The 70,628-nt window shown below is 47.7% G+C and overlaps 3 protein-coding genes and 1 pseudogene across 4 annotated transcripts; 1 reads left to right on the plus strand and 3 right to left on the minus strand.

Moving 5' to 3' along the window:
• Nucleotides 1-6,513: 6,513 nt before the first annotated feature.
• LOC103633636 (uncharacterized) lies at nt 6,514-7,204 on the minus strand (annotated as a pseudogene).
• Nucleotides 7,205-10,626: 3,422 nt separating this feature from the next.
• On the minus strand, nt 10,627-16,349 carry LOC100283022 (uncharacterized). The gene is made up of 10 exons (NM_001155924.2): nt 16,101-16,349; nt 15,731-15,821; nt 15,563-15,615; nt 15,365-15,457; nt 15,156-15,227; nt 14,869-14,987; nt 14,714-14,777; nt 11,709-11,762; nt 11,364-11,441; nt 10,627-11,271 (listed from the first exon to the last, which is right to left on the minus strand). Exons 1-10 carry the CDS (start codon nt 16,278-16,280, stop codon nt 11,179-11,181), a joined length of 897 nt encoding a protein of 298 aa, NP_001149396.2. The 5' UTR covers nt 16,281-16,349; the 3' UTR covers nt 10,627-11,178.
• Nucleotides 16,350-16,664: 315 nt separating this feature from the next.
• Nucleotides 16,665-19,341, minus strand: LOC113939972 (uncharacterized). The gene is made up of 9 exons (NM_001368050.1): nt 18,803-19,341; nt 18,622-18,703; nt 18,395-18,489; nt 18,227-18,298; nt 18,052-18,131; nt 17,870-17,951; nt 17,671-17,718; nt 17,533-17,601; nt 16,665-17,456 (listed from the first exon to the last, which is right to left on the minus strand). Exons 1-9 carry the CDS (start codon nt 19,259-19,261, stop codon nt 16,926-16,928), a joined length of 1,518 nt encoding a protein of 505 aa, NP_001354979.1. The 5' UTR covers nt 19,262-19,341; the 3' UTR covers nt 16,665-16,925.
• A 27,895-nt stretch (nt 19,342-47,236) lies between these two features.
• On the plus strand, nt 47,237-51,725 carry LOC103631863 (glutamate receptor 3.4). 2 transcript variants are annotated; one of them, XM_008653688.4, is made up of 4 exons: nt 47,237-47,949; nt 48,692-50,374; nt 50,460-50,863; nt 50,948-51,725. In XM_008653688.4, exons 1-4 carry the CDS (start codon nt 47,652-47,654, stop codon nt 51,440-51,442), a joined length of 2,880 nt encoding a protein of 959 aa, XP_008651910.1. In that variant the 5' UTR covers nt 47,237-47,651; the 3' UTR covers nt 51,443-51,725. The 2 variants fall into 2 exon arrangements, with proteins under 2 accessions (XP_008651910.1, XP_035816677.1); XM_035960784.1 differs by having other exon boundaries at nt 47,239-47,949; nt 48,198-50,374.
• Nucleotides 51,726-70,628: the final 18,903 nt, after the last annotated feature.

The raw sequence follows: 70,628 nt of genomic DNA on the forward strand, positions 1-70,628 counted from the left end.
TACGCTCCCGAGGTTGCGCACTTGGTTCACCAAGGTCTTGAGCCGGTTGTACATGTGTTGTGGCTCCTCCCCTTTGCGAAGCCGGAACCGACCGAGCTCCCCCTCGATCGTTTCCCGCTTGGTGATCTTGGTGAGCTCGTCTCCCTCGTGCGCGGTTTTGAGCACATCCCAAACCTCCTTTGCGCTCTTCAACCCTTGAACTTTGTTATACTCCTCTCTACTCAAAGAGGCGAGGAGTATTGTTGTTGCTTGAGAGTTAAAGTGCTCGATTTGGGCCACCTCATCCTCTTCATAGTCTTTATCCCCTACCGACGGTACCTGTGCACCAAACTCAACAACATCCCATATACTTTTGTGGAGTGAGGTTAGATGAAATCGCATTAAATCACTCCACCTAGCATAATCTTCACCATCAAAAGTTGGTGGTTTGCCTAATGGGACGGAAAGTAAAGGTGCATGTTTAGAAATGCGAGGGTAGTGTAGGGGGATCTTACTAAACTTCTTACGCTCTTGGCGTTTAGAAGTTACGGAGGGTGCATCGGAGTCGGAGGTCGATGTTGATGAAGTGTCGGTCTCGTAGTAGACCACTTTCCTCATCCTCTTTTGCTTGTTCCCGCTTCGATGCGGCTTGTGGGAAGAAGATTTTTCCTTCTTCTCTTTGTGGTGAGAAGAAGATTTCTTCTCCTTCCCTTTGTTGGAGGAGATCTTCTTCTTCTCCTTCCTCTTGGTGCGGGACTCTTCCGATGAAGTGCTCCCGTGGCTTGTAGTAGGCTTTTCGCCGGTCTCTATCTCCTTCTTGGCGTGATCTCCCGACATCACTTCGAGCGGTTAGGCTCTAATGAAGCACCGTGCTCTGATACCAATTGAAAGTCGCCTAGAGGGGGGGTGAATAGGGCGAAACTGAAATTTACAAATATAAACACAACTACAAGCCGGGTTAGCGTTAGAAATGAAGAAACGAGTCCGAGAGAGAGGGCGCAAAACAAATCGCAAGCAAATGAAGAGTGTGACACGCGGATTTGTTTTACCGAGGTTCGGTTCTTGCAAACCTACTCCCCGTTGAGGAGGCCACAAAGGCCGGGTCTCTTTCAACCCTTCCCTCTCTCAAACGATCCCTCGGATCGAGTGAGCTTTCTCTTCTCAATCACTTGGAACACAAAGTTCCCACAAGGACCACCACAAGTTTGGTGTCTCTTGCCTCAATTACAAGTGAGTTTGATCGCAATGAAAGAATCAAGAAGGAAGAAAGCAATCCAAGCGCAAGAGCTCGAAAGAACACAAGCAAATCTCTCTCACTAGTCACTATGGCGTTGTGTGGAATTTGGAGAGGATTTGATCTCTTTGGTGTGTCTAGAATTGAATGCTAGAGCTCTTGTAGTAGTTGGGAAGAGGAAAACTTGGATGCAATGAATGGTGGGGTGGTTGGGGTATTTATAGCCCCAACCACCAAATGTGGCCGTTGGGAGGCTGTCTGTTCGATGGCGCACCGGACAGGTACTGTTTGCTGTCCGGTGTGCCAGTATGGGCGCGCCTGACTTCTGCGCGCGCTGCGCGCGCATTTAATGCGCCGCAGGTAGCCGTTGGCGCCGACTAGCCGTTGCTCCGGAGTTGCACCGGACATGTCCGGTGAATTTTAGCGGACTAGCCGTTGGAGTTTCCCGAAGCTGGCGAGTTCCTGAGGCCGCTCTTCCTTGGCGCACCGGACACTGTCCGGTGTACACCGGACAGTCCGGTGAATTATAGCGCGAGTGCCTCTGGAAATTCCCGAAGGTGGCGAGTTTGAGTTGGAGTCCTCTGGTGCACCGGACACCGTCCGGTGGTGCACCAGACACTGTCCGGTGCTCCCAGACCAGAGGGCCTTCGGTTGCCACTTTGCTCCTTTGTTGAATCCAAAACTTGGTCTTTTTATTGGCTGAGTGTGAACCTTTTACACCTGTATAATCTATACACTTGGGTAAACTAGTTAGTCCAATTATTTGTGTTGGGCAATTCAACCACCAAAATGAATTAGGGACTAGGTGTAAGCCTAATTCCCTTTCACATTGTGTTTGATGAGACTAATGGCTCTCAAGTAGAGCAAGTTGATCTTGATGAGCTAGATGATGAAGAGGCCCCGTGCGTCGCGCTAAGGAACATGTCCATTGGGGATGTGTATCCTAAGGAATCCAAAGAGTCTCCACATGCACAAGATCAACCATCATCTTCAATTCAAGCATCTCCACCAACCCAAGATGAGGATCAAGCTTAAGAAGATGAAACTGAAGATCAAGAAGATGAGCTACCTCAAGAGGAGGACAATGATCAAGGGGGAGATACCCATGATCAAGACAAGGAAGATGATGAGGGTCCAAGACCGCCACACCTAAGGGATTTGGATTGGGTGTTGGCAATGCAAGAGGAACTCAACAACTTCACAAGGAATGAGGTATGGCATCTTGTTCCATGTCCTAACCAAAATGTTGTGGGAACCAAGTGGGTCTTCCGCAACAAGCAAGATGAGCATGGTGTGGTGACAAGGAACAAAGCCCGACTTGTGGCCAAAGGATATTCACAAGTCGAAGGTTTGGATTTCAGTGAAACCTATGCACCCGTAGCTAGGCTTGAGTCAATTCGCATATTACTTGCCTATGCTACTTATCATGGCTTCAAGCTTTATCAAATGGATGTGAAGAGTGCCTTCCTCAATGGACTAATCAAGGAGGAGGTTTATGTTGAGCAACCTCCCGACTTTGAAGATAGTGAGTACCCTAACCATGTCTATAAACTCTCAAAGGCGCTTTATGGGCTCAAGCAAGCCCCAAGAGCATGGTATGAATGCCTAAGAGATTTTCTTATCGCTAATGGCTTCAAAGTCGGAAAAGCCGATCCTACTCTCTTTACTAACACAATTGCAAATGATTTGTTTGTATGCCAAATTTATGTTGATGATATCATATTTGGGTTTACTAACAAATCTACATGTGAAGAGTTTAGTAGGATCATGATTCAAAAATTCGAGATGTCTATGATGGGGGAGTTGAAGTATTTTCTAGGATTTCAAGTCAAGCAACTCCAAGAGGGCACCTTCATCAGCCAAACGAAGTACATTCAAGACATACTCACCAAGTTTGGAATGAAGGATGCCAAGTCTATCAAGACACCCATGGGAACTAATGGGCATCTCGACCTCGACACGGGAGGTAAATCCGTAGATCAAAAGGTATACCGATCGATGATACGTTCTTTACTCTATTTATGTGCATCTCGACCGGACATTATGCTTTCCGTATGCATGTGTGCAAGATTTCAAGCCGATCCTAAGGAAGTTCACCTTAGGGCCGTGAAACGAATCTTGAGATATTTAGTCTATACACCTAAGTTTGGTCTTTAGTACCCCGAGGGATCCACTTTTGATTTAATAGGATATTCAGATGCTGATTGGGCAGGGTGTAAGATTGATAGAAAGAGCACATCAGGGACTTGTCAGTTATTGGGAAGATCCCTGGTGTCTTGGGCTTCAAAGAAACAAAATTCAGTAGCTCTTTCTACCGCCGAAGCCGAGTACATTGTCGCAGGCCATTGTTGCGCGCAATTACTTTGGATGAGGCAAACCCTTAGGGACTATGGTTACAAATTAACCAAAGTCCCTCTCCTATGTGATAATGAGAGTGCAATCCGCATGGCGGATAATCCCGTTGAGCACAGCCGCACTAAGCACATAGCCATTTGGTATCACTTTTTGAGAGATCACCAACAAAGGGGCGATATCGAGATTGCATATGTCAGCACCAAAGAACAATTAGCCGATATCTTTACCAAGCCATTAGATGAGAAAACTTTTACCAAACTTAGGCATGAGCTAAACATTCTTGATTCTAGGAATTTTGATTAATACCTTGCACACATAGCTAATTTATATACCTTTGATCATCTCTCTTTCATGTGCTATGACTAATGTGGTTTTCAAGTGTATTTCATGCTAAGTCATAGATTGAAAGGGAAATGGAGTTCTTCGGCGAAGACAAGGCTTCCACTCCACTCCATTGAATTATTCATCCTTCACCGTCACTCCGCACCGCTCTCCAATTTGGTATAATCTTCACTCATATATTGTTTGCCAAAGGGGAGAGAAAGTAAAAGGGCTCATATTTCACTCACAAGTATCCGTTTTGGCGATTCATGCCAAAGGGGGAGAAAGTATTAGCCCAAAGCAAAAGGACCGCACCACCACCAATTTCAAAAATGTAGTCTTTCAATTTGTATTAAAGAAGTTTTTCAATTGGTATCTTATTTTTGATATAATTTCAAATTGGTATGACCTCTTTCAAAATTAATATCTAAAACCCTCTTGAACACTAAGAGAAGAATTTCATGGAGGGGGGGAGTTTTGTTTAGTCAAAGGAAAAACATTAGAAACAGGGGGAGAAAATTTCAAATCTTGAAAATGCTTCTCGAAATCTTATTCATTTACCTTTGACTATTTGCAAAAAGACTTTGAAAAGAATTTCCAAAATAGTTTGCAAAAACAAAACAAGTGGTGCAAGCGTGGTCCAAAATGTTAAAAGAAATAAAGCATCCATGCATATCTTATGAAATGTAAATTGGTTTAATTCCAAGTAACCTTTGCACTTACCTTATGCAAACTAGTTTAATTCTGCACTTATATATTTGCTTTGGTTTGTGTTGGCATCAATCACCAAAAAGAGGGAGATTGAAAGGGAAATAGGCTCGCACCTTTTCCTAAATGATTTTGGTGGTTGAATTGCCTAACACAAATAATTGGACTAACTAGTTTGCTCTAGATTATAAGTTCTACAGGTGCCAAAGGTTCAACACAAACCAATAAAAAGTCAAAGAAAGGGTTCATATAAAAAGGAGCAAAAGACAACCGAAGGCTGCCCTGGTCTGACGCATCGGACTGTCCGGTGCGCCACCGGACAGTGTCCAGTGCACCAGGGAGAATCACTCCAAACTCCTCAGCTTCGGGTTTCTGGAAAATGTTCTCCGCTATAATTCACCGGACTGTCCGGTGTGGCACCGGACTGTCCGGTGTGCCATGCGGAGCAATGGCTAACTGCGCCAACGGTCATCTGCAAAAGCTACAGAAACAGTGAACAGTGTGCGACTGCGCGAGCAGAGTCAGAGCAGGCGCCAGAAGGCGCACCGAACAGTAAAACAGGACCTGGCCGGTGCACCACCGGACTGTCCGGTGGCCCCACCTGTCAGAGCTCCAATGGTCGAACCCTAACGGTTGGGTGATGTGGCTGACGCACCGGACAGTGTCCGGTGGCACACCGGACTGTCCGGTGCGCCCTTCGACAGCAGCCTTCCCCAACGGGCACTTTGGTGGTTGGGACTATAAATACCCCCAACCACCACACTTCAAGGCATCCAAGTTTTCAGCCAACACATTCAATACAAGAGCTAGTGCATTCAATACAAGACACAATCAGAGTGAATCAAAATCTCTCCAAGTCCCAATTCCACTCAAAGCAATAGTGACTAGAAGAGAGAGTTTTGCCGTGTTATTTTGAGCTCTTGCGCTTGGATCGCTTTTCTTCTTCCCATTTCTTGTTCCAAAGTTCTTTGTAATCAAAGCAAGAGACACCAATTGTGTGGTGGTCCTTGTGGGGACTAAGTGTCCCAATTGATTGAGAAGAGAAGCTCACTCGGTCTAAGTGACCGTTGGATAGAGGGAAAGGGTTGAAAGAGACCCGGTCTTTGTGACCACCTCAACGGGGAGTAGGTTTGCAAGAACCGAATCTCGGTAAAACAAATCACTGTGTCACACTCTTCATTTGCTTGTGATTTGTTTTTGCCCTCTCTTTCGGACTCGACTTTATTTCTAACGCTAACCCCGGCTTGTAGTTGTGCTTAAACTTTATAAATTTCAGATTTGCCTATTCACCCCCTCCCCTCTAGGCGACTTTCAGTACTCCTTGGTGTCGAGGTCGAAGTGGCCAACCTCGTCCTCCATGCTCGTCGGCGTGTACGCCCGCAAGTAGGACTTCATGTCGACGCTGGCGCAGTCGAAGTCATGTGTGCTCATGTGAAGGCTGAGCACCTAGTTCGACGATGCCAGGGAGAAGATGAGGCGGACGTCACGGGCCAGCCTCGTCCTGTTGACGAGCTGGCAACGGATCTTCTTGCACGGGTTGGGAAGCGTGGCGGTCGCAGGAACACTGCCTGCCTCGCTGTGGGACAGCTCATAGCCGCCGCCGCCGTGGACGGCGCTGACGGGGTCGACGGTCAGGTGCTGGAGCGGACGACGTTGTAGCCGCGTGCGATGCAGGACGCGGTTGGTGCTGTATTCGTTGGATTTGGGCGCGCCCACGATGCAGACCACGAGGAGGTTGGGGACGGAGTATGCGCCACGGTTGAGGCCCATTCTCGAACACCTGGTGGACGTGGTCGTGAGAACCTCCTCCTCCTCTGCATCGGTGTTGGGGACGAGTGGAGGTAACGGGTCCAGGTGCTTGATCCTCGCCTTGATGATGAGGTCGAAGTGCCTGTCGACGACGATGAATGTCTGGATCAGCCCTGAGGTCGTGTGTTCGACCTCGTCTGCGATGCTCCAGATATGCTGGCTGATGCCGCCGATGAGCCCGTCGTGGATCTTCTCATCCGGGTTCCGACGGAACAGCGTCGCGCCCTCGGGGAGGCACGGGTAGCGCGGTGACCCACTGGTGTCGACGTTCGAGTCGAGCGTCGCGCCGGGGTTGAGCGGCGCATGGACGTGGACAACGCCTGAATCGTCGTCAGCCGCGTTGGCGCTCGCGGCGTCCTCGTCCAACCCGTCGAGCTCCTGGAGGAGGTCGTCGTCGGGGTTGGCGATAGTATCGACAGACGATTGTGGCGTGGTGTAGCGGTCGTCGTCGTAGAGTGGCGGGATGAAGCGGTCGAATACCGAGCCGGCGAGGAGCGTGGTCGATGAATGCATCTCATCGGACCCCAGGAACGCAAGCACTGTGGCGGTCTGCTGCAGGCCAAAGTTGTTTCCCGAATCCAAGGACGCCACCTTTGCAGCGTCGTCGTGGACCAGAGGTGGAAGGCATGCCTCGCCGCGGTACTGTGTGTTGACGACGGAAGAAGGAGACGTGGATCCGTGGAAGGAGGAAGTGCGCTCGCGTGAGGACTGTTCGTCGTAGCGACCAGCCAGCACATCGGTCAAGCGTGCCTCCGTGCGCGCCAGTGCGTCCAGAATATCCTGTATCGCGGCCTCCATCGAGTCCTAGTCTGATACCAAATGTTAGCAACACATGGGAAGGGGGATCGGAGAGGAAGAGTTCAGAGGAGAATGAGACTTGGAGAAGGGAATAGCTAGGAGGAAGGCGAGTTTGTGTGATGTTTGATAGCTAAATTGTTCATGTCCTATTACACAAGTTTTTGTCTTTTATATAGTACTACTAGAACATCAAGCGATCTATAGATAGTTGACCCACTACTTGGGTCATATTGGCTCAGTAACCTTAGCGTTTGGACGACGGACTCTCGCGTTCCATGGCTTGTTCTCGCTGTCTGCTCATTGCTCCTGTCTGAGATGCTGACACAACAGCAGCAGACGGCGGACGCTGTCTTTCAAGCTTGCTTGGACCGACTCCGCCTCGGTGACGGCGGCAGCAGCTGCTGCTTGTTCCTCTTGTTGTTGGCTGCCGAGAGGGTCCTGTCTGAGTAGCGAGCAGATGGAGTCGTAGTCCCAGGTGGTGGGCTGGTAGTTGGCCGACCGCCGCCTGCGCATGTGCAACTGCAACGCAGGCGGCGACTCCATGTCTACCGGCCCGTACGTTGGTGGTGGTCGGAGTCGGAGACGACGGTGATCCCAACAGCCAACGCCGTGATCGATCGATGATGCCTGCAGCTAGTCTGTCGATCGAAGCAAGAGGTGGTGGTGCCAGAGGCCTAGCTTTGCGATCAGACGAACGATCGAGTAGTGTCCTATATATATACCGATCGATAGATCCCTCCGTTTTTTTTCTAGTTATCACGTTTTAGTTCAAAAATCTCTATCTCTACACTTAAATAAAGACTTAAATCCACAGTTTAAGGCAATGCTAAGTACACCAAAGACTACATCCCACGCAGTCATCCACCTGCTACAACCACCCACCATATTATCTCTAGAGAAATCAGTTTAAAAATCTGAGGTCCGAGATCAAATAATAAACAACGTTTTACATGTTACTGAAACGCATCCAACGACCCATCTTTCATGGATCATGCTCATCGCATTTGCTCTCACACATGTATCACTCACAAACGCGTTTTTCTCTGCCGGTCCGAAGAAACCGCCCCGTGATAACTCCCAGCCAAACGACGACCTCGCGCAGCCTGAACAAGCCTACGCCCACAAGGCCGCCACCTACGAGGCCACCACCGACAAGGCCGCAACCGACGAGACCGCTGTCAACGCGACCAGCACCGACGAAACGACTGTCGACGAGACTGGCATAGTCGTGTCCTTCAACACAGCGAACGCCCTCGCCTCTGACGTCATCGGCCGCCGGAAACGCCGGGTGTCGAGTGCGACCATGCCTGCACCAGTTTCCTACACGAATAGTCTTCCACCGTCGCCCACCCGTGCCTAGCAAACCCGTGATCTTCCCATGTCGCCCACCCGCCCCCGCACACGCCGCTGCTCCCCCTGCCGCCCCTCATCGACCTTTGCATCCTTCTCGACCCGCTGCTCTCCCAGCCGCCTCCTACGTCGCGCCCCCACCAACAACCTCCGCGCCGTCGCCTCCCGCGCCCATCTGCACCACCCACCCGTGATGCCCGCGAAACCACCTCCGCCTCCGTGATGGCCACCCCCGCCAACAACCTCCGCGCCTCTTGCCAACAACCTCTGTGATAGCATGTATATGTAGCGATTAGGGCATAGGCGCACGAGGATCCGGTTGTGTTGTCGTCCCAGGCTTCATGCTCCCCCTCCCTCTTTCCCCCCCCCCCCACCCATCCTTGCCTTGTTCCTTCCTTGCGACGGCTGCCCACAAGATGCTTGTGCATAGGCGTTGCTAGCATGGTGTCTCTGTTAGGAGTAGAGATTTCTTTCGTTATCTGTCATGCTTGTTCTTTTGGGACTGGGATCCTAGTATACTATTGGCTGTTTTTATTGTATACTTGTGTACATATGATACGAAACTCAAGTGTGTGTGCACTTGCTTTTGCGGTACGATGTAAAGATCTTCAGCTGAGATTCTTCCTGTTGTTGAGAAATTCAGAAGAGGTAATGTTTATTTTTCTAGGACTGGGCCTCATGTAGCATGCTAGCCTAACAGTTGTGGAGAACAGAGGTTAATCAATATAAAAAGATCCTTGCATCTCTCCACTTTGCTAGGAACCTAGGAGGGGTGTTTGGTTATGATTAAGTAGGAAATAAAAACACCCCAGGTCAAGAACAGGTACTGCAGGATGAGGCGCATTAAGGATGCTGTGATGAGTTCGTGAGAGGTCTAGGCCATCGTCTCCGAGTCAACTTTGGGTTGTTGGATTGTTGTCTCCATATGATGTAATTATTTAATTATTTTGTACAGAACTCCTATTATATAATAAAGATGTGGCATTCGTTTCTATACCATGAATCATCATATGTGTAAGATTTGGTCCTAGCACACCTGATGATTGCGTTCGCGCCTGGATCCCTAAAACCCGGGTATGACAAAAGCCCTTTTAACTAGAGATAACATGATTAAAAGGAAGTCGAAAGGTGACCAGACTTACATTTTTTGTTCACAGGATGAAACTATTGATCACATTTTTCTTTAGATGCTTGGTTGATAAGGTTAGTTGGGGTGTAGTTGCGAAATGCCTTAACACGAATTATATTCCTGGAAATATTGATCAAAGTTTTGTGTGGCTTCATTGTTATTTTAAGATCGATAAAATCACACATGTTGTGCTAATATCTGCTATCTGGAAAGCAAGAAATAAAACGTGTTTTGATGAGATTTTGGTTTAAGTCCCCTAATGAGATTATTTGTCACATTGGTGTTTTGATCTCGTCTTAGGCAGGACTTAGCAAAAAAGAACTGCAGGATCTTCTTCAGGAGGGAGGGAGACTTTTGATGCGGGCTGCAAGTTCTGGAGTGGGGAGATAGATCATGGGTCCTGGTGATGCGATGGAAGACTGACACGCTTCGTGTATGCTTCGTTGTTCAAGACAGAGTGCTTGCGGTTGTGAAGTGTCTGTTTTTTTTATCTAAATACCGTCTTTAGATATCTTTTGTGGTCATCGAACCTTGTTGCATGTTGCTCTCTTGTACTGCCTATGTACCATATATCCTGTAGAAAACTATCCCTTGCCCCATCCTTTCATTTTGCGCGGTTTAGTCATGTAATCTGAATTAGATTCTCTCATCAGACCAGGTATTGTCACTGGTTGTCATGTGTGCATCAGAAAAACTTTTGTATTTTTGTTATGATATAATAGAAATGGGGTGATCCTCTTGTCAAAAAAAAGTGGCCCATCATCTTGTCAGGCCATCAACACCCTGGCGGTAGCTCCAGATCCGCGGCGGTTGTTTTCTCTAGCATCTCCACAACCCTGCTCATCGTCGGCCGGCACGGCATCTATATCGTCAGTTGCTTCAATTCATCTGGCAGACACTGATGAACTACAGCAAAGGAGTAACAAGGACCAAAACTACAAATAAAGCATGGAAGATCGATCGATTTACCAGAACAATCCAGCACCAAAACTACAATAATAATCCTACCAACACTGCTCCTCGAATTACAGATCCTGACAACATTAGGCTAAAGGCTCTACTCTGGAACGCTGAAACAGATAAAAGCCTAACAAAAATTGATATTAGGACGACCGATAGCTGATATAACGCATTTTCAGTTTCAGATCTAGTCCTCAGGAATACCAACAATTACCACACAAGTACTCCATAAAAGTCACTGGGACCAACAAGGCGATAAATCATTGGCCTTGTCCGCGTCAAGAATGCACATGCAATTCAAATAATGGTATGGTACTCTGCTGGAGATGTCATGTGATGCTCTGGCTAGCAGTAGCACAAACTCATTAGCACCACTCAAAACTCTTTTCTCATAGAGCATGATGGTGATGATGCATCTTGCCAACCCTGGGATGCTTCCATAAAATATTACAGCAATACAACCGGATGTAGGTTTTCAGCAGTTCCAGCTTATCCGGAGTTCTTAGCATGTAACATCATAAAAACAAAGAACTCCCTAGTTAATAGGGTGGTATTGCGCCGATACCCGCTTGGGAGGAAGCTTCCGAAGGACGAAGAGAACCAGCGCAGAAGGGAGTATCTCCGCAAACTGTACAATCGAGAGCGTTCGTAAGAAACATTAACCTTGGGGATGAAAAGATGCTATATAAGTGGAGCACAAGGCGGTGTTAGTGCCTTTACCATATAATAGAAGAAATCCAGGACTGGATGGTCCAAAACCTCGAGAGATACATCAGCATCAAATGCAGATAGCGCGACCTGCCATCAGTGCACATGAGGATCAACTATCAGAAATAAAAACACTGCACGATTATATACATATACATGTGGGATGTTTTCTCATAGTCTTCTCAAAATACCACACAGCATCCCGTCCCGTGCGGTACAAATGAGTCTACTGTGTCCGCTATGTTTGTTTGTATGAGACAGGTCAACATCACACGTCTACTTTCGGCCAACCAAAGGAATAATAAACATTCCTTCCTTGAATACCAATCAATCAGTAAGTGGGAACAAAATACTCACCACAACACATCTTATCAGAAAGCAGGTAACACAAATTGCTGTCACGGTCCCAACCTGAGACGTTATGAAAAACGCAACATCAGAATAGAAATTATGAAGATGGCTACAGTTCGGAACAGTCATATTGTTAGATGAAGAACAAAATAGACCTACATTCATTATTAAGATACCAATTCGTTTTTTAAGGAAAGACACCAGACAATAAATAAAATACAACCTTTTTCAAACAAAGCAAATGGTAATTCTATGCAGAGTCTCTTGTAATAAAATATGTGGCAATGCTCTTGCCACCCTTTCGGGGAAAAATGTATATGTAGAGATATTATATACTATAGTTAGTTAGTCACTAGACAAATGACCAATTCATACAAGACTTAGCTACAGTTATGGGGCTCCAAAAAAACAAAAATGGCAAAACAATTTCATGTTCAACACATGTCAATTTCCACTATTTAATAGTAAGTATGGTATTCATAATTGATGTAGTGCTAGTTTATGAAAGCTAGACACAAATAAACAGAAAACTATAGTTGTGGAAGAAGACTCTAGAATCCAAGGGTTTTAAACTCAATAGAACTATTATGGTGTGGCTGGGTGCCTAGGGCTGGTAGCGGTGGCGGCGCGCCCAAGCCGCGCAGGGCGTAGCCGCTGGTAGAGGCGGAGCGAGGTTTTCCCCTCAGCTACCTATGTTCCTGGTAGAGAAGAGGAATAAGAGATAGATGAATTACTGCTTAATTCCATTACTTGCGCCATGTGGCTTATATAGTCCTTGATCTAACAAACTTTCCTAAAAACTCTGCTTATCTTATTTGCTAACAATTTTATCTTTACCTATTTGCTAAAAACTCTCAACAAACTCTACTTGGTCGATCACATCTTGATCTGGCCGATCACATCTTGATCGACTCAGCCTGTGGGTGACCGCGCCCCCTATTTTTGGCGTTGGTCATGAAAGCTAGACACGAGTAAATAGAGAACTATAGTTGTGGAAGAAGACTCTAGAATCCAAGGGTTTTAGACTCAATAGAACTAAAACCGAATATGAGATGTGTCTTCGACACTACTACACACGAGGAAGGAGATGTTATTTTGGAAGATCAAGTAGTGCTCGGGATGGATACATTTTGATATTTAGGATTAATGCTACAACAACACGGGAATATTGATGAAGATGTTAGCCATAGAATCAAAGCATGGTGGACGAAATGGACGATGGTTAAGTCTCAGGTACAACACATTAAATGCACGAGGAGAAATATTATGGGACTGACTCAATGTGCAGACATGCAACATAGACCGCAGGGCACTCAAGGCCGCTACATGGTGCACACGCCAGTCCTAAAACCACACAAGCGCATGCATGGTGTACCAAGAAATACAATAAACTATCAGGGACTATACCGACAAATCACTCGAGGCCAACAAGCCCAGGTCATAGAAGCCGATGTCATAGGTTATCATACTTACCCTGGTATTCGGTATGGTGGTCGCTTTGCGAAGAGATAACTACTGCATGGCTCGCATTAAATGTGAGCACGACATTCGACATTATGTGCACGCCTTTTCACCCTAGCACGCGTGTAGGGGGCAGGTGTACCTGAAGCCGTTGTGCAAGCATACTTTAGTATTTATCACCTTATTTGAGTAGACAATCCTGCATGCCGAAGGATTAAAAGAATCCTTATTGCCAATGTCGGATAGTATGAGGGTTCTAGCTTGTGATAAGAAGAACAAGGAATCGTACTAGGAACCATTAATAATCTGAGAAAAGGATGCGTCTACATGTCTCATAGGAATGATTACGCCAGTGCACCGTGCACGCCTGTTGCAGGACACATGATCACAATCCAGAGGCAGAATATGGGCAGCTGGCTCAATGACAAGCAGGGATCACAAAAGACACATGTAAAACAACCGCTCCTTTAGACTATAAAAGTGGTGGTAGAGCAGCATTCAATTCGCGTTTGAACCAACTAACTCCCTACAAGAGAACATGGCAAGAGCCACCAAACCCAAATCAAGAGAGTTGACGACAATCCAGCCAAGGCGATAATAGTGACAGTTAGTCTAATTTGTCTCATTCCACTACTCCCCAAGGAGGTGTCCTGCCTCCCTCGGTTGAAGCTTGTAATCTCGTGTGACATCTACATACAGTAATCCATTATCAGCAAGAGGACGTAGAGTATTACGCACACTACGACCCAAACCTCTATAAAATGTCCTTGTGTATTAGGTTCTCGATGTCATAACCTCGTAGACATACCCTACAGTATTATTACTAACTCCCCGCTCCCTTATCAATCCTTTCTCAGGTACCTTTGATACCCTTTGATACGATAACAACGATTAGACTTGCTATGTTGTATGGTGCAAAATATTAGCTTAAAAAGACATGTTCAGCAGATAAATGTTGCGTAAATGTGTATGATGCATTGAATTTATGGGCATACAAGGAGATTGGGTCCGAAAAGATGATATACGTGATAAGCGCGGGGTAGCACCAATCAAAGAAAAGTTTGTTCAGCACGGGTTGAGATGATTTGGACATGTCCAACGAAGATCTCCAGAGGTACAAGTGTGTAGTGAGATCCCAAGATGTGATAGCAATGGAAAGAGAGACATAGGAAGACCGGAGACTTAAAATGATGGAATATACTAAAAGATTTAGCCATAAATAGGAGTACATGAAAAACAACTATCCATGTGACTAAATCTTGACTTGTGGATTTTGTTCAGTTTCAACCGTGGCCTACCCTAATTTGCTTGGGACTAAATTGACTTGTGGTTTGCGTCGAGTTTCAACCGTGGCCTACCCTAATTTGCTTGGGACTAGAAATTTTAGTATTGTTGTTGCTGATGATGATATTTGTAATTCGTAGTCAGTAATAGAGTCAACCAAATGTTGTGTCCTAACACCATATGATGCGAACGATTCTCAAATTTCTACACTGGCCTTCTCATGGGCAGTTGAACAGTAAAGGTAGTTGTTGCAGGGTTGCAGTCACCTCATACAGCTTCTTTTGCCGCCCCTTAGATTCAATAGGGAAACGTCTCAGCAAGACAAACAACCTGAAGTAAAACGACAGCACCATTTTTTAGGCAATACATAGCTAGGGCTGCAAGTCAGTACGATAGCAAAAGACATTGAACATTGGGTTACCTTCCACCATATACTGAAAACCCAAGAAGCGCAACAAAGGAGACAGCTACAATGAATATTTTGCTGGCCAGCTCAACCGCGGCATTATCATTTATTCCGAGGTATATCCATATGCAAAGCTGTCCAGACGTGCAACCAGAGGTACCGAGTCAAAGTTGGAAAAGGGTAAACTAGAAATCCTAAATAGAAAAGAAATCCGAAAAGATATATACACATAGAAATTGCATGAACAGGAAGAAAGCGATGAATTTATTGAATGAGGAGGATAAAATAAGAGATGAAAAGACCTGAACAACGTATATGATGGCGTTAACGGCAATGTATGCAGGCCTTAGCTTGTCCGTTGGGAGACTCCTAGCCTGCAACTCAACCAAGATTTGTGCTTGTATCATTTTGTTTGCGATTTCTGATGGTACAAAGTAACGGAACTCAATGCTTTCCCTTCCTGGTATAAGAATGAAAGAGAGGATTTTAAAATGAAAGGCGGGTGTGGCACCTGATGGTATATTTCTGCCCAGAAGAGCACGAGCAAGGTGTAGGTGGAGAAAAACAACAAGCCGGGGAGATCTAGCAACACCAACTTGTATACCTGTGGAGGAAGCAAAAGGTGAAGAGCTTCAGGTGGAAGAGGGAAATTAAGTGAAGCTTGGAAACGTGCATCGATAGCAGGTGAAGAGGAAAATTGCGATCTTACTTTTGTGCGAAGGAGGAAGACATGGACATGGAAGCCGAACACCAGAGCACGGACTGCAGCAGGAAGACCGGATTCATGAAATAGGGTGAAACTCAACGTGGAACGATGGAATCGACGGTGAAGGAGCAGACTGATCAGGAGTAAGTGAAGAAAAAGGTGGTAAATTACCCCCATTGACAAGGAAGTTCATGAGGTGGAAGACTTTCTGCGTGGTCCATCCGAACTCGGGCACCCGGCGCTGGATCCTGACGAGCTGAATCTGCAGGTGGGGGCCAGGAGACAGAGGAGGGGGCAGAGCTGAGGATCCAATCGAGTTCCCAAGTCCAAATTGGAACGGTGGTCGGCGCCTCTTGCTCCCCCTCTGGGGGGGAGCACAGGGGCGCAGAAAAGATTTGGCTTTTGCGGCAGGCGCGGCACCAATCGGCGAATAGCAGGTTGAGATCGAGCAGTATCTCCCCGCCCTGGCGCTGCCGTGGCGTGGCCGGCCCGGTCCTGTCGTCCCCCAAAGAGGCAAGGAGGGGAGGGAAGGAGGGCGTACCAGTGCGACGGCGGAGACGAGGGCGTAGGCGGCGGCGAGGGAGAAGAAGGCCCCGTCCTGCCACTGGGGCGACTCGTTGACATCGTCCCACCAGCCCCGGAGCGAGGCGGCAGCCGAGGAGGAGGCACCGGCCGTGGCAGCGGCGGCAGTAGCTAAGGGGGAGGCAAGCTCCCTCCTCATCTCTCGATCGCTCTCTCTCCTCTCTCCCTCGGTCCTCTCCCTCTCACCTCTCTGCTTTGGGTTTGTGTGTCCGCGAGGGAGGAGAGGAGGAACAACAAGACACGCAGCAAAGGGGAAAAAAAGGCGGTGGCCCCACGCGTCAGTGTGTGTTTTGGGCGTGCGCGGCGGCTGGGCCCCGGCAACAGGGACCCTTCTTTTGTTTAGCGCTCTGCGTCAGCGGATTGCGTTTGGCCGGCGCCGGCGCGGGCACACGTCGACTCCACGTGTTCAGACTGTCTCAACTCAACTCCCGTTCTGCTTGCCTACCTGCCTGCCTCTCACCGTCACCGGGTAGGGCGGGGTCCACTTGGCAGGGAGATACAAATACAATGCTTTTCTGCCTTGTTCATGTGCGAGCACTGTATCTTGTTGAAAGTGAAACACTGGAACGGTGGTTCTTTATTATATTGTTATTAAAAATAGTAAGTATATTTTTGTAAGTCCTCAATACCATTATATTCTATTCTATACATAATCCGTATTGCCAGCAGCAGTCAGGGCAGGCAGGCAACTTTATTTGAACCTTAATAAACCCAGAAAAGAAAGGGTTGATGCGCATGAAGAGCAAACAGAGACAGGCAGGATTAGCCAGCCCGGAAGGTGAAACTAAACGAGGACCGCTGCCGCTGCTGGTGGCGACGTTGGCTTGCCCCGGCCCATGGTGAAGCCGCGCGTGCCGTCGGGCATCCTGGGGCCCTGGGGAGGATGATGCTGAGCCTGCCTGGGGCTGAAGGGGCACTTGTGGGAGGAGGCAGAGGCAGAAGCAGGGAGCTGCCTGCTGCCGGGGCTGGAGGGGCACTGCTTCTGGGACGACGACGACGGGCGGGGGCTGGTCGGGTCGAAGTGGCCGCCGGCCATGCCCGCGGGAGCCGACTGGGGGCTCTGCGGCGCCGTGATGTGCAGCTTGGTCGCCGTGCCAGCTCGTCCTCGAGCCCAGCTGCCTTTGTGCTTGCAATTGCCCCCATTCTGCTGCTCCTCTTGCTGCTGCTGGTGATAGACGTGAGCGTGAGCCGCCGCTGCCTCGGCAGGTGAAGAGCAGTCCGCCGTCGGGGAGTCTGATGAGGAGTGCGGCGAGTCGTCGTCGGAGGCCACAAAGTGGTCCAAGTCTGCACGCTTCAGCCTCGTCACTGACTTGGGCTGCCATGCATGCAATGCTCTGTGTTACTGGATGCAGAGACACGGCAATTAAGGAAGGACAGGAAAAGGATCAAACCGAGCGCCTGAGCACTGTGCGGACACGGAGCCCTTTCCTCCAGTTCCGTTCATCATTCAGCTTCTCCACCTGGTAATCGGATAATTCATCATATATATTCCTGTTCCTCCTGTAAACTAATTACTAGCAGGTACTCACTGCTTTCTCGGCTTGCTGCGACGTCTCGTACTCCACAAGTGCGTGCATCTGTTTTCAGGATGAGATCATGCAAAACAAAACAAAAAAACATGGTAAAATCCTTTGTTTAGAGAGACAGTCAAAGAGAGAGAGAGCAGCAGCACATGCATGCACGCATGGTGAATGAATGGATGAAAGAATGAAACTACTACTCTACTACCTTGTTGCTGACAAGCGTGTCGGACTTGGAAGCCCTTGCGGTGTTAGGCTCTTGTGGATGGCATATCTTGATGTTCTTCACACTGAATGCATGCATGCATGGTATATATTAGTGATGCATGCATGTCTCCTGTGCAGATCCAGTAGTAATGGATTGTCTGTTTGTGTGCCTAGCTTGCTGACCTTCCCACGACGCCAAAGATCTTCTCGAGGCTGTTCCGAGACGAGTCCTCTGGCAAATTCTCCGCTATGATCATGCGGGACTGCAAACAGGATCGGAGGAGTTTCGTCATTAGATCAGTTGTGTGTGTTGTTTGTTTACTACTACATACTGCATGTCTGCATCTGCATGCCTCACCTGAAGCTCTTCCTTGTGCTTCTCCGTGAATGCCTGCCTCCGCCGGACTTTCTTGCCGTCGTCACTCACATTCTGCACAAAATTAACAACGTACGAAGAAACAGCTTCATTATATATATGATTACGAGTCCTTCCGCATTGTCAAACACATCCATCGGCTTTGCTTACGAGCTTTGTGGAGGTGCGAAGAGCCTTCACCAGCATCTGGTTGGTTGCCCCAAGAGACTTGATCTTCTTCCAGGATGCAATGACTGACAACGGAACTGGACAAGAAAAATATATATGTGACAATGTCGTCCGTTCTTCCATCATTTAATTTGAGGATGCAGGATGTCTCTATCTCACACTCTCTAGCTAGTCTGGGAGGAGGTATAGATGCCGCTGCTACTACTTACCATAGCCTTCTGTGTCCTTGTTCATAATCTTGAGCAAGAACTCGTTTGCCACCAGGTTGATGTCGCTGAACTGATACTCAACCTGTGTGTGTGTGTGTATGTGTCCAAGTGTAAAAGGATAAACAACAGCAGCAGAAAGAAGAATGTATCTATATATAATGCAGCACAGCACAGCACTCACCTGCTTAACAATCTTCTGTGCAACATCGGTGGTGGTGGCGGCCCCCTTGGCCTGGGCGCTGTTGCTCCCAGCAGCGCCAGCGGCGGTGGCGGTGGCCGCGCCGAACTTAGCGTGCGCTAAGTCGGGCATGAAGAAGACGGGCTCGTGCTCGTGGAAAAAGCTCCAATCGGCGGGCGCCAAGCCCGGTTGCATCTGCATGAAGGGCGAGTAGTAGCCACCTGCCGGTGCCGACATGGGGCTGGCCATGGGGCTGGCGGCGGCAGGCGACATAGGCACGAACTCCGGCGCGTGGACGTTGAACTTGAAGGGCGTGGCGGCACCGCTGCCTACCGACCCCTGAGACGCCGCCGCGCTGGCGCTGGCGATGGCGGCCCTGTCTTTGTCATTCGTCATGGCCTTGGTGGCACACTTGACGACGACTTCACTGGTCGCCTGCGCCTGTGGCTGTGCCTGTGCCATGGTCGTGTGTGCTTCGATTGGTACGTACGGCGATGCTGATCTGATAGTTATTATTGACGACGACGAAGCAATAAGACCAACCAAACGATCGGCGTGTAGGGGCGGCAGAGGAAGCCGTCTATTTATATAGATATCGATTGGCGAAGGAGACGGCGACGACGACATGGTGGGGAGCGGAGGGTACACCAGTGGTTGCATTGGCTTGGCGTCGGGAGACTTTTGTTTGTGAAGCGAGAGCGTTTCTCTCCATATGCATGCATGCACGACCACGACGTCGTCCTTCCCTTCTAGCTATCATCAAGCGGCTATGGTGTCCGTCCACACGGAAAGGAATGAAGACGACAAAGACTGTTGATGACCGCTCGCATGCGCACTACTATAGATGTCCAAATGGGCGGGCCGTTCGGGCCCGGCCCAAGCACGGCTAGGCCCGACACAGATTAGGACCGTGCCGGTCCGGCCCGGATCAGCTAACGGGCCGTGCCGTGCCGGCCCACGGGCTCCAAGCGAGGTCCAAGCACGACCCGTTAGGTTAATAATCGTGCCGGGCCGGCCCACTGTCCAACGGGCCTAACGGGTCCATAACAATATATGACGTTTAAATGATAAAAATATCCTAAAAGTATACATTTTTTAGGGTTTAAACCATGTTTATTAGCTCTAAACATTTATTTACACCCACATAACCAACAAAAACACATGTTTCTTGTGTTTTATACTCTATATTCAAGTATAATATATGTATTTATATGAAAAAATAGAAAAAATAAAATCGGGTCGTGCCGGGCCTAGCCCGTTGTGCCACGCCTTTGGCCCAAGCACGGCCCGGTAACCGGGCCGGCACGGGCCCGGTTCACTACGTGTCGTGCCGGACCAAACCCGTGTCGAGTTTCGGGTCGCCCGATAAGCCCGATCCATTTGGACATCTATACACACTACCTCAGGGCTCAGGGTTGAGCTGACCATGCAGATGCAATGCAGGGTGTAAGACGCCAAGAAGGTGTAAATAGACAAAACTTGAAATTTTAACTTTAATAACAAAATTTGATCCGAGATTTATAACTTTAAATGTTAGAACAAGAAAGGTTTGTCCGAGATGGAGTCCAAGTTCAATACTTGCTATTTGTTGCTAACAAATGTAAGTGTGGAATTAAACTTATAAACAATATGGAATGTATATGAAGTTGTCGGCGTTTTGGACCCGCGAGGACCCTCAACCGACTAGTGAATTTATCGCTGCGTGTCCCTGTCCAGATGGGTTGATGCAAGATGGAATACAAGAGGGAGGATGAGGCTTATATTATCTTGCACCGGGGTGCTCGTAGTAGGGGTTACAAGCGTCGCGCGAGAGAGAGGGAGAGGGTTCGGCCCTGAGGTGAGCTGTATGAGTTAGCCTCCTCTGCGTTTCTCCCACTCTGCCTGCCTCTCCTAAGAAGGCCCTGGACATCCCCTTTTATAGATACAAGGATATGGTCCAGCTGTACAATGGGGGTGTAGCTATGTGCTAACATGGCCGGCGGAGAAGTACTTGAGCCCTGTAGAAGCGCAGCTGGCGTTGCGGTCCGGGCTCCTGCTGACGTTTCTCTGCTTTCGTAGAGCGTTGAGAACAACCGACGTCATGGACGCACGCAGGGAACCATCATTACCTGTTACCGAAGTAATCTAGATGAGACACCTGTCTTGTTCCTTCGTAGCCTGAGGCAGCTAGCTAGGGGTAGGGTAATGATGTATCCCCTGTGGCGTAGTCGGTCCGAGGCCGAGGTCGGGCGAGGATGTGACTCCTCCCGAGGCCGAGGCTGAGGTCGGGCGAGGCGGAGACCTTCTCCCGCGGCCGAGGCTGAGGCCGAGGCCTGAGGTCGGGCGAGGCGGAGCTCCCTGTTGCGCCCGAGGCTGAACCAGGGGGAGGTCGTGACTTACTATCGTTAGTTTTACCCTGGTGGTTAGCACAGTAGTCAGAACAGGGTGAATAGTGCTATTTTCCTGTCAGGACGATCAGTAAAGGGGCGAAGTGACTGCGGTCACTTCGACCCTGCCGACTGTCGGTGTTTTGGGTCCGACCGCACACCCGGGGATGCCCCTCAAGGTGTTTTTAGGAGTAGGACGGTGTCGACGACTGTATCAAAATGGTTCGTGCCAGATGCACGAGGGACAGTGGATAATGTTTGCAGGTTCGGGCCGCTTAGAGACGCGTAACACCCTACGTCCTGGTGAGTATGCTTGGTGAACAAGGTTACAAGAGAGCTCTCTGAATTGAGAATGCAGAGAGTTGATGTGGGTGGCTAAGTAATAGGGTCGATCGTTCTGAAGGGGTGCCCCCTAGGCCTTATATACTTGACCGTGGGGCAATACATGTGGATATGATAACAACGTGTAGCTAAAATGTAGTGAACTACTTGAGTTTATCTCTGTTGGAGACTTGTTCTCAAATTCTAAGAGTTAAGAACAAGGCAACATAAAAAGTGTTAAGTGTTAGGGTCCTTCGTCCTTCGAAGCATTATATCCCTTTGGGAAGTAATGAGTCTCGGACGAAGGTCATGAGAGACATACCTTCGTAAACATAACAAGTAATGACGAAGGACTCACATAAAGCATGAAATATGATATAAGCATCATCAGAGAATCATTTCTATTTTATTAACATGGAAAAACAGAAATGATCCCAAATTACAAATGTACCTCCGATCCTGAGAGAAGATGGAAAGTACGAGCGTGACGCCAAAAGCAAAATGACAAATCAGCGTGAACAGTACGGGAGTACTGTTCATCTATTTATAGACGCGGGACGCAGCCCACGTAAAATTACATCCATGTCCATTACATTTGTTAACGGTTTATGGAGATCTATTGAGGACCCCGAAGTCTTTTCATCTTAAGGTCGGTTTCCCCTTGTGCCATCGCGCCGAAGCTTCCCTGCGTACAGCTTCGGCTGCCCCCGACCTTCGTCTGGTTCAGCCTTCGTCCTGGTCGTGCTCCATAATTCTGAATCCGAAAATACCTGTTCATATAATTCACTTGGAAAGCATTGTCAAATCATGTTTTTGAGGACCTTCGGAGGACGAAGGCCCCCAACAATCTCCTTGTAGTTCTGCCGACTTATCCTCGCATGGCTCCGTTGCATGGGGGCTCCAACGCGGGAAAGTCGGATCTCTGTTGTGGTCACTCGCTCGACGTTGTGGGTCGTCCGGGTTTGCACCAATCCGGCCTCATGTCGATCTGCTTTGCTGGTTGTCTTTCCCTAGGCCCACGAAAGAATGACCTTACGATTTATTGGGCCCTTGGGCCTTTCGTGAGGTCTTTTACTCTTTTAGTGGACTCGGGGGATATCTATCCCCCACAAGCCCCCGATCTTTGGGTTAATTTAGAGGTAATCAGCCCAAAGATCCCAGGTCCAGCTTGCAGGTGATTTGAAGAAAACGACTTCTTATTGTCTCCTCCTGCTTTGATCACTCGTAAACCGAAGCTTTGTTTCGTGCTTGTGCCTTAGAGGTCGGCATTTCAATTTGTAGGACTCTGAACTTCATTGGGTGCACCGGAGGTACACCCAATGGGTGTAGCCCCCGAGCTTCGAGTAGATTTTAGAAAATAATCTACTCGAAGGTCTTCCCCAGAAATTATTTCCATTTGTGCTCCTGCGTTTTGGTTGAGGGCCGGCCTTGTTTTTAATCTTGTCCCACGCCTTAGAAGTCGGCACTATCTTGGCTTGAAATGATAATCCATGGGGTGCACCGGAGGTGCACCCAATGGGTGTAGCCCCCGACCTTCAAATGGATTTTTGAGGATAATCCATTCGAAGGTCTTCCTTTTTGTGTCTCTTTGCTGAAAATTATCCTTTCTGTTTGTAAAAATTGGCATGAAGCTATCCGCATTATGCTTTGGAGGTCAGCATTATGTCATCAATATTATGCTTCAGAGGTCAGCATGTATTTTGTCTTTAGCAGTCGAGTTCGCAATCCATCCATATCTTGCTAGGTAGTGCAATTTATTTGCTCTGCGACTGATTGGACGTTTGATGGACGTTCTCTGTCTAGTCTTCACGTCGCTTCTGTCGGCCATATTTTGTACTTCACTGGCTATATTTGGCTTTCCTCTGATCCTTACTGATATCTCATTTTTGTCTTGGGGTATTCACTGCATGCCCTGCACAGATGTGACCATTTTGAAAAATATACAGATAATTCCTGGGCGCCCCCCCCAATGGGTGTGGGCAAGGGACGGCTTGGTACGCTGAGTGTTTTAGCCGGCTGCTTCTGAGTAGTAATGTGATGTGACAGCGGGTGTAATCATATCCTCCGCGCTGTTGACTGGAGTCCCAATGGGTGTTGTGTTGCGTGAAACGGCGTCAGCCGCCTGACGTGTCTTCAGACGGGTTGAAGTGCTTATTGAATGCTTTGCGACTGTTCAATGACCGCGGTTGGAGGTGAGCGGTTGCCTTCTCCTTCTATAAATAATGTCGTTGTCTCTCCGGCTTTTTCACATCTCCTGCTATTCTCTGTTGCTTGCCTTTCTTCTCTCCCTTCTGCTTCCACCATGGGCAAGAACAACAAGCGCAAGCGTGAGCCAACTCCTCCATCGGAGGAGTTTGGTGACTCGGAGTACTCAGAGGAGGAGTTCTCCTCTGAGTCTGAGGGGTCTCCGGCTCCCATCCCCCTGCGTGAGTCGTCTGACGACTCAGACGACCCAGGGGCTTGCGGCGGAGGTCTGGACGTACATCCGGGTCGTCGAGCGCTCCGGGCTCGAGGGCTCGGATGAGTCGGAGTACTCCTCGGATGAGGAGGACTCGGACGGCGGCGGCGAGGACGAGGACGACGACGACGGCGACGACGAAGGCGGTGGCGGCGGTGACGGTGACGGCAGCGGCAGGGGCGGCAGTGGCAACAGGGCCAGTGGCTAGATGCCACTGGTCTTTTAGATATTAGTATAGTATAGTTAGAATAATGTAGTAGTAATTACTAGTGTAGAGTAGTATAGTGTAGTGTAGTAGTAGTAGCAGTAATGTGATGTAATGTAGTAGTAGTAATAGGGAAGTATCAACTCATAAAGAGTTGATTTGTAAGCATGATATATTCCCCTTAATGAAGTAATGGTGTTGGTTTCTCTGTGGTGATTATCATGCTTATTTGTGAAGCTGATTTCCTTGGAGTTTGCACGTAAATAACTCTGGCATCGTTTCGACGCTTTTAGAAGTAGCTGTCGAGCGACTGAACACGATGTCGGAGTTTTAGAGTCAACTGCCGAGCGACTTGAGGGCGACGTCAGCATTTTAGAGGTAATGCCGAACGACTTGACACGATGTCGGAGTTTTAGAGTCAACTGCCGAGCGACTTGAGGGCGACGTCAGCATTTTAGAGGTAATGCCGAGCGACTGAACACGATATCAGCGTTTTAGAGGCAACGCCGAGTGACTGGAGGGCGACGTCAGCGTTTTAGAGGTAACGCCGAGCGACTGAACACGATATCAGCGTTTTAAGGTAATGCCGAGTGACTGGAGGGCGACGTCAGCGTTTTAGAGGTAACGCCGAGCGACTGAACACGATGTCAGCGTTTTAGAGGTAACACTGAGTGATAGCAGGCTGCGTGGGCCACTTTGAGGATGATAGCCGAGTGATGAGGTGGCGCACCGGTGCTCTGGAAATAACTGCCGGGTGATCACGTGACACGCCGGTGTTTTGGAAATAACCGTCGGGTGCTGACTGGGCACTTTTTGAAACGGTATCTGGCTCGAGAATATCCCATAAGTGCTGCGCTTTTAGCCGCCTCTGCTTTCCGTGCCCTAGTTCTTGCTTTCTCGCTTCCGAATCCTCTCTGCCATTCGCCTCCCACTCTGCTCACTGGTAGAATCGAGATGGCGCCCAAGAGGAAGACCTAAAGTTCGTCTGCTGTGGTGATTCCTCCAATCGACCCCAACAGCCAGTTGCCTTTCGCAGGTAACCACATGTCCGTCATTTCTGAGCCTGAACTTCTCCACCTCGTATCCATCGGGGTTCTTCCTCCGCGGGAACTCTGTTCTTGGCGGATTTGCCATGGGTTTACTGTTCCAACTGAGGATACCCATGAGTCCGTTGTTTATGCCCCTTTCCTTCTCCGCGGCCTTGGCCTTCCCATTTCTCCCTTTTTCCGTGGCCTCCTTGATTTCTACCATCTTAATTTGACCCATTTGAACCCCAATTCTATCCTGCAAATCTCCATTTTCGTTCATTTATGCGAAGCCTTTCTCGGCGTGCTGCCACATTTCGGGTTGTGGAAATACTTGTATCATTGTCGCCCTGGGATGGCCGGGGGACAACATCAGTTGGTTGGGGGTGCCAGCTTGGAGATGCGCTGCGGGAGGAAGACTGAATATCTCGAGATCCCTCTCAAGGACAGTATCAAGGGATGGCGCTTAGAGTGGTTCATAGTTGAGAATTATGGGAACTCTCTCCCCCCTCGGTCGGGAAGACAGTCGGACGTTCGCACCCCAAGCTGGACCGAGTCTCCCACAGATCAGGAGGTAGCTGAGGCAGGTGCGTTGCTAGCTGAAGTTGGACTGCTGAAAGAGAGGGGTCTGACTGCTGAAGTCGTGGTTACTGATTTTGTTTTCAAGAATATTCAGCCGTTGAAGGACAGGGCATACCCAGCTTATATGTATCGAGGCCTAGCCGACTCAACTCGGGTTACCAACAGAAAAATTCCCTCTGCAGACTTGGTGAGCCGACTTGAGATGATCCTTAGAGGCAAAGTATCAAATGTTGGTGCTCCAGTGGCATACTCGGCCTGGAACCTGCCTCCTCCCAAAGCCTTCACCCTTTTTGTGTCAAATCCACCTGTCACTGATGGCAGTTTGGGCCTTAGAGTGCGACCCTCTGCTGAAGAAGTTAGTGCCTTGGTTGCCTCGCTTGGGGAGATTCCTGATGATGAACGGCAGGTCCATTTTGAGGTGCCCCTGAACCCTAGTGATGCAGAGATAAGCGCTATGCTTGATTTGTTGGCTGAGGATTCTTCTGATTGTTGGAGACTTGTTCTCAAATGCTATGAGTTAAGAATAAGGCAACACAGAAAATGTTAATCGGTAAAGTCCTTCGTCCTTCGGAGCATTATCTCCCTTAGGATATAATGACTTTCGGACGAAGGTTATGAAGGGTGTACCTTCATAAACACAGCATACAATGACGAAGAATGAATCATAAGGAATATGAAGGATAACATAGACAATTATATATTATTATCAACTTACTTTTGCATTATTATTATGAAGAAACAGAAATGACATCGAATTACAAATGTACCTTCAACTTGGAAGGAGACGAAAGTACAGGTGTGACGCAAAAGCAAATGTCAAATCAGCGTGAACAGTACGGGGGTACTGTTCACCTATTTATAGGCACGGGACACAGCCCATACAAAATTACAGTCATGCCCTTTACATTTGATAATAATTCTATAGCAATCCACCGAGGTCTGAATAGCCTTTTCATCTTTAAGTCGGTTTCATTTTCTGCTACCACGCCGAAGCTTTCCCGCTCACATCTTCGGCGCTGTATCAACCTTCGTATTATTTTGGGCTTCTCCTACTGTGATACCGACTCGAGTCCGAAGATACCTGTTCACACATTATACTCCAGAAATACTGTTAAATCCTGTTTTTGAGGACCTTCGTAAGCCGAAGGCCCCCAACAGTAGCCCCTCGCAATATTAATTTGTTTAAAATAATAAATTTAGATTGCGACATGGACGAAGGCTTTAAGCCGAAGGTCCGAAAAAACACCTTCCCTTTGCTAGAATAGCAACATTCACTGACAGGCGGGGTCTTTCAATTTTCAACGCACTGGGCGTATAAATAAGATCATACTGCAAGCTCATTTGGCACGCTTTCTTGCCATCTGCTCCCGCTCACTCAATTTTTAGCTCTTGCGCACCAATATTTGCTTAGCTTTTTAAGTTTTGAGGCTTCGGCATTGGAAACAGTTTTTTAGTGTTTCCGAAGATGTCTGAAGATAAGAAGGCTGCTGCGGAGATGAAGCTGAGTCTCGATGAAGAGAAGAATCTGGGGTTTCTTATAGCAATGTCGAAGACCAATACAGAAAAAATCACCAAAGAGATTTTAGAAGGTTTGTCTGAAGATACTGATGACAACGACAGTTATGATGTGGATAGTGGTGGTGAAGACTCCGAAGATCGCCCTTGGCGACCAAGCCATGCGGTTTTCGGCAAATCAAGTATCAAAGAAAATCATCTTGTCAACATGAGAGGAAGGTATTTCCGGGACTTGTCCGTTGTTAGAGCCGACGAAGGAGAAAAGACTTGTCCGAACCTTGAAGAAAATGAAGTCGTAGTGTACCGAAGCTTTTTGAAAGTTGGACTTAGATTTCCCCTGAGCAACTTTGTCGTAGAGGTGCTGAAAATATTCGAAGTATATCTTCACCAACTTACCCCCGAAGCAATCATAAGGCTGAATATCTTCGTGTGGGCCGTGAGAAGCCAAGGTCTGGAGCCTGATGCGAAAAGTTTCTGCAATATACACGAATTATCATACGAGACAAAACCTTGGGGTAAGGAACAGTATCACAATAATTTTGGCTGCTACAGTTTCGTTTCTCGGTCTGGGTCAAGCTGTCCCGTGCCAACCTTTCGGAAGAGATGGCCCGGCGACTGGATGACAGAATGGTTTTATGTGAAGAATGACCTGACAGTACGGAAAGATATCAAAGGTATAATTATGCGCCCTATTTGGCAAAGCTTCGGCATGCGGAGGCCGAAGGTTGAAATGAATGAAGCTGCCGAAGAATGCCAGAGAGCCTTCGGTGTTATTTGTTCTTTTATTGGAACAAGAGATTTGGTACAAGAGCATATTGCCTTCAGAGTATGGCCGCTCGCGGAAAAATGGGAAATGCCGCAAGAAACCATAAAGGAGGCTGACGAAGGTGGACTTATCAGGCTGAAGTATACTTTCAAGTTCGGAGATAAATTCGTTGAGCCAGATGATGACTGGCTAAAAAGCATTGAAAATTTAAGTGTTGAACTGCTTGGGGCTTACTCGAAGGCCGAAGATACTGCACTGTCAGCAGCCTTCGGAGGCCGAAAAAAGAAAAGACTGAACCGAGTGTTTGATGCAATCGGGTTTGTCTACCCCGACTATCGATATCCCATTCGCGGGCAGAAAAGAAAAAACACAACCTCTGCAAAAGAAGAAGCTGCAACTGCTCCTAGTGAGCCAGCACCGAAAAGAAAAAGGATAAAGGTCCTCACACATCGGCCACGCTATATTGAACCAGCTTCGGTGCCTGAGTTCACCGGAGAGACCTCTTCGGCCACCGAAGCTGCAAAGCCAACCAAGCCAACCTTGCTGCCAGAAGTCGCAGAAATGGCCGAAGCGCCAACAAGAATAGAATTGGAAGAACCAAAGATTTTGTTACCAGAAACCAAAGAGATGGCCGAAGCGCCATCGACAGAAAAAATGGAAGAAGTAAAAGGACCAACTGAGGGATCAAAAATATCAGAAGTTTTAAGTCCTTCAGCAAATGTTGAGACAATAAAAAATCAAAAGGTGCCAGTGGTGACCCCGAAAAGAAAGAGAATGGTCAATGTGCTAGATGTGCTGGAAACAATTAAATCCTCAAGCACACCTCCGAAGAAGACTGTTGCCACTTCCGAAGCGAAAACTGAAATTTCTGATACTAAGGCTCCAGAGCAAGAAACTGAGGCTGAAGCTGGGCCCTCAGAGCCCACGAAGGTAAAATCCTTGGAAACCGAGGAAGAAAAAATAACGGAGCCAATTCTTGTTGAAGAAATCAGTGCTATTGCCCCCGAAGCATCCCCCAAAGTTCTTGATTATATTGTTCGTCATGCTTCGGGGAAAAAATTATCAGAAAAAGAAAAGCAAGAGGCCCAGCTTTACGCCCAAAAACTGAAGTATCCAAAGGGGGCGTTAATATTCAACGGCAGTGGAGAAGAAGACTTTTTGTATTGTCTCCCTGACAGCAAGGAGATTTCTGTCTGTCGGGAGATGAGCAAGAGCTTCGGATTCCCAACACTAGAAGACGGGCTCTCGGTGTTGTCGAAAAACGAACTGGCCGACAGCCTGGCATACAATAGCTTAAAGGTACAAAAAAATGAGATCTTTGTATTTTTTGTTGAAACCAAAATTTTTCGTTTGCTTAAATCTATTGACACACACACACATTTTTCTTTGCAGGGCCTTATACTTAGTAATGCCCTCAGGGCCCAAAAAGATGCCGAAGACGAAGGTGCGCTATAGCCCTGAGCAACCTTCGTTCCGAAGTAATTGAACTGAGGAACGAAGGTCTTGAAAAAGATAAAATATTACATTCATTGATAAATAGAATAAAAGAAGATGAAGCTACTTTTAAAGGTCAAGCTGAGGCTCAGAAGCGTGAAATTGAAGATCTTCGAAAATAACTGGACAGAGCCAAAGAGGAACGCCTACTTGAAGAAACGAAGCGAGAACTTAGCGACCAATGGGCAAATCATTTAGAGGGAACTGTTGAAGAGCTTCGTTCGTCCAAGAAAAGATGCTATAACAAATCTATGGAGTGTGTTAAGAAGTTGAAAGCTAGCTTCGCCAGCGTCGGCGCATTCTCGAGCGAAGAAAACTTTACAAGAGGCAACCCCGAAGGTCCCATCGAATGGATTAATCACGAAGCTGAGGCCTTCGAGGAAATTTTAAATAGCCGCGGAGACATATGTGCTTTCTCGGGTGCCAGGGGAATTGCCACCATTTTGGAGAAAAAGGGCTGCGAGCATGTAAAGATTTTAGCGCAATCCGAAGACACCTTGTCCTTCGAAGATGCAAGAGATCCTTCAGCCGAAGCTAGCATGGTTGGTGGAAAATTTTTCACCGATGTCTGGGATAATGGTGGCCGAGAAATGGCCCGAGAGATTATCCAAAAGAGCGAGAAGGGCATTCACGATGCTAGAAAAGTAGCTGAAGCTGCTGAAAAAAGCGCAGAGCCCGAAGGGCAAATAGGTATTAACTAATGGTTTTTATTGTGTTGTAATTTTTTTTAAACTTCGTTCGCAATTTGTAATAGCAATGTAGTCGTACCCTGTCCTCCTTCAGATCCTACTAAAGCGTCTCCGGGCCCTCACCCGAAAGGAGACGACGAAATTAAAAAGATGGCTGAAGCTATCATGGATGAAGTTGTTAATCGGCTCCTGAACGAGGCTGCGGAAGTTGTTCTGAGAGAAGATTAAGTACTATTGTAAAAACTGCTGAAATGTAACATCTTGTAACCCTGAACATAATATACCTGCTTTTATTGCTCAATTCTTTACGATGCATGAAATTTTACATACGTACCGTTTTTGAGTCTTTGACGAAAAAACATCTTCCCTTCTTTTCATTCTTCGTGAAGAAGAATTTTTATTTGTCACAACAATATCTGTAGTGTTCTGATGAATAATATCCAAGCTTCGTGAAGATATTTTCCGAAGCTACACTTCCGAAGATCAATAGTGTATCTCCTTGCGACTTAGCATGATTTTCCCCTTTTTCAAAACATTCTTCTGAAGATCGATATTGTGTCCCCCTCTTGTGCCATATGCAGCATGATGTATGATGCTTATGCTATACGAAATGATGCGATGATGTTATGTTATGTAAAATGGTGTTTATTCCGAAGATACACACACATCCCTGCGATAAATCACATAATCTTTTTGAATCAATGTTGACTTTTTGATATAAGCCTCCCTTAGGAGCTTCTTCGCCTTTTACTTCAGCGGAATCAGCGTTTATTTTTCGATGTAAGCCTCCCTTAGGAGCTTCTTCGCCTTTTACTTTCAGCGGTATTCGCGTTGACTTTTCGCGCTTCGCCTTTTACTTAGGCGGTATCAGCGTTGACTTTTCGCTGTAAGCTCTGCATTCCCTTTGGAACGACTTTGGAGCAGAAAACTTACACTGCGCTCCCTTTGGAACGGCTTTTTGTGACTTCGGCAAACTTACTCTGTGTTCCTTAGAACGACTTTTTGTTGCTTCGAAGAATTTTTGATAATTCGAAGGTCCTCTTTGTTATCGCAAATCTTTAAGCTTCAACAACTTAAGCCTGTGGAGAAAATATATTTTCCTTGTGGCAAACAACGAAACTATTACACGAAATCTAAACAATGTCCTTTATTACACAGAAAATAAAACTGAATGAAAAAGACTGCTATCAAGGTAGGATATTTGTCAATAGATGTGCTTTGACTCTGGCACAGTGCTGTTGACTGTGCGAGCTTCGGACTGTTCTCTGAAGTCCCTTTGGTGTGGAGCATATTGGCTCCCTTCTGGCTGCTGGCCTTGTTGCAGCGGTGGTGGAGGCGGAGGCTGTTGCCAGGAAGCTTGAGGTTGACTCGCCGAAGCAACAGAAACTGCAGGGTGGTTGCCTACATATTCTGGGATGTAAGGCGAATGATACGAAGCAGTGTGCATGACCTGCTTCGGCTGAGCCTGTTGTGCTGCAGCTTCGGCTATTTCCTTTTGCTTCTGGATGGTAACATGGCACATCCTGGTGGTACGGCCTTTGTTCTCACCACAGAACAAGCAAAAAATTCTTCTTGGTTGATCGCCAAATCTTCCGCTGAAGCCCCTGGCGCCTCTGCCTCTCGGAGCTGGTGGTCGGAAGGAGCCTTGCTGTTGCCCCGAAGCCTATGAGGAGCACTGTGGCCTTTGCTGCTGGCTCCCCCTATCATCATTTTGAGTAGAGTTGTGAATTGATCTAACGTGCCTCGGATAGAACCTCCCTCCGAAGCCCCTGGTCATTTCAGAAAACCTGAAAGCCTCCTCCCTTCTTTGACGAAAATCATTATCGACTCGAATATACTCGTCCATCTTTTGGAGCAGCTTCTCCAAAGTTTGAGGAGGCTTCCTAGCAAAGTACTGAGCTGAAGGTCCCGGCCGAAGCCCCTTGATCATGGCCTCAATGACAATTTCGTTGGGCACTGTTGGTGCCTGTGCCCTCAAACGTAAGAACCTCCGGACGTACGCCTGAAGGTATTCTTCGTGATCCTGGGTGCACTGGAATAGAGCTTGAGCAGTGACCGGCTTCGTCTGAAACCCTTGAAAGCTGGTTAACAACAAATCCTTCAGCTTTTGCCATGAAGTGATCGTTCCTGGTCGAAGGGAAGAATACCAGGTTTGAGCAACACTCCTGACAGCCATAACAAAAGATTTGGCCATGACTGCAGCATTGCCACCATACGAAGATACTGTTGCTTCGTAGCTCATCAAAAACTGCTTCGGGTCTGAGTGGCCATCGAATATGGGAAGCTGAGGCGGCTTGTAGGACGGAGGCCAAGGTGTAGCCTGCAGCTCAGCGGACAGAGGAGAAGCATCATCAAAAACAAAATTCCCATGATGGAAATTGTCATACCAGTCATCTTCGTTGAGGAAACCCTCCTAATGAAGGTCTTGGTGCTGAGGCCTTCGGTGTTGCTCATCCTGAGTAAGATGACGAACTTCTTCAGAGGCTTCGTCTATCTGCCTTTGCAGTTCAGCTAGCCTGGCCATCTTTTCTTTCTTCCTCTGCACTTGTTGATGAAGCATCTCCATGTCTCTGATTTCTTGATCTATCTCATCCTCTGGCGGTGTCGGGCTAACAGCCTTCCTTTTCTGGCTTCGGGCCTCCCGAAGGGAGACTGTCTCCTGATTGTGGTCCAGCGGTTGCAGAGCTGTAGCCCCAGTTGCTGAAGCTTTCTTCGGCGCCATAGGGAAGGTTTATGATCGCCGAAGGTGTTCAAAAAACTCAAAGAGTGGAAGTGAGTTCACCGGAGGTGGGCGCCAATGTTGGAGACTTGTTCTCAAATGCTATGAGTTAAGAACAAGGCAACACAGAAAATGTTAATCGGTAAAGTCCTTCGTCCTTCGGAGCATTATCTCCCTTAGGATATAATGACTTTCGGACGAAGGTTATGAAGGGTGTACCTTCATAAACACAGCATACAATGACGAAGAATGAATCATAAGGAATATGAAGGATAACATAGACAATTATATATTATTATCAACTTACTTTTGCATTATTATTATGAAGAAAGTACAGGTGTGACGCAAAAGCAAATGCCAAATCAGCGTGAACAGTACGGGGGTACTGTTCACCTAATTATAGGCACGGGACACAGCCCATACAAAATTACAGTCATGCCCTTTACATTTGATAATAATTCTATAGCAATCCACCGAGGTCTGAATAGCCTTTTCATCTTTAAGTCGGTTTCATTTTCTGCTACCACGCCGAAGCTTTCCCGCTCACATCTTCGGCGCTGTATCAACCTTCGTATTATTTTGGGCTTCTCCTACTGTGATACCGACTCGAGTCCGAAGATACATGTTCACACATTATACTCCAGAAATACTGTTACATCCTGTTTTTGAGGACCTTCGTAAGCCGAAGGCCCCCAACACTGATGCTGCTCCTGCTGGGACACTGGTAGTGGCGCCCCCCAGAGGCTGATACAACTTTGGATACTCAGAAACCTGCCAGTACTCGCCCGAGGCGCCCTTGCCGAGCCAATCAGCCTGATCCTTCTGCTAATGAGCAGAAGAAGAAAAGAAGACGCCTCCGGCGAGTATCCAGTTTGGATCGGGACGCTGGTACCTCGGTTCCTGCTGCTGAAGAAGTGCCTGCGACTGGATTTACTGATGCTGACCCCAATGGGTGTACCTAATCCGCTGCTGATCCCAATGTGGGTGCTCCATCTGTTGCTGATCCCAATGGGGGTGCTGCTTGTGTTGCCAATGTGGACGACGAGGAGGAAGAAGATGAAATTCCTTTGACTCGGAAAAACAGTCGGCAGTTCATCGCGAGCGGTGAAAGTAGTGGAGTTCCCTCTCCTGCTTTGTCTGCCCTCATTGGTCTGCAAGAACTGTCCCTGGCCAACTTTGATCAGACTCTTGAGGATATGGTTCCAGAGGACTTGTTATCGGAGCCAGTGGATGATGGTGTAATGGAGGTTTGCGCTGACGTGCCTGATGCTGGGTTGAGGTCATCCCGTGCCTCGTCGACCTTAGAACGCGATCTCGAGGGTCGGGAGACTGACTTGGATCGTCCTGGTCCTATGGAAGTAGCTGAGGGCCCGTCAACCTTAGAGGTGGCTACTGCAGAGAACTTGGACCCCAAGGATGGTGCTGACACATGCCCAGCCCCTGAGGATGTCGTCGGGGACGACTTGGCTCGGGTGGGGAGTGTAAGCCACTGCCCAGCCCCCGAGGGTGCTGCCGGGGATGATCCGGCTCAAGTGGGCAGTGCAAACTATGACCCAGCCCCCGAGGGTGCCCGAGCGGGGTCTCCCTCCTGTACTTCCATGGACGTTCATGCGGGATCACCTCCACACTCTGGCTGTATGGTGGTAGCCCAAGCCTTGGACCAGGGAGTCGCTTTAGAGGGCAGCGTCCCCGCTGACCGAGTGTTTGGCTCTGTTGAAGGCACCAAGCTGATTCCTACTGGTTCGTTGCAAGCTGCTTCGGGTGGTGGCCTTACGCCTGGTTATCAACTGATCTCTCCTGATTTGGGGATCCCTTCGTTCTTTTCCAACCTCCAGGTACTGTGATGTATTTTAGCTTGATTTTTACATTGCATGAACTGCTGTCATTACACTCATCCGTTCTCCTCATCAGGCTTTGGTGGATGGGATGGCTAGCCAGCTGAGGTTACAGGGTGCTTCTGTCCCAGAAGTAGCTTCGTCTCTTGCATGTTGGAATCCAGTGTCACTTCAACATCGCGTCTCTGAATTGGAGGCAACCAACGCTGGTTAGTGCTTTTTTGCTTCTCTTTGCCTTCACTGTGGACTGCTTTACATTCTGACCCCTTTTTGTTTGATTATCTCCTGCTAGGAATGACTCGGCAGATTTCAACTCTTGAGGAAAAACATTCCCGAGATCAGGCTGAATTGGTCCAGCGGTGCACTGACTTTGAGGAGAAGTACTCTCAGAGCCAAACTGAACTGGGTTAGGTCTCCGCTGCCTTGGATGACGTCAATGCACTGAGTTCTTCTCTTCATGCTCAGCTCAATTCTGAAAAGGTGATTTACAAAACTGTGCTTTGCCTTGTTGTGTTCCTATTACTTGCTTGGTTTTTGAGGGAGTTGACTTTTGCTTGCAGGAAGAAAAACGTATCCTTGCTGCTTCTCGTGACAGTCTTGACAGATTGTATCATGATTCTAGCAACTCGCTGACCATCTTGGAGAGGAGTCACCGCTTTACAATGGAAGAATTGGACAATCAACGTTGTAAGCTGCAGGAATCCGCGGATGAAGTGACCCGCCTCAAGCAGCTGATATCAGCGAAGGACGCTACCATCAAAGAACTCCGAGCTTCCAAGAAATCCATTGTCCAGGAGTTAGAAACTGCTCGACTGGCTGCCAAGGTTGCCGAAGAAACTTCTGTTACTCTCAGAGCCCAGCGCGACAGAGCCATGGACAAGGCTATTCAGGCGGGGCGAATCTTGATGAGGAGACCCGGCGTGGTTGTTCCTGAAGATATAAGGGCTGATGTGAATGCTGCCCCTGATTCCTCGAGTCGTCCTTCCTCGTCGATCGCTCCTGAGAAAAATATCACCAAGTAGAGAAACGTTTTGCGTGCTCTGAGCGCGCGGTTAGCATGGTCAGACATTTGTTAGAGGACGTCATTTCAGTACTTAAACGACATTGTTATTCTCATATTGTTTCAGAATTCATCAGTCTGTAAATTTGCAGTAGTAAAACAATGCGCGATGGTTATGAAATTTGTTTGCGGGATATAGAAGTCATCCTTATATGAGTAATTGTAATCTCGTCAGATCGCCTTAAGTCGCTGCTGACTTAAGTCGCTTGCTTTTGTTAATAGGGCGTAGTGGTCACCCTGAATTGCGTAGTCGTGAGCATGTTGCACCGGCTTAAGTCGCCACTGACTTTAGCCGATTGCTCCGTTAGTAGGGCATAGTGGTCACCCCGAGTTAAGTAAGCGTGAGCATGTCGCACCGCCTTAAGTCGTTGCCGACTTAAGCCGATTGCTCCGTTCGTAGGGCATAGTGGTCACCCCGAGTTAAGTAAACGTGAGCATGTCGCACCGCCTTAAGTTGTTGCCGACTTAAGCCGATTGCTCCGTTAGCAGGGCATAGTGGTCACCCTGAGTTAAGTAGGCGTGAGCATGTCGCACCGCCTTAAGTCGTTGTCGACTTAAGTTGATTGCTCCGTTAGCAGGGCATAGTGGTCACCCCGAGTTAAGTAAGCGTGAGCATGTCGCACCGCCTTAAGTTGTTGCCAACTTAAGCCGATTGCTCCGTTAGCAGGGCATAGTGGTCACCCCGAGTTAAGTAAGCGTGAGCATGTCGCACCGCCTTAAGTCGTTGCCGACTTAAGTCGATTGCTCCGTTAGCAGGGCATAGTGGTCACCCCGAGTTAAGTAAGCGTGAGCATGTCGCACCGCCTTAAGTCGTTGCTGACTTAAGTCGATTGCTCCGTTAGCAGGGCATAGTGGTCACCCCGAGTTAAGTAAGCGTGAGCATGTCGCACCGCCTTAAGTTGTTGCCAACTTAAGCTGATTGCTCCGTTAGCAGGGCATAGTGGTCACCCCGAGTTAAGTAAGTGTGAGCATGTCGCACCGCCTTAAGTCGTTGCCGACTTAAGTCGATTGCTCCGTTAGCAGGGCATAGTGGTCACCCCGAGTTAAGTAAGAATGCAAGTCAATCGTGAACAAATTGAGTATCTTTGAAATCCCTTTTTTATTGATGACATATTTCCACTTTACAGAGTACATCGTCGTCCCGATAGCTTTTTGAGATATAGCTAGGGATAAAACTTCCTGAGGTGTTCTATGTTCTAGGAGTTCCCGACTTCTGTGCCATCCATCTGAGTGAGGCGATATGATCCGGGCCGAGTGACTTCTGCTACTATGAAGGGTCCTTCCCATAAGGGCGATAACTTGTGTCGTCCCTCCCCCGTTAGAATTCGGCGGAGGACGATATCTCCTATTGAGAAGGATCGCTGTCGCACAGCCTTGTCGTGATAGCGCCTTAGAGTCTGCTGGTACCGTGCTGATTGGATTACCGCATTCAGCCGTTCTTCTTCAAGTACATCAATGTCCTCCAGCCTGGTGGCCTCGACTTCTGCTATATTTTCGAAGATCAACCTTGGCGCCCCGAACTTGAGATCGGCGGGTAGCACTGCCTCTGACCCATAGACCATGAAGAAAGGAGTGTTTCCATGCAAAGCTCGGCTGGGTTGGGTTCTTAGGCTCCAAACGACATAGGGCAATTCCCTTATCCACTTTCCTGCAAATTTTTCATTCTTGTCGAAGACCTTTTTCCTGAGTGCCTCCAGTATCATCCCGTTGGCTCGCTCAACCTGCCTGTTGGCTCTTGGATGTGCTACAGATGCATACTTGATCTGAATGCTCTTTTGCTCGCAGAAGTCGAAGAACTCTGAACTTGTGAAGTTGGATCCTAAGTCAGTTATGATGCTGTTTGGTATCCCGAATCTGAATATTATGTCTTGTATGAATTCCACGGCCTTAGCAGAGGTTAAAGAAGCAATGGGCTTGAACTCTATCCATTTAGTGAATTTATCGATTGCTACCAATACATGAGTGTATCCCCCTTGAGCTTTCTTGAAAGGTCCAATCATATCCAGTCCCCAGCATGCGAAAGGCCAAGTTACTGGTATGGTCTGCAGTTGCTGTGCTGGCAGATGTTGTTGCTTTGACAAGTATTGGCAAGCTTCGCACCTCTGAACTAACTCGGCTGCATCATTCTTTGCTGTTGGCCAATAGAATCCTGACCTGAAGACCTTCCCGACTAGTGTTCTGGAGGCTGCATGTATTCCACATTGCCCAGCATGGACCTCCTCCAGAAGTTGCTTCCCAGTAGACGGGAGAATGCACTTCATGAGGACGCCTGATGCACCCCTTCTGTACAATGTCTCCCCAATGAGTGTGTAGTGAGCCGACTGTCTGGCAATGCGCTCGGCTGAGTTCTTGTCATCTGGTTCTTCTTCATTCTTTATATACTTGATGATTGGCCTTCTCCAGTCATCAGAGTCTGACTCGGGTTGATCTATAATGTTGCACTCTTCTGTTTGATCCATTGAGATACTCGGCTGCAGTATTTCTTGCACAAAGACTCCGGGTGGGACCTGAGTTCGACTGGATCCTAGCTTGGACAGTACATCGGCTGCTGTGTTCCGATCTCTTTCTACATGATGAAATTCCAGACCCTCAAATTTATCTTCCAGCTTTCGGACGACAGTGCAGTATTTTCCCATTGAATCGCTTGAACAATCCCACTCTTTGTTTATCTGGCTAATGACTATCAGAGAGTCTCCGTATACCATCAATCTCTTGATGCCCAATGATATGGCGATGTTCAATCCATGGATCAGAGCTTCATACTCGGCTGCATTGTTGGAGGCCGGAAACAGCAACTGGAGGGCATATTTGAGGTGCTCGCCTCCCGGTGCGGTGAAGAGAACCCCTGCTCCTGCTCCCTGCAGCTTCAGCGAGCCATCAAAATACATTCGCCATACTTCTGCAATCTCTGGGTTATCTGGTACTTGCTGCTCAGTCCACTCTGATACGAAATCAACCAGTGCTTGAGTTTTGATGGCAGTACGAGGTCGGAACTCGATGTCATGAGATCCCAACTCACAAGCCCATTTGGCTATCCGGCCAATGGCTTCCTTGTTGTGAAGAATATCCCCTATTGGAAAACCAGTGACTACTATGACTTTGTGGTCATCAAAGTAGTGACGTAGCTTGCGGGCAGTTAGAAGTACTGCGTATAATAGCTTCTGAACTTGAGGATACTTTTTCTTTGAGGGGCCTAGAACTTCACTGATGAAGTAAACAGGATGTTGCACTGGGTAGGCATGTCCTTCTTCTGCTCGCTCGACTACCAACATGGTTCTTACCACGTGAGTCGTGCAAGAGATATACAGTAGCAGATCTTCAGCTGGTTGAGTTGACGTAGCTCGTCGGGGTGGCTTCAGTACTGGTGGTGTTGTCAAGAATTTCTTCAGTGCATCTAGAGCCTCCTGTGCTTCTGAAGTCCACTGAAACTTATCCACCTTCTTGAGTAGCTTGTAAAACGGCAAACCTTTTTCCCCCAGCCTGGATATAAATCTGCTCAGAGCTGCCATACATCCAGTAAGTCGCTGAACCTTCTTTTGTGATCGAGGTGCTTCCATCTTCATGATAGCTTCAATCTTATCCGGATTAGCCTCAATTCCCCGGTGGCTGACGATAAACCCGAGTAACTTCCCTGCTGGTACCCCGAAAACACATTTTTCGGGATTAAGCTTCCATCTATACCGTCTCAGACTGTTGAAAACCAGTTGTAAGTCTTCGATGAAGTTTTCCGAATTCTCCATTTTGATTACCACATCATCTACGTAGGCCTCCACACGCTTGCCCCAGTGATCGGCTAAGCACGTTTGAATGGCTCTCTGATAAGTCGCTCCAGCGTTTTTGAGGCCGAACGGCATGGAGGTGTAACAGAAAGCACCAAACGGAGTGATGAACGCTGTTTTTTCCTCGTCTTCATTTGCCAAACTAATCTGATGGTATCCGGAATAGCAATCCAAGAAAGACAGCACAGAACATCTAGCGGTGGAGTCCACCACCTGATCTATCCTTGGGAGCCCGAAGGGATCCTTCAGACAGTGTTTGTTGAGATCGGTATAGTCGACGCACATGCGCCAATCCACTTTATTCTTTTTGAGTACAAGAACAGGGTTTGCTAACCACTCGGGGTGTAACACTTCTCTAATAAATCCAGCCGCGACCAAGCGAGCTAACTCGGCGCGAATGGCCTCTCTCTTGTCGGGCGTGAAACGACGTAGCTTTTGCCGAATCGGCCTTGCCTGGGGATAGACCTTCAGTTTGTGCTCGGCCAGTTCCCTTGGGACTCCCGGCATATCCACAGGTTGCCATGCGAATACATCTCGGTTATCTTGCAGAAACTGGACGAGCGCGCTTTCCTATTTGTCGTCCAAGCTGGAGCTGATGATGGCAGTCTTGCGTTCATCAGCGAACCCCAGGTTGATCCTCTTGGTTTCTTCAGTCGGCCGCATATAGGTCGCGGCCTGAGCTTCGTTTGCCGGTACTGCAAGGTCCTCCTCAGGCTTAGAGTTCGCCAGTGTTGAAGAAACCGCCGACGACTTGGTGGTGAGGGCTGCTTGGATGGCCACTCGGAAACACTCTGCGGCGCCTTGGAAGTCGGCGCGCACAATTATGATTCCTTGCGGTCCTGGCATCTTCAGTATCATGTACGTGTAATGTGGGATGGCCATGAATTTGGCCAGTCCCGGCCTCCCGATGATGGCGTTGTACCCGCAGTCGAAGTTCGCCACTTCAAACCTCAGGAACTCGGTTTTGTAGTTCTCCGGAGTTCCGAAGGTGACAGGCATGTAGATGTGGCCCAGCGGGTATTCTCCTTCCGTCGGCACGATGCCGAAGAAAGGAGTGTCCGACTCGTGGAGCTCTTTGAGGTGAACTCCCAAGCCTTGGAGTGTCCGGGGGAAGGTGACGTTGATGCTGCTCCCCCCATCCACTAGCACCTTCTTCACCCGGCTCTCTCGGATCACCGGATCGACGAGGAGCGGGTATTTGCCTGGATGGTCGAAGTTGAGCCATTGATCCTCCCGAGTGAAAGTGATCGGGTGCTCCGACCACCGATATGGGGCGGGAGGACCGGTGGTCGCCACCAGTATCTGGCGGTCGTTGAGCTTTTGTTGTCTTTTGTTTTCCTGCGACCCATGTCCGCCGAAAATGATGTTGACCTCCCTGTCAACGCGTGGGAAAGCTCCTCCTCCTCCCTCCTCCTGCTGATGGGGTTGTCGTGGTTCATCTGGTCCTCCCCTCGGCGGAGGAGGAGGTAGAGGTTGGAAGGGTCGGCCGTGCCCGACGGAGTGCTTGAAGTCCCGGCAGTTACGAAGAGTGTGGTGCATGTCCTTGTGGTACGGGCACTGGGCGTCGAGGATGTCGTCCAGCGTGCGTTCGCCTCCACGAGGTCCTCCTCGGGCGCGAGAGGCGGGTGGTCCAGCGGCGTGTACTTCTTCGCGAGGCCTCTTCTCCCATCGTTTGTCGGGTTGCTGGTTCGCGTCGCGTCGTGGTGCTGCCAGTGCGGGCTTTGCTCCTCCGATGAGGTCCTGGGCCCGCTCGTCGGCGGTGATGTAGAGGTCGGCTTCCCGAAACAGCTCCTCGGAGGTAGTCGGCGCCTTCTGTAGTATGGCTCGGACGAAAGCCGAGTCATTGGATCCTCTGTAAAAGTCCTCGATCACGGCCGCCTCCGTGACCTCGGGGATACGATTTCTCATGGTCTGGAACCTTTTGAGGTACGACCGGAGAGTTTCGTCCCCCCGGCGCTTGATGGATTTGAGGTCCCATGGTTGCGCCGGTTTGTCGGAGAGGGACTAGAAGTTGGCGGTGAAGCGTCGACTGAAGTCGCCCCAGTCGTTGATGCAGTGGCGGGGTAGATGTCGCAGCCATTGCAGCGCGTCTTGCCCAAGGACAATGGGTAAGTACGCGGTCATCACGTCTTCGGACACCCCGGCAGCTCGAGCAGCGGTGGTGTAGACGGCTAGCCAACCCCCCTGGATCCTGCTTAGGTTCATATTTGTCGACATTGGATACCTTGAAGTTGGGAGGCCACTGGATGGCCCTAAGGCGCGGAGTAAGAGCAGACACTCCGCATGTGTCCTCCTGTCGTCGGGGATGATGTTTGTCCCGGGGAGGGGAGTAGTGGTTGTGGTTCCTCGACCGTCCCCGGGTGGTACCGCCAGTTGAGGCCATTGCCGACTCAGTTCTGGTGGCCTGGCTCCGAGCTGGGATGCCATGATCCCTGTCGTACTCCTCCCGGTGGCGGATCTCGTTCTCATGCCGCCGTTCGCGCGAAGCATTGATGGAGCTTCACGCGTCTCGGCGACTGTTGATGGCGTGTCGTAGATCGTTTGGCGGGTGAGCAAGCGGTAGAAGATGGTTGGCCGCCTGGGTGAACAATCGTCGGTAGCCCTCGGCGTCGGGAGTCCGAGGGAGTCCATCAGCTATCCGAGCTAGTACTCCTCCGAATTCGCTCGGCGTGTTCATGGCTCGGGCGACGTCGGGGTTCAGGTTGCGCCCGAAGAATGGATTCTCCCGGCGTTGCCTTGCATCTTGCTCGGCTTGTTCCTGGGCCCGTCGGCGATCACGTCGTCGGGAGTTCCTTCGTTCTCTGAAGACGCGTTCTTCCGGAGTTTCTCCTATCTCCGAGACCTCGTCTCGCGAGACAGGTTGCTCCGGATCCCGTTCTCCGGCCGCGTGATGTCGTCGAACGTTCCTGCGCCGGTTCCTCCGTCGGCGGGATTCTCGTTGAGGCGGTTCTTCTCTGGGTGCGGTCGGCTCGTCGTCGGAGACGGTGGGCGACTCCGCTCTCCCGATGAAGAGGACGTCAGGATAGAACGGTGTTGCTGTCGTGGCGACCTTCTTTCCGTTCTCCTTTGAGGGCGGAGGAACGGAAAGAACAACTTGCTTCCCCTTGGTCTCCTTTTTCCTCGCGATCTGTGTCCATTCTCTTGTCGGGGAAGTAGACAGTGGAGTTCTCCGGGTCAGCGGGCCCTCGGCCTCCGACTTTCCGGAGACGATCTTTTTCCGGAGAGCTAGAGGTTGCGCTTCTCCGGCATTTTCGGAGTTTGTTGGAGGAGACTTCTTTTCCGGTGGATCCGCAATGCGGTGTAGAGTTCCCTTTTCGTCTGCTACGGATGAGATTGTTCCGAAGCAGAATACGGATCCGGTATGAAGGGTGATCTTGCTGTAGAAGGTGACGGCCATTGAGCTAGCTTGGATCGTCGACACACCCCCTACCTAGCGCGCCAGCTGTCGGTGTTTTGGGTCCGACCGCACACCCGGGGATGCCCCTCAAGGTGTTTTTAGGAGTAGGACGGTGTCGACGACTGTAGCAAAATGGTTCGTGCCAGATGCACGAGGGACAGTGGACAATGTTTGCAGGTTCGGGCCGCTTAGAGACGCGTAACACCCTACGTCCTGGTGAGTATGCTTGGTGAACAAGGTTACAAGAGAGCTCTCTGAATTGAGAATGCAGAGAGTTGATGTGGGTGGCTAAGTAATAGGGTCGATCGTTCTGAAGGGGTGCCCCCTAGGCCTTATATACTCGACCGTGGGGCAATACATGTGGATATGATAACAACGTGTAGCTAAAATGTAGTGAACTGCTTGAGTTTATCTCCTTGTAGTTCTGCCGACTTATCCTCGCATGGCTCCGTTGCATGGGGGCTCCAACGCGGGAAAGTCGGATCTCTGTTGTGGTCACTCGCTCGACGTTGTGGATCGTCCGGGTTTGCACCAATCCGGCCTCATGTCGATCTGCTTTGCTGGTTGTCTTTCCCCAGGCCCACAAAAGAATGACCTTACGATTTATTGGGCCCTTGGGCCTTTCGTGAGGTATTTTTCTCTTTTAGTGGACCCGGGGGATATCTATCCCCCACACCGACTGAGGCGCTCGTGTCAGGATAAGGTGTGAGGCGATCCCCGCATTAAATGCGCATGTGATACGGTCGGTTGGTAAGGCGATTTGGCCGAGGTCGCTGCACGACAAAGTTTGCCCGAGCTTGGCTTCGGGCGAGCCGAGGGTGCGCCCACTGCCTGAGGAGGCCCTCGGGCGAGACGTGAATCCGTCCGGGGCTACTACTCTTGCCGAGGCCGGGCTCGGGCGAGACGAGATTGCGTCCCTAAGGCTTCAACTTTGAACCGCGCTTACCGGTCCTTACGGGCTGTTTTGAGGATGTTTTCCAGCCAGGTTAAGGAGCATTGGGGATACCCCTAATTACGGTACCCGACAGAAGTGTAAGGCGAATAAAAACTTACAGGGAAAGGGGGTCAAAACAAATGTCAGAGCAAAAACACAAAGAGACAAGTGATTTGTTTACTGGAGTTTGATTTCATAAAGAGACTTACGTCTCCGTTGAGGAGTCTAATAAGGACCGGATCTTTTTCAATCATTTCCTCACTTAATTGATCACCAAGATCAAACTTGAACATTCCCTTTCTTAAATAGGTAACACCGACATCTCGTAAAAGCGACACACTTGGTCATCCTTTGTGCCAAACACCATTTTTTCATGGTTACCAACCTTTGGATGTGTGGTCTTAAACCTATAGCATTCACAATACTTGAGTAGAGGTTAGTCTCTCCCCCTCGCGCCGACGTTGCCATAATAAGGCTCTGCACACACTTAGTCATCCTTTGTGCCACCACGTCGCTCCCTTCTCCGTGAGATCGTATCGTTAGTATAGGCTATATGCTAGTAAATTTGAAGTAATATATATAGTGTTGTTGAAGAGAAATAAGATATAAAGGAGAAAATCCGGAGAGGGCCTCTTTCCACATGTTTGGTTTCCCGATGTTCTTATGTAGCGGCAAATAAGATATAAAGGAGAAAATCCCCACATGTTTGGTTTCCCGATGTTCTTATGTAGCGGCATCCGGAAAGTCCCAAAGCATCCTATGTTTGGTTGGCATATTATCTCACCCTGGCTTACGGCACGCAAAAGTCGCACCTCACCCAGGCTCCCCCAGGAACGCACCCAAGGAGCATCTCCCAGCATGCATGTTGGTCGGATGCAGAGGGCGTGTTTGCCACCGTAGCCCAACAACCTAGCTGCGCTTTTGGGCTGCAACTCCTATGTTTGTGTCGTCTGGTTTGCTCGGGACTTTAGGAGTCTGATTGTTTTCGTGTAAAATTGGCCTCTCAGCCTGTCTCCATAGAAAACTAGGTTAAGGTTTGTTTCTTGGGAGCTTGGCTGAGATCAGTTAGATAAACCGAGCCGGCTAGGCACAAGATACCACACAGCTAGACGGTTTGCTTCGTGCTCCATTGCACATGCACGGGGACGCGCGCGCTAGCTAGCTTGCTCTTCCGATCCAATGCAAATTTCAGTGTCTGTGGATGATGTTTGAATGTGAACTCATCGGGCCGGCCAACGTACTGTACAATGTCTGTGCTACTACTACCTAATTCTCTGCCTGCCGCTTAAATTTCAGTGCACTAGAAATCTATATATTAATGCATGGCATACCTAGATCTGCTGGTCACCTGTACTACAGGGGTATGGTTGATCCTGCTAAAGTTTAGCTCGGATCACATCAAACGTTTGACTTTTAAATAGGAGTATGAAATATAGATCCAACCAACCGGACTAGATTCGTCTCGTCTTTTAATCTTCGGCTGACAAATTAGTTTTATAATCCGACTACATTTAATACCCGGAACGGAGGTTCAAACATTCGATGGAACAGAGGCTAAATTTTAGCGGGGTGTAACCAAACACCCCCTACTACTGCCTTGGTAGCTGACGGCACTGAATTGATGATTCATTTATGATCCACCTCCCACGTGCTCCCATGCATCTCCGTCTGCTAGTACTACTGTTTGTTTGGTCCACTCTCTCTTGGAAGATAATGAGTCAACGCCTGGGTCAATTCTTCCTTCTACTACTTGTCCGATACTGCTGTGCGCTAGGTCAAGTAAGAATAATTACTACCATGCATGGTTAAGTCAAAATGGTTAGGATCTAAGACGAATTGAAAAGGATCAAACAATCTGCGATGAGGAGGCCGCAGAGTGCTGTAGTCTACTGGGCGCTCAATTCCGTTCTAAATATCTTCCTCCTTTCACTTGCAGTGCAGTCTCCATCCATGTCCTCACTTCACCTTCCAAGGCCTCGCTGTTTGCCTGCCTGCCTGGTGTGTTGGCGCTGGCCGCTGGGAGACAGCAATTGAAGCGATAATCAGTCTTTCCTTTTCACTAACTGCATAGGAGATAGACCAAATCTCATCAGTAATATATGGGAGACAAGAATACTCATTCTTACACTAGTAGTATGTTATATTGCTACTGACCTTAATAACTACTAGCCAGTTATCTGTGCTTTTGCTACGGATCCTAAATATAATATATAAATAGCTATTGAGATATTTATTCAAATATAATTATTATTGATTTTTAAACACTAAACTATGTGTAGTATGTTGGTTAGCTCTAAATTTCTAGAATAGGGGGCGTGTGTTCAAATGCTCAGCATGCTGAGCGTGGGGCCAACAAGGCACGACGCCGAGGTATGTGGCGTGTGGAGCGGGCCCGATGTGTCAGCCCAGGGTGAAGCCGTGGTGACACCAGGTGTCCACCTTTCGTTTTTTCGTTCTTAATAGTAGTAGATATAATATATATTTTTTATCTCACAACACAAAACATATATTCTTGAGGTAGATATTGCATTTCTCCCCCTCCTCTCCTCTTCTCTGCCTCTCAAATCCAGTGCCAATAGCAGCTCTGCTTATTTCTTATTGTTATATTATTATAAACATACATAGTGCTAGGAACTCAGTCAGGCCGGGTCAGCCCATCGTGCTTCAGGTCAAACGGGCTCGGATCAAAAAGGTCCAAAAAAATTTGGGACATGTCGTGCCAATTCAAAGAGTATAAACTATGGCCTAGCCCGGCGCTAAAGCACGCCGTGCCGGTCGAAAGTCCGATCATATATTTAAACCACATAAAGTTCAAATATTACAATTACATAAAGTCCATAGCTTAATAAATTAAATATATTAAGTATCTTTGACCATATAAAGTCTTTATATTATAACCATATAAAGTCTATAGCTTACTAAATTAAAAAAATCAAATAATATGGGCTTCATTAGACCGTGCCGGCTCAAGCTTAGTCCATATATGCGTGCCGTGTCAGGGGTTCAACGGGTCAGAATTTGAGGCTCGTCCATATCCATCTTCAGATCGTGCTAGCTCGACTCATATTATTTCATGTCGGGTCGTACTTTAGACTCCTATTTTTTAGTCGTGTTGGACTAAAAAGGAGCAACTAATATGCGAGCAGACATTATGTGCAAGCGTGCAAGCAAGTCTCTTGGTCCGTTAGATTTAAATCTAACCGTATGCCATATTTAAAATTTAAATCCTCACACCACCTTCTCATGCAGCTTTATAAAAAAGTCCCTAACAAATCACGATTACACATACGGTTAGATCTAAATTTAACAAACCAAGAAGGCTACTTGCATACTTACATCTAATTACGGCTTGCATATTAGTTATTGCCCGGGCTAAAAAGCCCTATCACGACATACATAAATGCATAGCACTACTGCTCCCCTTTTTGCTGGATTCTTCCATTTTCCTCCGCTTCTTCTTGATTCACTGGTGGTGCACAGGTGCTGGGCACTCGCCCAAGTTTTCTTTTTTTTGCCGTCGGTGCTCGCTTGTTGAGTTGTTGTTCCTTTCTTTGTTTCCCAAAATCGTATCTTTCTGTCAACGCTGTTGCCATGTCCGGACCGGAGTCAGGGGCCAGCTGAGGCGACAACCATAAGCCCTCACCCTTACCCTCAGCTGCTGCTTCTTGGCTTGGGCTTGAAGCAGATCAAGGGAGGAGGAGAAGGAGATGGCGTCGCCCTTGTCTTCCTCCTCCTCCAGCACCAGCACCAGCACCAGCACGCTCCTCCGGCTGATCTGCCTCTGCACCGCCTTGCCAGTCGCCCTGCAGGCGGCGGCGGCGCGCCCGCCCAACGTCACCGTCGGCGCCCTCTTCACCTTCGACTCCGTCATCGGAAGGTCTGCCAGGACCGCCATCCAGCTCGCCGTCGACGACGTCAACCGCGACCCCGCCGTGCTGAGGGACACCAACCTCAGCGTCATCTTCCAGGACACCAAGTGCAGCGGATTCGTCGGCACAATCCAAGGTCCTACTCTGTTTTCTTTCTTTCTTTCTTTAATTAACTCTTATGGGGATTGAGGGTTGAGCTTTCCAACCTTGGTGAGATTGGCATGAATCGTTATGTGATGTGATATGTCTCCTCCGTTCTGGGTGGTTATTGCACTGCCAACAAATCATGTCATCATACATGTGGGGATTGAAATTTGTGGGTGCAGCCAACATCTCCTTTCCTTCACTGAATCTTTTTCTTTTCTTTTTTCGGTCCTGCTGCAGGCACCGTATTCCATTCCTTGCTTGTCTGAATTGCATTGCAACTTGAGTTCTCCCTTTCTCCACAAGAACATCAACATTCATTGCATCAAGATGTCAATCCTCCCATTCCTCTGTTCAAACTGCATGGAACTGGGTTATGCGTTGCAGATTCATTCAGAGTTTCATGTTCCACACATCGTAGCAGCAGGAGTATGGCAATAGGGAGGAAGGGCACTCTTCTAGTCTAGTCAACTCCATTATTTTTCTTCAAAGCAAATCATGCTAGCTTGCATAGCTTTGTTCAATTAAAAAAAACAAACACGAGCGCGAGTTTGATTTTGTAAGAATTGCCGCGTGTGAGTTAAACTGATCACCAGATGAGATGGGTCAGACATCCAGCCAGCCTCGTGGTATCAACAGTCAACGGCTGCATCATTGAGTGTTAGCCAAACTGCGGCCTTGGATGAGATGAGAGTATGGGACTGACTGACCTTTCGTGAACCTGAACTCTGCAGCCCTGGAGCTGATGGAGAGGCATGTGGTGGCCGTGGTGGGCCCCCAGTCCTCGGGCATCGCGCACGTCGTCTCCCACGTCGCCAACCAGCTGCGCGTCCCGCTGCTGTCCTTCGCCGCCACCGACCCGGCGCTCGCCTCCTCGCAGTACCCCTACTTCGTCCGCGCCACGCACGACGACCGCTTCCAGATGGCCGCTGTCGCCGACGTCGTCGCGCACCACGGCTGGCGGGAGGTCACGGCGGTCTACGTCGACAACGACTACGGCCGCGGCGGCGTCGTCGCGCTCGGAGACGCGCTCGAGGCCCTGCGCGCCAGGGTCTCCTACAGGGCCGCGTTCCCGCCGGGCGCCGACCGCGCCGCGCTCGCCGACCTCCTCGTGCGGGCCAACATGATGGAGTCGCGCGTCTTCGTCGTCCACGCCAGCCCTGACTCGGGACTCGACGTCTTCGCCGCCGCGAGGTCGCTCGACATGATGGCCACCGGCTACGTCTGGATCGCCACCGACTGGCTCGCCGCCGCCATCGATGCTGCTGGTGCTGGTGCTGCTGCTGCTGCTGGTAATATACAGGGTGTCCTCATGCTGCGCCAGTACACCCCGGACTCGGACGCCAAGGCGTCGCTCGTCTCCAGGTTCGCGGCCAAACAGTACATCAACGCGTACGGCCTCTTCGCCTACGATTCCGTCTGGATGGCGGCGCGCGCCATCGACCAGTTCCTCGACGACAACGCCAGCGGCGGTAACGTCTCCTTCTCCGCCGACCGCAACATCCGCGACGCCAACGGCAGCGCGCTGGGCCTCAGCGCGCTCAGGGTGTTCGACCAGGGCGAGCAGCTGCTTCGGAAGGTCATGCTCGCCAACTTCACTGGCGTCACGGGCAGCGTCCGGTTCCAGTTGGACGCCGATGGGAGCGGGGGCGCGACCCTCATCAACCCCGCCTACGAGATCCTCAACGTCGGTGGCACGGGCGTCCGCCGGGTCGCCTACTGGTCCAACTACACGCGCCTGTCGGTGGAGGCGCCCAGGCTGCTCGCCGACGGAGGGCCGCCGCCCAACTCCAATAACACGACCACCCAGCAGCAGCAGCAGATGTACAGCGTCATCTGGCCCGGTGACACCACGGCTAAGCCGCGCGGATGGGTATTCCCCAACAACGGCAAGCCGCTGCGGATCGGCGTGCCGTACCGGACGACGTACAAGCAGTTCGTGTCCAAGGACCGGTCCAGCCCCGACGGCGTCAGCGGCTACTGCGTGGACGTGTTCAATGCGGCGGTGGCGCTGCTCCCGTACCCGGTGCCGGCGTCGTTCGTCCTGTTCGGCGACGGCGTCAAGAACCCCAGCTACAACGATCTGGTGCAGAGGGTGGCTGACGGCTTCTTCGACGCGGCGGTGGGCGACATCTCCATCGTCACGAACCGGACGCGGGTGGTGGACTTCACGCAGCCGTACGTGGAGTCCGGCCTTGTCATCGTGTCCACGGTGAAGGCCAAGAACTCCAACGAGTGGGCCTTCCTCAAGCCCTTCACGCCGGGGATGTGGGCCATCATCGGCGCCTTCTTCCTCTTCGTCGGCGCCGTGGTGTGGATCCTGGAGCACAGGTTCAACCCAGAGTTCCGGGGGTCACCGAGGAGGCAGATGGTCACCATCTTCTGGTTCAGCTTCTCTACGATGTTCTTCGCGCACAGTGAGGACATTTGTTCATTCAATTCGATCGATTCAGCAATGAGCTGCTGAACTGAATCTGAAATGCAATGATACGGGGAATGCAGGAGAGAACACCGTGAGCACTCTTGGCCGCTTCGTCCTCATCATCTGGCTCTTCGTGGTGCTCATCATCAACTCCAGCTACACGGCCAGCCTGACGTCCATCCTGACGGTGCAGCAGCTGTCCACGGGCATCCAGGGCCTGGACAGCCTCCTCTCCAGCAACGACCCCATCGGCTACCAGGTCGGCTCCTTCGCCCGGAGCTACATGATGGACGAGCTGGGCGTCCCAGCGTCGCGCCTCCGGGAGCTGGCCATCGACGGCTACGCCGGCAGCCTGCAGCGCGGGCCCAGCAACGGCGGCGTGGCGGCCATCGTCGACGAGCTGCCGTACGTGGAGCTCTTCCTCTCCACCAACTGCCAGTTCAGGACGGTGGGCCAGGAGTTCACCAAGAGCGGATGGGGATTCGTAAGTCCAACATGTTTTTCTTTCTTTGTTTTCAGTTTCACCAATACAAAGATGCAATGCAACAATGGTGGGTGATGGTTACAGGCGTTCCAGCGAGACTCCCCCCTGGCGGTGGACCTGTCGACGGCCATCCTGACGCTGTCAGAGAACGGCGACCTGCAGCGGATCCACGACAAGTGGCTCAGCCCAGGGACGTGCGCGTCGCAGAGCACCGACGGCGTGGGCGCCGACAGGCTCAATCTGGGCAGCTTCTGGGGCCTCTTCCTCATCTGCGGCGTCGCCTGCTTCGTCGCCCTCCTCATCTACTTCGCCAGGATACTCTGCCAGTTCTGCAAGTACCACGGCCACGGGACCACCGACGGTGCCGGCCCGTTCCCCGTCCCGGAGAGGAGCCTGCGGCGGCCCGCCAGGCTCACCAGCATCCGGGACCTCATGTCCTTTGTCGACATGAAGGAGGCCGAGGTGAAGAGGGCCATCCGGAGCAGGTCCGACAGGCGACTCGACGGGTCCATGGGCGGCAGGAGCTACACCTCCGAAGGGCCGTCCTTGTCACGGCCGTCCTCCATGTCGCCGGTGTAAGACGGGCCGGCGGCGTTCTTCTTCAAGACACGTTTTTTGTTTGTGCTGATCTGACTTAGGTAGTTGGAGCCTGGAGGCGACGATCTGAAATCGATGAAACCGTGCGTATGCACAAATTGCTATTCAACGAACATACACACACACACGATCTTTCGGAAGATAGAATCTGTAGGTGCTAGTATGCAACGTAGTTCTCCCCTAGAATTGCAGGGGTATTATGTACAAAAGTTTCAGGTTTTTATGGACAGCTAAAGTTGAAATGAGAATTTCTTTTCTATACATATACTATGACTATTGAGCATCATACCGTCGTCCAGAGGAGACGAACTAGTTGAGCACCACGCGCAGTCATTGAGACAAGCATGTTTGGTTGTCGTCGAAGAGGAGGGTCGATAATTAGGGCCGTTTGCGCCGGAATTCATCCCAAAATCGTTCCGGCTAATCAAACCTTATATAATTTAGGCAATCAATCTGGCTAGGAATAGTTCCGGGTGGCCAATCCCCAAGAACCGAACAGGCCCTTAGCCATCTCTGATCTCGCCGGATAATTAGGCGGGCTAGTTTAGCAACCTTATTTTTTCAAGAGATTTCCTCATTTTTCCAAAAGATTTCCTCATTTTTTAAAGAGAAATGAACTAATTTTCCTTACACCCCATTTGGATCTTTGGAATTGAATTACATTCTAATAATAGTAATTTAAACACATATCGATTAAGCTAATTCAGTTTTATACAAAATATATCCGTATACTATTATTAGCAAGATGTCAGAGATATTTATGTGCTACATTTTTAATATAAAGGAGTGAGCCGAAAAAACGTCAAGTTGTATAATAGAAACAAATTTTATTGATACATAAAATCATTTCTTATCCTCCACCCCATGAATTTAAGATAGACTTATATCTGAACTTTGAAAAATGATGGAATGCTAAATTCTAAACTAAATATGTTATTTTATTAAGTAAATTTTAATTCCTCTAAAACGAATGGATCTAAACGTCTCATTAGGAAAAATGGAAATCTCTTGGAAAAATGAGGTTGCCAAATTAGCCCTAACTAAATTTATTTTCCTCGTGAAAAAAACACCACCCAATTTTTTAGACTCCTAATTTTGAAACGGTTGGATTGTTAAGAGGTTAGTGAGAATTTATAAAAATAAGAAATAATTTCAAACTTATCCAAATATTTTAAAAAATAAATATGAATTTAAAAATATATGTTTTATTACTAAGAAATTCCTATACATCTATTTCAAATCTAAAAATATGATACCAATTTCGTTTTTTAGAAACCATGTTCTATATTTTTTGTTCATTCTTTAAAATTATTTTAATCTTATATGGTTTCGGCTCCTACCACTGTCATTGAGCCAGCGTGATCACGAATTGTACAACTACAACTGGGCCATGCCAAAGGACCCATATGAGGCCTAGCACCCCTAGCCTCCTAGATACTCCAATGTATAACCTCCTTTAATTAAATAAAAATAATGACAATTATTAATTGGTGATTTATTTCTTTGCCCTCTCTTCTTTATATTAATTCTAAATCATATATGTTAGCGTCTGGAAAAGTCATATCTCCTTTTGTCGCTAAGACACGTTTAAAGATCCTCGGGCACTTAGACAACCACTTATGAAACTTAATTTCTCTCTGCACCGTGGCCTCTGTCGGTACCCCGAGAATGGGATACCTGAAAGTGCATCTAGCCCTTTTGTAGGTGATAGTCGCCTAGAGGGGGGTGAATAGGGCGAAACTGAATTTTACAAATATAAACACAACTACAAGCCGGGTTAGCGTTAGTAATAAAGAAACGAGTCCGCGAGAGAGGGTGGAAAACAAATCGCAAGCAAATGAAGAGTGAGACACGCGGATTTGTTTTACCGAGGTTCGGTTCTTGCAAACCTACTCCCCGTTGAGGAGGCCACAAAGGCCGGGTCTCTTTCAACCCTTCCCTCTCTCAAACGATCCCTCGGATCGAGTGAGCTTTCTCTTCTCAATCACTTGGAACACAAAGTTCCCACAAGGACCACCACAAGTTTGGTGTCTCTTGCCTCAATTACAAGTGAGTTTGATCGCAATAAAAGAATCAAGAAAGAAGAAAGCAATCCAAGCGCAAGAGCTCGAAAGAACACAAGCAAATCACTCTCTCTAGTCACTATGGCGTTGTGTGGAATTTGGAGAGGATTTGATCTCTTTGGTGTGTCTAGAATTGAATGCTAGAGCTCTTGTAGTAGTTGAGAAGTGGAAAACTTGGATGCAATGAATGGTGGGGTGGTTGGGGTATTTATAGCCCCAACCACCAAAAGTGGCCGTTGGGAGGCTGTCTGTTCTATGGCGCACCGGACAGTCCGGTGCACACCGGACATGTCCGGTGCCCCCGCCACGTCATCACTGCCGTTGGATTCTGACCGTTGGAGCTTCTGATTTGTGGGCCCGCCTGCATGTCCGGTGCACACCGGACATGCACTGTTCCTTGTCCGGTGCGCCAGTATGGGCGTGCCTGACTTCTGCGCGCGCTGCGCGCGCAATTAATGCGCCGCAGGTAGCCGTTGGCGCGGAGATAACCGTTGCTCCGGAGTTGCACCGGACAGTCCGGTGCACACCGGACAGTCCGGTGCACACCGGACAGTCCGGTGCACACCGGACAGTCCGGTGCACACCGGACATGTCCGGTGAATTATAGCGGACTAGCCGTTGGAGATTCCCGAAGCTGGCGAGTTCCTGAGGCCGCTTCTCCTTGGCGCACCGGACACTGTCCGGTGTTCACCGGACAGTCCGGTGAATTATAGCGCGAGTGCCTCTGGAAATTCCCGAAGGTGGCGAGTTTGCGTTGGAGTCCTCTGGTGCACCGGACATGTCCGGTGGTGCACCGGACAGTCCGGTGCGCCAGACTAGAGGTTGGCCCTTTGCTCCTTGGTTGAATCCAAAACTTGATCTTTTTATTGGCTGAGAGTGAACCTTTAGCACCTGTATAACTTATGCACTAGAGCAAACTAGTTAGTCCAATTGTTTGTGTTGGGCAATTCAACCACCAAAATTATTTAGGAACTAGGTGTAAGCCTAATTCCCTTTCAATCTCCCCCTTTTTGGTGATTGATGCCAACACAAACCAAAGCAAATATGGAAGTGCATAATTGAACTAGTTTGCATAATGTAAGTGCAAAGGTTGCTTGGAATTGAGCCAATATAAATACTTACAAGATATGCATGGATTGTTTCTTTCTTATATAACATTTTGGACCACGTTTGCACCACACGTTTTGTTTTTGCAAATTCTTTTGTGAATCCTTTTCAAAGTTCTTTTGCAAATAGTCAAGGGTAAATGAATAAGAGTTTGCAAAGCATTTTCAAGATTTGACATTTTCTCCCCCTGATTCAAATGTTTTTCCTTTGACTAAACAAAACTCCCCCTAAATGAGATCCTCCTCTTAGTGTTCAAGAGGGTTTTGATATATCATTTTTGAAATACTACTTTCTTCCCTTTTGAACATAATAGGATACCAATTGATAAAATTCTTTGAAAACACGAAGTTTTTGAAATTGGTGGTGGTGCGGTCCTTTTGCTTTGGGCTCTTACTTTCTCCCCCTTTGGCATGAATCGCCAAAAACGGAATCATTAGAGCCCTCGAAGTCCGGTCCTTTTGCCTTGGGCTCTTACTTTCTCCCCCAAAGACAAAGACCTTTTCTTTGATGCTCATGCTTTTCTCCCCCAAGAATGGAGAGTTGCTTGGAGTGACGGCGAAGTATGAGTTACATAGTGGAAGCCTTTTTCTTTGCCGAAGACTCCAATTCCCTTTTAATACACCTATGACTTGGTTTAAAATAGACTTGAAAACACATTAGTCATAGCATATGAAAGAGACATGATCAAAGGTATATAAAAGATCTATGTGTGCAATCTAGCAAAAGAAATTGCGTGAATCAAGAATATTGAGCTCATGCCTAAGTTTGGTAAAAGATTGTTCATCAAGAGGCTTGGTAAAGATATCGGCTAATTGTTCTTTAGTATTAATGTATGAAATCTCGATACCTCCCTTTTGTTGGTGATCCCTAAGAAAATGATACCGGATGGCTATGTGCTTAGTGCGGCTATGCTCGACGGGATTGTCGGCCATTTTGATTGCACTCTCATTATCACATAGCAAAGGGACTTTGGTTAATTTGTAACCATAGTCCCGCAGGGTTTGCCTCATCCAAAGTAATTGCGCGCAACAATGGCCTGCGGCAATGTACTCGGCTTCGGCGGTGGAAAGAGCAACCGAATTTTGCTTCTTTGAAGCCCAAGACACCAAGGATCTTCCCAAGAACTGGCAAGTCCCCGATGTGCTCTTCCTATTAATCTTGCACCCTGCCCAATCGGCATCCGAATAACCAATCAAATCAAATGTGGATCCCTTAGGATACCAAAGCCCAAACTTAGGAGTATAAGCCAAATATCTCAAGATTCGTTTTACGGCCGTAAGGTGAGCTTCCTTAGGGTCGGCTTGGAATCTTGCACACATGCATACGGAAAGCATAATATCCGGTCGAGATGCACATAAATAGAGTAAAGAGCCTATCATCGACCGGTATACCTTTTGATCCACGGACTTACCTCCCGTGTCGAGGTCGAGATGCCCATTGGTTCCCATGGGTGTCTTGATGGGCTTAGCATCCTTCATCCCAAACTTGTTTAGAATGTCTTGAGTGTACTTCGTTTGGCTAATGAAGGTGCCCTCTTGGAGTTGCTTCACTTGAAATCCTAGAAAATACTTCAACTCCCCCATCATAGACATCTCGAACTTTTGTGTCATGATCCTACTAAATTCTTCACATGTAGACTCATTAGTAGACCCAAATATAATATCATCAACATAAATTTGGCATACAAACAAGTCATTTTCAAGAGTTTTAGTAAAGAGTGTAGGATCGGCCTTTCCGACTTTGAATCCATTTGCAATAAGAAAATCTCTAAGGCATTCATACCATGCTCTTGGGGCTTGCTTGAGCCCATAAAGCGCCTTAGAGATCTTATAGACATGGTTAGGATACTCACTGTCTTCAAAGCCGGGAGGTTGCTCAACATAGACCTCTTCCTTGATTGGTCCATTGAGGAAGGCACTTTTCACGTCCATTTGATAAAGCTTAAAGCCATGGTAAGTAGCATAGGCCAATAATATGCGAATTGACTCAAGCCTAGCTACGGGTGCATAGGTTTCACCGAAATCCAAACCTTCGACTTGGGAGTAACCCTTGGCCACAAGTCGAGCTTTGTTCCTTGTCACCACACCATGCTCATCTTGCTTGTTGCGGAAGACCCATTTGGTTCCTACAACATTTTGGTTAGGACGTGGAACTAAATGCCATACCTCATTCCTAGTAAAGTTGTTGAGCTCCTCTTGCATCGCCACCACCCAATCCGAATCTTGAAGCGCTTCCTCTACCCTGTGTGGCTCAATAGAGGAAACAAACGAGTAATGTTCACAAAAATGTGCAACCCGAGATCTAGTAGTTACCCCCTTATGAATATCGCCGAGGATGGTGTCGACGGGGTGATCTCGTTGGATTGCTTGGTGGACTCTTGGGTGTGGCGGTCTTTGCTCTTCATCCTCCTTGTCTTGATCATTTGCATCTCCCCCTTGATCTATGCCGTCATCTTGAGGTGGCTCATTTGATTGATCTTCTTCTTCATCAACTTGAGCCTCTTCCTCATTTTGAGTTGGTGGAGATGCTTGCATGGAGGAGGACGGTTGATCTTGTGCATTTGGAGGCTCTTCGGATTCCTTAGGACACACATCCCCAATGGACATGTTCCTTAGCGCGATGCACGGAGCCTCTTCAATACCTATCTCATCAAGATCAACTTGCTCTACTTGAGAGCCGTTAGTCTCATCAAACACAACGTCACATGAGACTTCAACTAGTCCAGTGGACTTGTTAAAGACCCTATATGCCCTTGTGTTTGAGTCATAACCAAGTAAAAAGCCTTCTACAGTTTTAGGAGCAAATTAAGATTTTCTACCTCTTTTAACAAGAATAAAGCATTTGCTACCAAAAACTCTAAAATATGAAATGTTGGGCTTTTTACCGGTTAGGAGTTCATATGATGTCTTCTTGAGGATTCGGTGTAGATACAACCGGTTGATGGCGTAGCAGGCGGTGTTGACCGCCTCGGCCCAAAACCGATCCGAAGTCTTGTACTCATCAAGCATGGTTCTTGCCATGTCCAATAGAGTTCGATTCTTCCTCTCCACTACACCATTTTGTTGAGGCGTGTAGGGAGAAGAGAACTCATGCTTGATGCCCTCCTCCTCAAGAAAGCCTTCAATTTGAGAGTTCTTGAACTCCGTTCCGTTGTCGCTTCTAATCTTCTTGATCCTTAAGCCGAACTCATTTTGAGCCCGTCTTAAGAATCCCTTTAAGGTCTCTTGGGTTTGAGATTTTTCCTGTAAAAAGAATACCCAAGTGAAGCGAGAATAATCATCCACAATAACTAGACAGTACTTACTCCCGCCGATGCTTATGTAAGCGATCGGGCCGAATAGATCCATGTGTAGGAGCTCCAGTGGCCTGTCGGTCGTCATTATGTTCTTATGCGGATGATGAGTGCCAACTTGCTTTCCTGCCTGGCATGCGCTACAAATCCTGTCTTTCTCAAAATGAACATTTGTTAATCCTAAAATGTGTTCTCCCTTTAGAAGCTTGTGAAGATTCTTCATCCCAACATGGGCCAGTCGGCGGTGCCAGAGCCAACCCATGTTAGTCTTAGCAATTAAGCATGTGTCGAGTTCAGCTCTATCAAAATCTACTAAGTATAGCTGACCCTCTAACACACCCTTAAATGCTATTGAATCATCACTTCTTCTAAAGACAGTGACACCTATATCATTGAATAGACAGTTGTAGCCCATTTTGCATAATTGAGATACAGAAAGCAAATTGTAGTCTAATGAATCAACAAGAAAAACATTGGAAATGGAATGGTCAGGTGAAATAGCAATTTTACCCAATCCTTTGACCAAACCTTGATTTCCATCCCCGAATGTGATAGCTCGTTGGGGATCTTGGTTTTTCTCATATGAGAACATCTTCTTCTCCCCTGTCATGTGGTTTGTGCACTCGCTGTCGAGTATCCAACTTGAGCCCCCGGATGCATAAACCTACAAAACAAGTTTAGTTCTTGATTTTAGGTACCCAAATGGTTTTGGGTCCTTTGGCATTAGACACAAGAACTTTGGGTACCCAAACACAAGTCTTTGACCCCTTGTGCTTGCCCCCAACATATTTGGCAACTACTTTGCCGGATTTGTTAGTCAACACATAAGATGCATCAAAAGTTTTAAATGAAATGCTATGTTCATTTGATGCATTAGGAGTTTTCTTCTTAGGCAACTTAGCACGGGTTGGTTGCCTAGAGCTAGATGTCTCACCCTTATACATAAAAGCATGATTTGGGCCAGAGTGAGACTTCCTAGAGTGAATTCTCCTAATTTTGCTCTCGGGATAACCAGCAGGGTACAAAATGTAACCCTCGTTATCCTGAGGCATGGGAGTCTTGCCCTTTACAAAATTAGACAATCTTTTAGGAGGGGCACTAAGTTTGTCATTGTCTCCCCTTTGGAAGCCAATGCCATCCTTGATGCCAGGGCGTCTCCCATTATAGAGCATACTTCTAGCAAATTTAAATTTTTCATTTTCTAAGTTATGCTCGGCAATTTTAGCATCTAATTTTGCTATATGATCATTTTGTTGTTTAATTAAAGACATGTGATCATGAATAGCATTAATATCAACATCTCTACATCTAGTACAAATGGAAACATGCTCAATGATAGATGTAGAGGTTTTGCAAGATTTTAATTCTACAACCTTAGCATGTAAGATATCATTCTTAGTTCTAAGGTCGGAAATGGTAGCATTGCAAACATCAAAATCTTTAGCCTTAGCAAGCAATTTTTCATTCTCAATTCTAAGGCTAGCAAGAGAAATGTTCAATTCTTCAATCCTAGCAAGCAAATCATCATTATTATCTCTAGGGTTGGAAATTGAAACATTGCAAACATGAGAATCAACCTTAGCTAACAAATTAGCATTTTCATTTCTAAGGTTGTCTATTGTTTCATGGCAAGTGCTTAGCTCACTAGATAATTTTTCACACTTCTCAATTTCTAGAGCATAAGCATTTTTAACCTTAACATGCTTCTTATTTTCTTTAATAAGGAAGTCCTCTTGGGTATCCAAGAGATCATCCTTTTCATGAATGGCACTAATCAATTCATTAAGTTTCTCTTTTTGTTGCATGTTGAGGTTGGCAAAAAGAGTGCGCAAATTATCTTCCTCATCACTAGCATTATCATCACTAGAAGATTCATATTTAGTGGAGGATTTAGATTTAACCTTCTTTTTGCCGTCCTTTGCCATGAGGCACTTGTGGCCGACGTTGGGGAAGAGGAGTCCCTTGGTGACGGCGATGTTGGCGGCGTCCTCGTCGTCGGAGGAGTTGCTTGAGCTTTCGTCGGAGTCCCATTCCCGACAAACATGGGCATCGCCGCCCCTCTTCTTGTAGTACCTCTTCTTTTCTCTCCTCTTGCCCTTCTTGTCGTTATCCCTGTCACTGTCACTTGATAATGGACATTTAGCAATGAAGTGACCGGGCTTACCACATTTGTAGCAAACCTTCTTGGAGCGGGATTTGTAGTCTTTCCCTCTCCTTTGCTTGAGGATTTGGCGGAAACTCTTGATGACGAGTGCCATTTCCTCATTGTCGAGCTTGGAGGCGTCTATTGGTTGTCGACTTGGTGTAGACTCCTCCTTCTTTTCCTCCGTCGCCTTGAATGCGACGGGTTGAGCTTCGGATGTGGAGGGATCATCAAGCTCGTTGATCTTCCTCGAGCCTTCGATCATGCACTCAAAACTTACAAAATTCCCGATAACTTCCTCGGGGGTCATTTTAGTATATCTAGGATTACCACGAATTAATTGAACTTGAGTGGGGTTAAGGAAAATGAGAGATCTTAGAATAACCTTAACCATTTCGTGGTCGTCCCACTTCTTGCTCCCGAGGTTGCGCACTTGGTTCACCAAGGTCTTGAGCCGGTTGTACATGTGTTGTGGCTCTTCCCCTTTGCGAAGCCGGAACCGACCGAGCTCCCCCTCGATCGTTTCCCGCTTGGTGATCTTTGTGAGCTCATCTCCCTCGTGCGCGGTTTTGAGCACATCCCAAACCTCCTTGGCGCTCTTCAATCCTTGAACTTTGTTATACTCCTCTCTACTTAAAGAGGCGAGGAGTATTGTTGTTGCTTGAGAGTTGAAGTGCTCGATTTGGGCCACCTCATCCTCATCATAATCCTTATCCCCTACGGATGGTACCTGTGCACCAAACTCAACAACATCCCATATACTTTTGTGGAGTGAGGTTAGATGAAATCGCATTAAATCACTCCACCTAGCATAATCTTCACCATCAAAAGTTGGTGGTTTGCCTAATGGGACGGAAAGTAAAGGTGCATGTTTAGAAATGCGAGGGTAGTGTAGGGGGATCTTACTAAACTTCTTACGCCCTTGGCGTTTAGAAGTTACGGAGGGCGCATCGGAGCCGGAGGTTGATGTTGATGAAGTGTCGGTCTCGTAGTAGACCACTTTCCTCATCCTCTTTTGTTTGTCCCCACTTCGATGCGTCTTGTGGGAAGAAGATTTTTCCTTCTTCTCTTTGTGGTGAGAAGAAGATTTCTTCTCCTTCCCTTTGTTGGAGGAGCTCTTCTTCTTCTCCCTCCTCTTGGTGTGGGACTCTTCCGATGAAGTGCTCCCTTGGCTTGTAGTGGGCTTTTCGCCGGTCTCCATCTCCTTCTTGGCGTGATCTCCCGACATCACTTCGAGCGGTTAGGCTCTAATGAAGCACCGGGCTCTGATACCAATTGATAGTCGCCTAGAGGGGGAGTGAATAGGGCGAAACTGAATTTTACAAATATAAAGACAACTACAAGCCGGGTTAGCGTTAGTAATAAAGAAACGAGTCCGCGAGAGAGGGTGGAAAACAAATCGCAAGCAAATGAAGAGTGAGACACGCGGATTTGTTTTACCGAGGTTCGGTTCTTGCAAACCTACTCCCCGTTGAGGAGGCCACAAAGGCCGGGTCTCTTTCAACCCTTCCCTCTCTCAAACGATCCCTCAGATCGAGTGAGCTTTCTCTTCTCAATCACTTGGAACACAAAGTTCCCACAAGGACCACCACAAGTTTGGTGTCTCTTGCCTCAATTACAAGTAAGTTTGATCGCAATGAAAGAATCAAGAAAGAAGAAAGCAATCCAAGCGCAAGAGCTCGAAAGAACACAAGCAAATCACTCTCTCTAGTCACTATGGCGTTGTGTGGAATTTGGAGAGGATTTGATCTCTTTGGTGTGTCTAGAATTGAATGCTAGAGCTCTTGTAGTAGTTGAGAAGTGGAAAACTTGGATGCAATGAATGGTGGGGTGGTTGGGGTATTTATAGCCCCAACCACCAAAAAAAGTGGCCGTTGGGAGACTGTCTGTTCGATGGCGCACCGGACATGTCCGGTGCCCCCGCCACGTCATCACTGCCGTTGGATTCTGACCGTTGGAGCTTCTGACTTGTGGGCCCGCCTGCATGTCCGGTGCACACCGGACATGCACTGTTCCTTGTCCGGTGCGCCACTATGGGCGTGCCTGACTTCTGCGCGCGCTGCGCGCGCAATTAATGCGCCGCAGGTAGCCGTTGGCGCGGAGATAGCCGTTGCTCCGGAGTTGCACCGGACAGTCCGGTGCACACCGGACATGTCCGGTGAATTATAGCGGACTAGCCGTTGGAGATTCCCGAAGCTGGCGAGTTCCTGAGGCCGCTTCTCCTTGGCGCACCGGACACTGTCCGGTGTACACCGGACAGTCCGGTGAATTATAGCGCGAGTGCCTCTGGAAATTCCCGAAGGTGGCGAGTTTGCGTTGGAGTCCTCTGGTGCACCGGACATGTCCGGTGGCACACCGGACAGTCCATTGCGCCAGACCAGAGGTGCCTTCGGTTGGCCCTTTGCTCCTTGGTTGAATCCAAAACTTGATCTTTTTATTGGCTGAGAGTGAACCTTTAGCACCTGTATAACTTATGCACTAGAGCAAACTAGTTAGTCCAATTGTTTGTGTTGGGCAATTCAACCACCAAAATTATTTAGGAACTAGGTGTAAGCCTAATTCCCTTTCAGTAGGTTTTGGTGATTTGGATAACAACACTCTTAGAGAACTAATCAGTTTGCTAAGTGTTGATCTGGAAAGTAGAAAAAGCAATCATGATGAAAACATCCAAGAGACAAGGAATGATATGAAAATATCTCATATACATGAATTGTTCATGATATAAATATGCATAAAGGATCAACATCAAACAATGATAATTAGACATCAATGGATTCCATGTACACTCAAGGCATATGGCTTAAGGAAAGCTTGATCAAGTGGAGAAGCAAGTTATTGCATTTAGTCAAGGGACAAATCAAGCCAGATAGAAGTCATATAAGGATGAGTGATCTTTGTTGAAGATAGATATTGAAGTAAATGAGAGGAAGTGTCAAGCCAAAATGAATAGGATATAAGAAATCGTGAATTGGTTTGACCATATTGATGTTGGTACATATATGTTTCTATGAGAATCACACTAAGGCTTGATTGATCTTAACACTCATATCTAGATGACATTCAAGCAAGGTTCACAATATTGAAGAAATGATTCTCAATGCAATGTGACTTGGAGACAGTCTAATAGGGTGAAGACATGCAAGGAAAAGGCTTCAAGGGACTAAGCGATGGTGAAGGACAAACATATGGCTTATGGACCGAGGTATCATGTCTAAGGTGAAGAAGAGAGTACTTGCAAGATATCGACAGACTAATCAGATTGTGAAGAGTCATACAGTGATGAAGGTCACAACATTAGAAGACGTGATTTGAAGTCATCGGTTTAATTCATATGTGATGAGATGATTCAAATCATAAGACACAGTGGTTTCTAGCTCAAGACAAGTGGAGAAGCATGGTCACAAGTCCAAATAAGAGGTATCAAAGAAAGAACCTGGAAAGGGCGCATAGTTGTGCACGACTTTGATAGAAATGACAAAAAGGTGAAAAAATCTAGAAAGAATCAGAGTTTGGGTTATTCCAGTGTTTGGACATGTTCTTAGTGACCATTGCAGCATATCAGAACTCAATTAGGTGAGATGATTACTTAGATTTGATGTTTGGAGTTCTAAGTGTCTATTGGAGAATAAGTTTGATTTATATTTGAGTTCTTGAGTTTAGGAACCGTTGTACTATCAAGAGGGATCCACAAATGAGTATTGGTACTTGCACTAAAAGCTCAAAATCCTTGTTTTGAAAAGTCACGAGTTTACCCATTGATTTATCCTTTGGTTTCTATCATGTTTCTTTTCAAAATTTGTTTTTACTGTTCATAGCGGTTCAACTGGGATGAGGACCCGTTCAACCAGGATTCATCAAGTTCTTCTCTAGAATTTTTAGGTTCAACCAGGATTCACACCGGTTGAACCGGTATTTGCGCAGTCGCCCAGAATTTTTAGATCTGAGTCGGGGGCGTCTATAAAAAGCCTTCCCCTCTCATTCTAAACCCTAAGGCTCATGAACCAAAACACTTTGATGTGCTCCTCCTCCATTCAAAACGATTCAACTCCAATCTCGCGCCCCAAGTCTTCCTCCTTCGATCGGTGGGAAGTCTCTTCGATGTGAGATAAGTTTTTAGATCTCAAACGCGATTTCAACTCTTATTCTTTGATCTCTCTATTTTGAACTTTGGTACAAAAACAAGTTGTTTGTGGATTCATTTCTCTTGGAGCTCCAAGCTCCTAGACGGCTAGGCGTCGCTTGTGAGTCTCCAAATATATCTTGTGGAAGACTGCAAGAAGTTTGTATTACCCGCACTTTTGAGCAATCTCTAGTAAGTGACATCACTTGGATCTTTGTGGTCGGTGAGGGGAGGATTAGGGTTGAAAGTGACCTGACTCTTTGTAGATGCCTCAACGAGGAAGTAGGGCACCTTGGTGGTGTGACCGAACCTCGGTAAAAATCGTGTGTCTTATGTGCTTTTGTGGGTGTGATTTTGTCTCTCATCATCTCAGATCTTTGATTTATCTAGTTGGTTTTAATTCAACTCTTTCGCTACGTTTATTATTGGTAGATCTGAGCAGTTTCATTTAAGTTCGCAGTTGAACAGGCGAATTGCGGTTCAACCGACCTCAAGACCGGTTGAACCGGCCTCCCTTGTTGAACTGTCGTTTCTCACAAAACTTCAAAGTTTGTGTTGAGAATTGCAGGTGTGGCCTATTCACACCCCTCTAGGCCACTTTCAATTGGTATCGGAGCTTCGTGCCTCGTTTATAGCACTTAACCGCGTGAGAAATCGATCATGTTGGGGAAACCAAGAAATGAAGGTATCTCCATGCTTGAAGAAGTTGAGGTTGCCTCAATTTTATCCTTTGGTGCATATATCGATCCTAGGGCAATAGACCTTGCCATGAGAACTGCCGAGAGAATGTTCCTCAAAATGAAGGAATATGAGGTGAACAACAAGATTGAAGAAGATGAATAAAATGATCGATGGAGACCAAACAACGAATCCACCTCTTCACAAGGTTCGTCTTTCAAATCCACTTCTCATATGTGCTTTGTCGCTAATGGGAGTGACAGTGAAAGCAAAAGTGAAGATGATGAGGAAAATGAAAGCGGTAGTGAAGATGAGGATGACCTTCAACAATTCTTCGCTCAACTAAGCAAGAAGAATCGGATGAACTTGCTCAACCTTATGAAAAGAGAGGAAGAACAAATAGAAATGCTTCATAAGCAAGAAAATATCCTCATCAGAAAAATGGAAGACTTGGTGAAGTTGACCAAAGAGCATGAGAAGCTAAAGTGCTCTCGTGATGATTTGGTCCAAATGTACGAAAATATTTGAATTGAGCAAACTATTTATACAAATGCTTTATCATGTGCTTCTCAATTAGAAAAAAATATCATGCTTAAGGACACAATAGAAAAGCTAAATCTTGAAAATCTAACTTTGCATGAAAGTCATGATATGCTTGTGTGCTCTCATAATAAATTTATGGATTCACATATCATGTTAAAAATGGCTCATGAGGTTGTGTTACCTAATTTAAAATCATACCAACCTCACACGTGCACATGTGTTGAATGAAACTATATTACCATGTGCTAACCATTGTTGCTCTCAAGCAAGCCAATCCTCCATTGAGCTAAAAATTTCAGGAACTAGTGATATTTCTATCACACAAGAAAAAAAGATCTCAAGAAAGAAGTTGGAAGGATAAGAAGGAGCTTAACTGTGATATCCTGGCCCCTAGGATGGTGATATCCTGGCACAAGGCTTAATAGCATTAATAGAGTATCCATATCAACAAGGTGCATCTTCTTTTTCGGAAGCCTATCTCGAAAGAACCTCCAAGTTATGTGTGCTTGGCTTGGAGCAATTTGGGATGGGTGACCGACCGGGAGTTTTCTCGGATGCGCATGAGTGAGGACAAAGTGCACACAAAAGACTCATGTTGGTCTGTGGGGACAATATATGATCTTAGAGAGCTGCTAGGAGTAAGTACCGTCGGTCCAGGGATTGGACGGGGTGTTACAAGTGGTATCAGAACCGACCCTCGCGGTTTCACGGGCGTGTGTGGGTTAGGGGGTTCGGTATATGGCGCATGGCACATGTGGGCCCGAAGTGGTCACATGGCATGGCATATGACGACACTAGACACACAGACGTGGCTAAGAGGGGAGGTTCCTGGATTGGGGTTGACCGACGAGGACGTCGGTATTCTAAGGGGGTGGATTGTGATATCCTGACCCCTGGGATGGTGATATCCTGACCCAAGGCTTATTAATAGCATTAATAGAATATCCATATCAACAAGGTGCATCTTCTTTTTCGGAAGCCTATCTCGAAAGAACCTTCAAGTTATGCGTGCTTGGCTTGGAGCAATTTGGGATGGGTGACCGACCGGGAAGTTTTCTCGGTGCGCATGTGTGAGGACAAAGTGCGCACAAAAGACTCGTGTTGATCTGTGGGGACAATATATGATCCTAGATAGCTGCAAGGAGTAAGTACCGCTGGTCTAGGGATTGGACGGGGTGTTACATTAACTCATTTGAAGGGAAAGTGTCATGCTCAACCTTCTCAAGATAACTGTGATAACATGGTGGAAAAGCTTGAGAAGGGGACAACCGTAGCATCCACAAAAACTCTTCAAAAGAGTACCAAGCTTTCCAAAAATGACATGAGCAAGACTCAAGGTAAAGGAAATTAAAGCTCATATTAAATGCTCTAACAGTGTTCCTATGTGGTTCAACAAAGAAAGAACAAAGAGAAGCGATAGGAGGTGTTATGGATGCAAAGAGAAGGGTCACGAGATTGGATCATGCCCTCACATGAAGATAATGGATTTTGCACCATCAAGAAAGATGACCATTAAGAAATATGAAAGCAAAACACAAGTGTATTGCAAGGACAAGCACCACATTTGCTACAATCGTCGTGAAAAAGGTCATCTATTCAAGGATTGTCCCATGGGTAACTTTCCTAAGCCTAACTTGTCAATACATTCAAATGTGCTTAGGAGATCCAAATTTGACTCTTGTGCCAGAAAGGTGATGAGTTCACTACATTCTATAACAAAGGCTATTTGGGTGTCTAAGTCCTTATTGGCTAACCTTGAAGGATCCATCAAGAGATGGGTACCAAAATGTACTTGATAAGCTTTGCAGGTACTTGGAGATGATATGAAGCTTTGGGGGTGCTTGAGCGGGTTAATTTGATTCTTACCTCAAGCTATGAATCTTTCATTGGCTATTCTTTTAAAATTGACCCAAAGATGAACTAAGTTTTTATATCACTAACTTCATATTCATCTCGAGCAAGATCTTGTGTTCTAGGGGATAAAAGTATTTACCTTTGTGGAAATCAAGCAAAAGACCTACAACTTGGTGAAGTTCAAAGGACTGTAACATTTAATTCTTAAGTGTATGTTGCTCTCAATTGCTATACTCCTTTTGTGTCTTTGAAAGGGAAATGTGCCCTTGGGCCATTTCTAAGTATTTTGGTGATTAAGTGCCCAACACAAATGATTTAAGTACTAATAAGTGCCAAATGGTGGATGAGGTGTAAATCAACACAAAGGTATGATTCTAGACTTAGTACATTGGTTTTTGTGTACTAACATATTTGTCTAAGTGCTAGAATCAGAGAAAATACAAAAGGAAAAAGACTTGGCTGGAACAGCCAAGACTCTGTGCAGTCTGGGTGCACCGGACAGTGTCCGGTGCGCCAGGCTGGTGTAATACCCAACTTTGTAAACTATATTAAGGAGAGAATTCTCTTAGGTATTTTGCCACTGTTCAACTAAATATGAGAGCACCACATCGAAAAGCAAGTAAACAATTAATAATATTAAGAATAACCGTGCATCATGTTGGTTTTGTTGTATGTGCATCTAGTAAAAATAATAGCCACAATAAGAAAATAAATTAATGTCACAAAATTGAAGATTTAATATCTATTTGGAATATTCGAGAATGAGAAGTAATCAAGAAAAGGAAAAGAAGAGAGAAGAAAAGGAAAACAATATTCTATAAAGAAACAAAAATAGATGGGTAAATATACTTTTTGTAAGGGCACTTTTATTTGATCACTTAATCTGGGTGTGAAACTCACAACACACTTGAATTCAAACACTAGATTTTTGAACTTAAAAAGGGAAATTCAAACCATAAAATGTAAAAGAAAAGAGAAAGGATTAACCAGAAAGGGACCCAAAGCGCAAACCTCGCGGCCCACTATTCCCACCTTTCAACCGCATGGCCCATTACCGGTGCGCGCTCACGGACCATGCTCCACCAGCGCCTTGCCTCTGACTTGTGGGCCCTCTTGTCACCGGTCCTCTTCTCCGCAAGGATAGCGCGGCGTGGACTGATTTCGTCGCCGCGACCTACGCAGAACTCGCGCCAAGATCGCGGAGCTTCAACCACCTGTGAACGAACCCGACCTTGTGCCCGTCGGCTGCGGACGAGACCTTACCCTTCGCCTGTAGAGGAGCGTGGGCTATTTAGACCGATTGGCAGCGCTCGTTACTCCGTTTCTTCTCTACGCCGTCGTAGTATCCAAAGCATTGAGGGAAGAGAGTCTCGCCTCGTAACTAGCCACCATAGTCGCCGTTTCAAGCCTAGAATCCGGCCGTGGTGTCGTCGTGCTTTGGCACGTCGCCACAGTTTCCTGTGCCGTTCAGCGTCGCAAGAAGAACCTCGCGGGTCCGCCGTTCGTCGGTGTGTATGCATCTGTGCACCAGCCGCTGGTGAGAATAAATCCTCCGTGCCCTTTTTCCTCCCTCAATTGCATTCCCATCGGTTAGACTCGTATTCACCTCGTTCGTGGCCCGGATTTGGTCATCGGACGCGCGTTTCCGCCATGCGCCGTGAACCGAGCCCTGTGCTCGACGACGGTACAAATTGGTAGGGTAAGCGTGTTAATATCGTCGTCAATCGGCTATGGGGCGATGGAATTAGGGAATGGGGGTCCGGATGGCCGGAATCGCAGAGCGCCGGTGAACCACCACCGCGGGGTGAGAGCGCCGCCGTGTTGAACAGCCAAGGAAGGGAGATGATGGTCCTGTTGCCGTTAGATGGAAGTGGACGGGTAGGATTGACGGAGCGAGGAGAGAAGTTGTTCGCCGTAGGATTTTCATTTGACAATCAGGATCGGATCAAGGCAGTCTCGGGTCAGATGGGATCTACGCCATAGAATTTGGATCCTGGGGTTGACATCGAATACCGATTCGGGGTGATACTAGGTCTAATGCTGACCGTACGATATGGATCTAGCGGTTCATATTCCATACCGATTCGCGTACAGCGCAAACTAATCTGGACCGTAGATCAGATCCAACGGCCGAGATATAGAGATACCCCTTCGCCGTGCCCATTTGCTAAAGAGCCCCTGAAAAATAAAAGAAATAACCCGCAGTCCTTGTTCTACTGTTACCTGGGTCTGGTGAATCTTTTGAGTTAGCCCCTGCACTTTCTATGATTTGGCGCGCAGTCCAGACTGATTATAAAACAGAGAAAATCATTTAGAAATTGATTTTTAGTACAAAAATAATTCGAGAAACTTGTATAAATCATATTTAATTCATTGTAACTCCTTTTTAACCCATTCCAGTTCCTATAATTTTGTAATAATATTGTTTATCACTTAGTAACACTGTTTTAGCATAAACCTCATATTAAATCTGATTTTAATTAATCTTGTACCAAACACGTAAAACTTCGGAAATTCGTAAATTCTTCGTTTTAACTCCGATTTGATCCGTTCAAGTTGCGTTAGTCCCGTAGCAGCGCGTAGATTATTATTATTCAGTTTGTACTTATGTTTGATGTGATGTTAATTTTGTCTATATCATGTTTGTTTGTATTGCTACGACTAGCGCGAGGACACGTGTCATCTGAAAAGCAAGTTGGTACCTGGATTCTCAAGTGCCAGGCAAGTTGTGCCCTTGACCACTTTTTACCCAATAATGTTCTTTAATATCATTTATCCATGCATAGGTTAATTTTGATGGGACCCAATAGGTTACCCTAGATTGTTTATCTCATTACCTTGTTTACCCCTGAATCACTTGGGTAGTTTGCTATTGCTTTACATGGTTTTGGGATAATCATTTATTATATCTATGTTCCAATTATTCTTGTTATTCTGTTTATGTTCATGTCAAGTTCATTAATGTTAATTGGAACATAGAGCTTAACTTGAGAACCACGTGCCACCACAAGGGTTTAATGGGACGCCCTTGGCTGACTAATTAGGAAAGCTAGTGGAAGACTACCTTACCCGAAAGGGGCAAGGGCAGTAGGGGGGTGGTCAGTGTAGGGAGGTCCCTGGTTGATTTTTGCTGCGATGGCGGTCAGCCAGGAACCCTGCATTGGAACTTCCTATAAACTGTAGCGGGTTTTCGGAAGCTAGTGGAACTTTGTAAAGGCCTCGTAGTGTTGCCCTGCCGCGCTTCCTAGGTAGAGGTGTATGGGATTCGCGACCCCTTGGCAGATGGGTAACATGACTTGTGGGTAAAGGGTACAACCTCTGCAGAGTGTAAAACTGGTATACTAGCCGAGCTCACGGTCATGAGCAGC

This window comes from Zea mays, chromosome 7, assembly GCF_902167145.1.
Source record: "Zea mays cultivar B73 chromosome 7, Zm-B73-REFERENCE-NAM-5.0, whole genome shotgun sequence".
Classification (NCBI taxonomy): domain Eukaryota; kingdom Viridiplantae; phylum Streptophyta; class Magnoliopsida; order Poales; family Poaceae; genus Zea; species Zea mays.

Coding starts and splice junctions, on each gene's coding strand:
- LOC103631863 (XM_008653688.4), top strand. CDS start 47,652: ATGGCGTCGCCCTTGTCTTCCTCCTCCTCCAGCACCAGCACCAGCACC. Junction 47,950..48,691: donor ATTCGTCGGCACAATCCAAG/GTCCTACTCTGT, acceptor TGAACTCTGCAG/CCCTGGAGCTGATGGAGAGG. Junction 50,375..50,459: donor TACGATGTTCTTCGCGCACA/GTGAGGACATTT, acceptor CGGGGAATGCAG/GAGAGAACACCGTGAGCACT.
- LOC100283022 (NM_001155924.2), bottom strand. CDS start 16,280: ATGAGGAGGGAGCTTGCCTCCCCCTTAGCTACTGCCGCCGCTGCCACG. Junction 15,458..15,562: donor TCTTCCTCCTTCGCACAAAA/GTAAGATCGCAA, acceptor CTTCCTCCACAG/GTATACAAGTTGGTGTTGCT. Junction 11,442..11,708: donor TTCTGATAAGATGTGTTGTG/GTGAGTATTTTG, acceptor CACTGATGGCAG/GTCGCGCTATCTGCATTTGA.
- LOC113939972 (NM_001368050.1), bottom strand. CDS start 19,261: ATGGCACAGGCACAGCCACAGGCGCAGGCGACCAGTGAAGTCGTCGTC. Junction 18,490..18,621: donor CAAGGACACAGAAGGCTATG/GTAAGTAGTAGC, acceptor TTTCTTGTCCAG/TTCCGTTGTCAGTCATTGCA. Junction 17,457..17,532: donor GCACAGTGCTCAGGCGCTCG/GTTTGATCCTTT, acceptor CATGCATGGCAG/CCCAAGTCAGTGACGAGGCT.